The sequence below is a fragment of the Lygodium microphyllum genome, chromosome 5 (assembly GCF_053477565.2).
Source record: "Lygodium microphyllum isolate KBCC chromosome 5, Lygodium_microphyllum_v1.1.10, whole genome shotgun sequence".
NCBI classification, from domain to species: Eukaryota; Viridiplantae; Streptophyta; class Polypodiopsida; order Schizaeales; family Lygodiaceae; genus Lygodium; species Lygodium microphyllum.
The window spans coordinates 131,885,454-131,957,542 of record NC_141139.1 but is presented as its reverse complement, the minus strand read 5'-3'; the positions used below and the strand labels follow the sequence as shown (position 1 = coordinate 131,957,542).

Here is a 72,089-nt window from a genome sequence, read left to right as displayed (position 1 = left end):
GACATGCCCCACTCTCTTGTGCCATATTTCCAAATCCCTAATAGTGCCAGAACCATGGGCAAACATAGCTGAATTCAGCTCTGGCAAAGAAGCATCAAGAGTAAACATTCTGCCATTCCTGTGACCATGAGCTATCAACTTGCAGCCATTTCCAAATTCTTCAATAAAGCAGCCATGCTTATTGAATCTAACCTGCAAGTTCTGCTCCGTCATCTGACCAACAGATAACAAGCTCTTCGTAATTGAAGGGACATGCAATACATCATGCAAATTTTTCTTTATGCCATTATGGACCACAAGAGGCACTTTGCCTTTATGCTCAATGCTATGCTGCGTGTCATCACCTGTGCATACATAGCCATGCTTTTCAGCCACCATATCCGTGAACCAATCACCATGAGGGGTCATGTGATTCGACGCCCCTGAATCAATGTACCACACTACATCATCAGATGATTTTTCAACAGCCTTATCTTTGACATACTGCATGGCAAACAGTCTATCACCAGAGTCATCTGCCTGACTGGATGTAGCATAATGTCCATGCTGCTTGCCCTTCTGATTTCCCTGCTTCTTCCAGCAGTCCTTTACAATATGCCCATACTTTCCGCAGTAGTGACAATCCTTATCTTTATTTGGATTGTCTGACTGACGCTGCTGCTGCCATGAGCCTCTGCCACGGGAGTTAGATCTCCCCCTGCCTCGAAAGTTTCCACCACCTCTTGCATTTGATAACTGCTGATTGCTATTACTATAGGATGCATTCTGCTGGCCTCCTCTGCCAGATCCATAGCCTCTACCACGGCTACCACGACCACGCTGATTCGAATAAAACACTGCATCCTTATTCTTTGAGCTGCTTGACCCTGTAGCTAAGCCAAGCTTCACCTCTTCATGAATCAATAATGCAACCAGCTCATTAAAGTCAGGCATCTCAGCTCGCACAGGTATTGAAGTGTCAAAAGACTTGTACTCCGGACCCAAGCCATTTAAGGTCACTGCAACCATATCCTCATCTTCTACCTGTGAGCCAACAGATGCCAGCTGATCTGCTATGGTCTTAACCTCTGTGACATAATCTTGTATGGATCTGTTCTTCCTCTCCATGTTATTGAATTTCTGCTACAGTTGTATCTTCCTTGCACTTGTAGTTGTGCCATAGTATTTGACCAATATATTCCATGCATCTGCTGGGGATTTACAGTTCATGATCTACATCACCATAGCATTCGAGATACATAATGACAACCAATGTAAAACCCTGCGAGCTCTTTCCGTCCAAGCTCGATGCGCTCGTCTTTGATCAGCTGTAGGATTCCTATCTGGAACTTCAGGGTCAGCCTCAACACCTATCACTAAGTCCCAATATCCTTTGCCTATTAGAAAGTTCTCCATGCAGAACTTCCATATTGCATAATTGTTGCTATCAAGCTTTTCTCCCCCAATCTGGGTTACATTATCAGTTCTATCAGCATTTGCCATGTTGTAGACCTTGCCTGACTACCTGCAAACCAAGATCTTCTTAACAGTCCAAAATTGTTTATGACAGTTTTCTGCAATTAATTGCAGTAAAAAACCAGGGTATTTCAGCCCACTAACAATCCAAAACAGCTCACAACCAAGTGGCTTAACCTGTGAGTAAAGCAATCAGTGCAAATACTATGTATTCACTTTGGTTTGAACTCCTGTAACCTCACTGCCAAGGTACATATATGCAGTCTGAAAACTGTAATTCTGTGAGTGACCAGCAGTGATTTCAAGCCCAAAACTGAGTAGTATACATGTCATACATGTCCCAAACTTCCATAGATTACTGCTAGTACCTGTGTCAAGCCATGCATAGGCATAGAACCTCAAAACAGTATATAACCAGTATATATGAATATCGTAAATAAATTCCCAGATTTCAAACAGCCAATGCACTAGCAATAGGGATTAATTTCAGTCCCAAAAACCCATAAACCATTTGCATCACTTCCGTTTCCAATGCTTAAGCATTCAACAGTCATAGACCAAGTCTTCAAGTACCTGTGGAACAAACCCAGCCAACTAGTTCTTCAGAAATAACCAATTTGTGCTTTATGTCTGCAAATTTTTTCAGTTTTCAACCTATCACAGGCTCTCAGATCAGGCCATTCCAAGCTCCAAGTTTATGTCAAAATACCCAAGAAATATGACATGTCTTCTACCAAGCATCAAGTGCTACATTCAAGTTCAATGTACATGCCAAAGAGCATCCAAAAATGTAGACTTCCCAAGTGTATAATGTCACTGTAAGTTCAATGACAGTTCAGCCCTGTGTATTCAGATCTGTACACCTATATTACAGCTCCCACATGAGCTCCCACAAGAGCAATAGTAAGGTATACCCTTCAAGAACCTTCCTTGGTATGCATCCAAGCTCTATGCCACCTGACAAGTGCTATACTTCTTGAATCTGAGCCAATGAGAGCAGCCTGTTCATAGGCACAGTCCACACAGACTGTTCAGAATATATTCAGATCAGATTTTCCCACTTGTTGATGCTCAATGGAGCTTTAGTGAGTCTCCAGACAAGCCACACTCTTGGTGATGCTCAATGGAGCCTTGGTGAGCAGTCCATGTGCTGAATCTCAGCCATGGAGTTCAGCCTGAAAACAGGTGCAAACACGCTGGCTGGGCAGATCTGTGCTGCTGCACATCTTGCTCATTACTATAATAATAATGCACTCACTGGTGCTCAATCAGTCCTTGGAAGGCTCCTCAGCAAGCCACAGCTCCTGCTTCAAGCAATGAGACTCCAATGCTTCATAGTACATACCTCTGTGTGACCATTGATGGAAATGACAGTCAATCCTCTCCTTTTCCAGCTCTTCAGGTCACTCTTCAAGTCTTCTTCTTGAGTGCATTCCACCAGTGAGCCCATTCATGGCTCTAATACCATGTTAGATTTCATGGAACCAGGAAGGAGAGCAACACGGAGTGAAGCAATACGCTTACACTCTCTATTCTTCTTCTTCTTCATTTTAGCACACACATAGTGCATATACAACCTAAGGTCATAAAGACCATTCACACTAGAAGTAACACCGACTTATTTAATACACCTAACTGATCTAGCCAGACTAGCTGTGTCCAGCTCATGTCGGTCAAACACACATGTACGAGCTTGATATTCTAACAGGACTCATCACTCGATGATGTCTCATTGGTGGATAAATCCTCTAATGTCTCCAATTCTGTAGAAGATAGAGGAGCTCTCTCACTCTGCGGGGACTCAGGATAGGCATCAATCACCACACGCTGAGCACCTCTGCCGAATATCAGTCAACCGGCGGGTATTATATCCACTTGATAGTCCGCTTGCAAAATCCAAGGTCGTCCAAGTAATACTTGGTAACTTGGACGCCCTGCAAAACGAATCACCCTAAAGTCCAACAGGCATTCTATATTTGCAACAGTGACATGGACCTTAGTAATGCAGTCTTCTGGCTGTCTCAAACTATCATCTGCCATTTTGAGAATTGTGGAGGTATCTTTCTGGATCGTAAGACCCAACCTTTCCATCAGTTCAGAGCTCATAATGTTAACAGATGATCCCGTGTCGACAATGGCATAATCTACTAATATCCCATCGACATAGGCTGCAACCCTTGGGCAATGCTTCTCAGCATGCTCGAACCAGTCATCACCAACTCGCACAATACCCAAAGGTTCTACGATATACCCGGTACGCAGGATCTTTCTAAATTCCTTGCGTACTCCTGGGGAAAGCTTAATAAGCTGTAAAAGGTTCACATCTGGCTTGACTTCGCAAAGAGAGCTCGCCAAATCGGATTCATGATAGTTCGGTAGAGTTCACTTTTCACGTCAAACCATCCGCTCTTTAGGTCGCTGAACCGACTTTATTGCCTCTTTTTTAACTTTCACCTTCTTCCTTGGTGGTTTCTTATCCTTCTTAGCATCGACTTTACTCTCCATGGGCTTCAGAGGTCCCCCTTCCATGGCAGGATCCAGAACTTGCGTTCCTTTGTCGCCTTGTTTAGGGTTTTCGTCGACAGGCTTATCCTTGTCAGCCTCTCTACCCTTTTGACCTCTTGTAAGGACAGCTCGCAGATTAGAGGTCTCAGTGTCATTAACGCGCACAGCCTCAATCAAACTAACCCCACTACCACTAGGCAGCTCCTCCACTGTAGTCTTTGGTCGTTGGAGTATTTGTTTAGGCCCGTCTTCTCGCTAGGAATCATTTCCTTGCGCACGATGATTAACAGGACCTGGTTGCCGACTACCTTGCTGGAGAGAACTAATCTTACTCCAGCAAGTGGCTGCTAAATGGCCGGATTTCCACAGATGTCGCACTTGATATTTGGGCAATTCCGTGGATAATGTTGCCCACCACACCATTTGCACCTAAACCTCGAAGGTGCACCCTCATCTGGGTATCTACTTCCTATCAAATTTTGTTGTTTTTTAAGAAAGTTGACATCAATGGCTATTTGTCGATACTGCTCTGTAATCATGTCGGTATAATGCTTCATCATGTCCTTAACCTCGCCAAGAACATTAGAAGCGCTCGATTCGTAGCCGTGATCATTACCCTGTCGTTCCATTGGCCTAACAATTTGATTAGGCACTGGTTGTTGAACCACAGGCATGGTATTAGGATTAACTGCCTGGCCTCCACCATTTGGAGCCATTTGACTGCCCATAGGCATCGACATGCTAGGGGGAGCTGGTAATAAAGGCACATTCTGCATCATATTTCCTCTCCCATTAGGATTAGCCATCGCTATCCCTTGGCTACCATTGCCATTGGCCGTCGCCATATTATTTCCCAATGCTAGACCCATATTCAGATTGCCTCTAGAGGCATAAGCTGCTTGTAGTCGGGATTCCACTTCTTGTGCTCGTGTAATGGCAGTATCTATATTCCCCAAAGGGACACTACTCAACTGCAACTAGATATTAAAGTCCAAACCATGTAGAAAATATTGCAATTGGGCCGCTGCGGGCATAGGAATAGAGGTGTCCAACTTACGAAAAACCTCTTTTAGTTTCTTCGCATAAGCACGAATATCCTCGTGTGGTTCTTGGCGGGTCACGTTGAGTACACGCAACCAATATTGCACACCCCTTTCAGGGGCAAACTCCCTTCGAAAAGCTCCGTAAAATGAATCAATATTCAATATGGTTCCGGATTCTAAGCCATGATACCATATGGCAGCTCTTGATTTGAGAGTCATGTTGAAGAACATCATTAAATGTCCTTCTTCTTGGATGCGACAGTTAAACATCAGCTTTTGAAACTCCCTGATGTGGAGTTCCGCATCTTCCTCAACTAGCCCATTAAAAATGGGTAGTGGGTAACCTAGAGCCGGCAAATCCATCGTTCCTACAGGAATTGCAATGGGCTGCGCCATGGCGGAATTTGGATTTGCACTAGGTATAGGGGACGGTGAGGTTACACCTCCTGCACTTGATGTAGACTGCCTTCTAGAAGAAAGAGGTGCACTAGAGCTTCCACCTTCTCCTAACTTACTGCTTGTGGCACCAAGACCACTAGATCCACTCCCTCGTAAGGGTTCAGCACCGCTACACTTAGGGGAATACCTCCTAAAAATTCAGCACGTCGCCTAGCTCTTTCGTCTCTCTCTTGCTTTTGGATTTCGGCTAGACGATGCTTATCGATGAATAACGGGTCAATCTCAGTATCCTTTGGCATAAACTGCTAACTGGTCCCTAGACAACCAGGATTCGAGGAACGCCACTTCTAAGCGGCTCCCGGCAGACGCACCACTGATGGAACCTAAAACGGGCCGACACTGGCTCATGCACTAGCCGGACCTCTATCATGCGCTCAACAACCCCACAGCCTCGCGGCCAGGGGCGTGGATGACACATACATCATCTTCCTAAACATCTTGTGTTTGTATCACGTCTTGTAGTCCAACTCTAACCCAACTAACACTCCTCAGAGGGAGTCCCAGCACATTGCCAAATAGCACGAAGTACAAACATAGGAGGTCCTCCCACGGCTGACTGCCGCTACCTCACTGCGACTCTCCTACACCTTGGGGATTGGCCCCTCGATGCGTCGCTAAACATATACAACACAAACTTCTCTCTTTTATGATTCACGTATTTCCAGGAGATATACCATGCTTCCTCACTTTAATTTCCCTCTTAGACCCAATGCCTAGCCTACCGCTTAGGACAACCTTACTCACTCAACGTTGGTCATGTTCCTCTAGAAAGCAATTGCCATGCATCCAGGAGGTATTGTCTGATACCTTTTAAATTTCTTTATGATTTATGCAAATTGTGAATGTCCATGTGCTCAAACAATTAAGAAAATCATCATTGGTGCACATGTGGAAAACATTTCTTTCAATGATTTCGACTATTACTCGTATGCGGCGTTGCATGAACCTAGCACCGAGAAACCCTCGTGCTACTAGGTTCTTAATTTTTAATTATCGACCAACCTAAATGGTATGCATAAAAACCAGCAAGGTTTTCATCATTTCATTCAGCATTTAAACACCTTTTATACACTCTACCCCCTCACCCATTTAGGTTGTGCATGGTGCATATGTTTAGGATTCATTTCCCACATTTTTATTGTATTAAAAGCCATAAAAACTCACTAGAACATAAAGGTAGGGCTGAACTGAGGCTAAACCTCATACTTCAAACCCCCCATACATCCACAAACATGGTTCTTATTTTTCCTTAATTTTCGGCACTCCAAATCCATTTTTTTCCTATTTTTACCCATTTTCCCTATTTTTCTTCTATTTTTCCACAATATTAAATGACTGAAAATTCAAAATGCATTGTGGACTGTGGCCCTTAGGTTCATTTGCAGCAAAAACACAAATTTAGTTGGTGTGTCTTACTATATTTTCCATTTATATCACAAAAACACCCAATTTCCCCATATTTCACGTGTTTTACGAGTTTTGCACCATTAATTTCATCCACAACACTTATGATTTTCTGATTTTCTGATTTCAAACAGTTGGAAGACATTGCAAACAACATTATAATGCATAATCATCCCATGGGAACAAATATCCATGAAGCAAATGGCATAAAACATCAATTTCCTTTGTAAAAATGAGATTACCGTTCTTTGCGGGTTGCGGGTTTTTATTTGTCATATCTCGGGACTGATTTCCAGCCACCATTAATGCTCATGACAGTCCACAATCAGCAATCTTCCTTCCTCTTGCACCACGGAGCAATCCGGTCTTCATTGGACAAGCATCCGTCATCCATTCTTCTTCTTCTTCTTCACCACATGAATCTGCCTTTAGGGGAGAGAGAGGGAGGAGAGAGAAAGACTGAAATCAGAATTCTTCATAGAGACCGCCATTGGAGGAGTGAAGCATGGCGATATGACCGGCATCCAGGGGGGATTGAAGCCCCATGATCAATTGGCATGGTTGCTCACAGGCTGCAAGTTGCCTCCTCCAAGATTGGGCGCAAAAATCGGGCGCATCCTGACATCTCCCTCCCCACATTTTTTGCTTCCTCCCTTCATGTGAAATGTCATGCCACATTTAAATTTTGGGCTCCCAAGGGTCACTTGCCCATTTTGGCCAAATTTTGTCCACCCCTTCACATCTTGACCAGTTTCTTGGCCATTTCCCCGTCCGGACTCCGAATTGAGCTCTAAAAAATCCTGGGCATCCGGCTCGGCATCCCTCATTGGCCGGTAACTCTTGTCAACCCGCACGACAGTCTGAAAAATTATGAAAAATCAACAAATGTCGCTCGAGCGTCTTTAAAGCACTTTGATGTTTAAAATCGTCCTAGATCGAGCCGCCGCCTTCGACGTTGAATATTTTTCCCTTGATATTCATAATTTTTAGCTATTTTTAAGCACTTCTTGGTACCAAAATTCCGCTCTCAAAATACAAAGGCACGAAAGATTCAACTCAAGCAAGAGTTGAATGTCTTGAAGAAAGGAAAAATGTCTCTCAATGAGTATGTGTTGAAGGTGAGGATCATTGCAGATGCTTTAGCAGCGATTGATGCAATGCGTGATGATAATGATTTGGTTTCATCCACTTTGAGTGGCCTTAACAATGAGAAGGCATGGAAATCATTTGTTACTTCGGTATACGTACGAATGCCATTTCCAAATTTTGATGAGCTGATCTCTCTTATGATTACCAAAGAGATCAATATGCAGGGTGACTCATCTGAAAAAAAATGGTGAACATGTTCAAGCATTTTACTCAAGCTCAGGAAGGGGACATGGTAGATTCTCTTCAAGAGGTCGTGGTATGGGACGTGCTGGTGATAACTAGCAAAACAGGTTCAATCAGCAATTTGGTGAAATGTAGGTTTCAGGAGGCCGGGAAACTCTAGAGATAGGGGGAGCTCTAGAGGAAGAGGTGGATGGAAAAATAGAGGTTCTGGAAATTATGCTATTGGTTGCCATTATTGTAGCAAAAGAGGCCATATTGCAGCCCATTGCTATGTTGAGAAGGATGATATTCACAGTGGTAAATTGCAACAAGGAAACTATGCATCCTCTTCACGATAAAATGAAGACAAAAATGAGCATCTGTTTGCTATGCAGCATATGATGAATGCAGTTATAGGAAAGGGGACATATGATGATGTATGGTATGTCGATTCAGGTGTATCAAATCATATGACCAGTCATGTTGAATGGTTTGGAGAGATGCAGGGCTTACAAAATCCAGTTATGTGTAGACAGGTAATGATTCATGTCACCCAATTTCACACATTGGAAAGGTTCCCTTGTCCTTGTATGATGGCCAATTAAAGAGTCTGACAAATGTATTACATGTGCCATCAATCACAAAGAATCTAGTTTCTGTTAGCCAAATGGTAGAAGACTTTAATGATAAGTGCAGGTTGGTCGCAAAAGGAAGTAGAGTTGGTCGCATATTCACTTTAGATGTTGGAATTCTTACAATGGATGTTGCTATGTATGTTAAAGGAAAATGAGTAGTTGCAGATATTGAAATATGGCATAAACGTATTGGACATGCAAATGTGCAAAGGCTGAAATTAATGCAGTCTAGAGGATTGGTTACATGGTTGCCTTCTTTTAGAGTTGCAAAATTGCATAAAGTCTGTGAAGCATGCCAATTTGGTAAGCAAGCAAGACAACCCTTCTTGCATGACAGAGAGGTGAGTAGAAAAATACTTGATGTAGTGTATACAGATGTTTGGGGGCCTACATGGAATGTATCTCTTGGTGGCAATAAATACTTTGTCACATTTATTGATGAGACTATTCAAGGAAGCTCTGGGTATACTTCATGACGGAAAAGAGTGATGCGTTTGAGCACTTCAAATCTTTTAAGGTAGCTGTTGAAATAGAAATAGGCTTAAAAGTGAAGTGCTTGAGATCAGATGGAGGGGAAGAGTACCTCTCTAATGAGTTTAGTGGCTTCCTAAGGACTCGTGGGATAAAGAGGCAATTTACTTGTAGGTATAACCCACATCAAAATGGGGTTGCAGAAAGAAAAAATAGGCATATTACAGAAGTCGCACGGGCATTAATGGCTGAAAAGAATATACCCAAATTTTTTTGGTCTGAGGCTATCCATACTATTGTCTACATTATGAACAGAACTCCCACAGCTACAGTTCATGAGATGATTCCTGAAGAATGCTTTACTAGCAAGAAGCCCGATATATCACACTTGAAGGTATTTGGATGTGTTGCATGTGTTCATGTGCCAGATAAGCTACGGAAGAAGCTTGATCCAAAGGCAAAAAAATAATTTTTTATTGGATACTCTTTAGAGCAGAAAGGGTATCAATGTTATAATCCTATCACAGGTGAGTTCAAAGTGACCAGGGATGCTATCTTTGATCAGATGGGCAGCTGGTACGCACCTGATGGTGATGTACTAGATGATGATAGTGATCAGGACAGCTATGTGCAGAAAGAAAAACAAGAATCACAGAGTCTTAGTTGACTAGAAACATTATCTTGTACTATACCTAAAGTGAGCCCTTGGTTTGAGAGACTAAGGAGTAGCCCCACATCTTCAGGTGGATCTATAAGCGTTGTAGGGAAGGACAAAGGAAAGAAGAAAGTACTGGATGGTAATGATGCATCTACCAGTCATTTGGGATTTGATGGAGATTCTAATGGTTTGAAGAGTTTAGATGATGAGCTTGGTATTCCTTTAGTCAGGACACGAGGTGTACAGAGAGCTCATAGCCCGAGGGGTCCACTAGGGTTTACCGTATGGTACCACGTGAGTGTAAGGGAGGGGGGTTATTTAAGGGAAGGAATGTACATTTTATAAGGTAAGATTCTATAAATAGGGGGTAGATAAGGGGTATTTTCATATATTTCTTGCATGCAAGTGATGTCTCCTTATTACTACTAGTGAATCCCCCGTGGCTCATAGTAATGTAAAGGTTTCATTGAGTGATCCGGTGGGTGTTAGATACCTTGTAAAATATTTGGTTTTGAAGGTTATGCAGCTCACCATTATGCTTATATGGTAAAACTAGTTGAGGATGTTGAGCCCACTTGTTTTGAGGATGCTGTTGATCATGCTCATTGGGATGCAGCAATGGATGAGGAGATGGCTGCATTAGAAGCCAATAAGACTTGGGATTTGGTACCCTTACCTAAGGGTAAGAAAGCTATTGGCTGTAAAGTGGGTTTACAAAGTCAAGCATAATGCAAATGGTTCAGTTAGCAAGTATAAGGCTAGGATTGTTGCAAAAGGATATGCTCAGACATATGGCATAGATAATGAAGAGACACTCAGTCCAGTTGCTAGGATGGAAACTATTAGGTGTGTGATTGCCTTGGCAGCAACCAAAGGTTGGAGTTTGCAACAAATGGATATTAAGAATGCCTTCTTGCATGGTGAATTGCAAGAAGAAGTGTATATGGAGTAGCCAATAGGTTATTTAGAGCATCCCACATATGTCCCACATATGTGTGGAGGTTAAATAAGATGTTCTATGGGCTGAAGCAAGCACCTAGAGCATGGTCTGACAAGATTGGAGAGTATCTTGTCAATATTGGATTTTGTATTTATGATGCTGATTACTCACTTTATGTGAGAAAGGGAGATGCAGGTTTGGTCATCATAGTCATCTATGTGGATGACTTGATTATTACAGGTGACAGTGACAATGGGATTGCTGAAGTTAAGGACTTCTTAAAGAAGAAGTTTGAGATGAAAGATTTTGGTGAGCCGAGATACTTTCTTGGTATTGAGGTGATCAGATGTAATGATAGTATATGGCTATCCCAAAGGCAATATGGCTTGGATATGTTATCCAAGTATGGTATGACAGCATGTAAGCCTCTTTCAGTACCATTGGAGCAAAATGTGAAGTTGAATGCCAACATTGTGGATGAGATAGAAGACCCTACTATGTTCAAGAGGATAGTAGGGAGTTTGATTTACATGACTATCACAAGGCCAGACTTGAGCTATGTTGTTGGCCTTGTCAATCACTTTATGCAGATGCCTAGAAAGCCTCATTTGGATGCAGTTAGACGTATATTGATGTATGTGAAGTCCACTTTACGTTATGGACTTTTTTATGAGGCAAGTAAGGACGTATAAGTCTTTGGATACACAGATGCAGATTGGGTTGGTAGCATGTCAGACAGAAGATCTACTAGTGGAGTCATGTTTTCCCTTGTTGGTAGTGCAGTAGTTACATGGAGCAGCAAAAAGCAACCTACAGTTGCTTTATCAAGTACGGAGTCTGAGTATAGAGGTGTTGCTATGGCAGCATGTGAGGTGGTATGGCTACAAAAGTTATTAGGTGATTTGGATGTGCAGGGAGATTGTTCAATTGTCATTCATTGTGACAACATGAGCAGTATACAGTTAGATAGGAATCCAGTGTTCCATGCTAGGACAAAACAGAGAGGTGCACTACCACTTTGTGAGAGAGAAGGTACTTGCAAGAGAGATTGACTTGGTATATGTTAACACATAGGATCAGATAGCTCACATTTTCACAAAGGCATTGGGTGTAGAGAAGTTTTGAAAGTTCCGGAGCTTACTTAGAGTCGCAGAGATGGAGTTGAGCTTGAGGGGGAGTGTTGAGATGGCAAGTTCAACACATGGGGACATTAATGATGGACTGCCTGGCTAGATGAGTCCGCACGTCTACACTTATCATGTTGGTGGTCATTATGATACTCACATGGCCACTGACTTATCACTTATTATATTTAGCTTGTTACACCTACCTACAGCTAGCAAAGATATAACAACAGTTAATTAGCGTAGTCGGTTATGCACTATTTGACTTAGAAGGCCACTTATGTTGTATCTTATCTATACTTTGTGTACATTGTATAGTGTGTGAAAGAAGAATAAAAAAATCAGCAAGAAAACGTTTTGGCCTCCATCTCTCTTCTTGTGTCCTTGAGTGAGCTTCCTCTTGTGTATAAAGCATGTGTTTGGCACATCAGCTCAAGCAAAGTCCCCCACCACGTGATTCTTGACATGGTATCAAAGCCGCACCACTAAAAGAGGTTAATTTTGAAGGCTTAAGTGATTTCATGCTTAGAACCTTCCATAAACCATCCAATAACCATGTGACCTCCTCCAAGAATGGTTAGGCATCAATGCATGCTCCAATGAGCTCCAAAAATTCAAGATTTAGGTTACTCCGAGATTATGACAACAATTGTGAACTACCTATACATGAAGCTCGATAGCTTCCACAAATTCTCAATCACACAAAACTATTGCCATGATCATTGTCAGCCATTGTACCCTCTGCACGTGTGGTATTCATCAATGGTAGATGCCATTAATCATTGCCAATGCAAAGAGAGCATCAAGAACATTTCCAACTAGGTCAAGTGATCTTCAGGATTGCTTTGATGCATTCATTCCTGCTATAAATATGAGACCAATACCAAGCTTCAAGTGGTATTCATTGATGCCAACTATACCCCTCAAGTTAATGCTCAATACCTTCTCAATATCTTAGTGAGATACCTACTTTAGATGAGTTGCTAAAATTATCTTTCTATTTTAAGAAAAGAGGCACATTTTTCCTATTGTCCATGCTCCTACTAATTCCTACCCAAAATTCTTGGTTATAAAGGCCCAAGATGCTACACAAATGCTACTCTACAATAGCCATGGATGACATCAACCAAATCTCCACGTAGGCAACATGAAAAGGCACCTTCTCTATGTTGTCCACATAAACTAAGACCACTATTGGTGCTATCCATGCTAGATAGAATCACATGTTTGCTGCTCTTCAATGCATGCTGGTCACACAGCTCACGTCTTGAGCTTCATTGCAAGCCATTGAACCCTCCATGTGATGCCTCAACAGATGTTGGATAGCAAGTAAAGTAGACCCATGTCACAAACCTTCATGGAACAAAATAATCTCTGATACCATGTTGGATAGCAAGTAAAGTAAACCCATGTCACAGACCTTCATGGAACAAAATAATCTCTGATACCATGATAAAAATGTAAGAGAAGAAGCATTGTTTGAGATAGAGTAGAGATCAAGAGTAGCATGCTCTCTTCTTCTTCATTATTCTTCTATCATTACCATGATACTTCATTGTCTACAATCCAAGTAGATCAAAATAGGTCTTACTTTGTAAATGTAGTCTACTAACTCTAGTTGACCTAGCATGCCCAACTTATTTAAGACACACACACATGCTAGTAGTGACAACTAAGAAACATAGCTGTCATATTAGGGATAAGATAGTAGTAGATGGGCTTGACTCAATCAACAAATATCATAGCTAATAGAGAAGAACTAGTTGCAAATAAAGCTAGAGAATCTTCTTGCTAGATGCAGATGAAGGTAGAGAATTCTTCTTTAGGATGGAAACTAAGCTTACTCTCATCAATATACAATTTTGAAGGAAATGGAAAGAACACCATATTAGAGAATTTAAGAAATTCCCAAGTCCCAATTTCAAATGTGTTAAATTTTTTACCACGTGGCTAAATCTTGATCCATATTTGGAAAGTGGGATTTGGGAAGGTATCTTATATATTATTTAGATTAGACTCCACCTTTAAAAGTAACACAATAAGATTTGACCATGTGGTCAAATAATAAAGGTATTGGGGTTTCCCAAAGTGCATGGAAATTCCCAAATTCCCTAATATACTATTAAAGAGTGAAAGAGGGTACTCATTGATTGTTAAGGCCCTAGAAAAAGCATGTAGAGGAAAGATAAAAGAGTGGCAAAGGCTACTTATTTGTGCTTTATGGGCTGATCGGACTACTTATAGTGCTATTTAGGTTATATATTTGCATAGTTGATGTATGGATAAAATCCTATCATGCCAATAAATAAAGTTATAGCTACATGGAATGTACATCTTGTGAAGAAGGTATGAGTAGAGAACAACTTCTTGCTCTACAAGTTCGATATAGTTAGAGAGAAAACATGAGGATATAGAGCTTGCAATTATGATATTGAAGGAAGCTTCATTGAAGGATAAAGAGAGATTTAATAAAAACCATAGCTTTTGTTTGAGAGCTATGGAAGAAGGAGATTAGGGACTTGTGTGTGGCAGGAGCCTAAATAATTAACTTAGCACCAATAAGAAGGTTTCAAAGACATGCTTTGGTTCATACATTGACAATTACACATATCACAATGCTACATATTGTCTTTGCGAGGATAAGCATGACATTGTGAATACTCATGACATTATAGAAAGGAAGAAGAGGATGTCAATGAAGATGAAGAAGATGATCTTGAATGTGCTAAAGATTAAAAGAGATGGCACATACCAAAGGATGTGTGGGTTTAGAGGGGGTGGATGTCATGTGACCATAGGTCTAGTGGAGAAAGGTAATGTGAAGGTCCATCTGCACTAATGTTTCACCTATATGCATATGAGACATTAGTTTCTTGCCTGCATGAAGTGTTAAGACAATTAGATAACCTATAAGAGATTCTTTGCTAAGTGTCTAACATGCCTAGAAATTATGAAGACTTTTACACACCTCAAACCTTAGTTTGTGGAAATAAATCATGAGCCTCTAACTAGATGAAAAAGTGGACTATACTATACTTAAAATAGGACATGCTTTTCGTGGGAAAATCATGTGAGAGAGAAGAAAACGTGGCTTGTTTTCCTTGATGTAATTGTACATATTTTTTGTGGTAATAACACTGGATTTTGGAGGAGCTTGTGTGTTTGAGTGTTGCTCATGAGGAATTGAGAAAAAGAGCATACTTGAAGGCTGAAATAGAAGGATACCCTAGGATATATATTGCATATATAAAGCTAAGCATTGAGCTATACTTGAGATCTAAATAGGGATTGCTTTACTATCTACTCTATGTTGAAATACACTATTCTATATATACGAAAATAGGGTAATAGTACTATTAAATATGTTCTCTTCTAGTTACATGCTCATAAGTGCCTTATTTTGAGAAGATCAAGTGGACTCTTTTGAAGTCCTCTTATAGGCATGTTATCCTAAAGATAAAAGCAAGGATTTGTGACTATTTGGTGCATTTCTTTTACTCTTATGCAAGGATTTTTATATGTATGTGGGTTGTTAAAGAATAGGACTATTCTTGAAGCACAAAAGTATTGAATGCTATTTACTCATAACCATTTTAATGTATATGAATTTTGGCTAATATTTGGCCCATGAATACGATGAAATATAGATCCCATAAGTAATGTATATGCTTATTATGATTCAAATTTATGAATCTTGGATGCCTTTATGAGATAGAGACTAGTTTAGAGCATTAGTACTTTGTAAGGGGTAGCTTAGAGGTAAGGGGTATGGGATTAGGGTACGACGGCTAAAAATTGTAAGGTGTGGAAACCCTAAAAGTGTAGATGAAACATCTTTTGTTTTTAGTCTCTATATGTTCTCTCTCTTGCTCCAATTTCTTTTCATATATTTCCATATTGGGGTTGGGGGAGAGTAAACCCTTCCCCATCCCTAAACACTTTGGCAACCACATATAGATTTCCTTCCACCTTTGGAGATAGAGCCAATGGTATTATCCTTGAGGTCTAGTTATAGTAGCATGGTGGTGCTCCCTGCTATAGACTCCTTCTTCTTTGCTGTTATTTGCATGTACCAATGTGAGGGAGGTTTAGGACTGGACACACTCTATCCATAAAACTTTTGGGAGGCAAGCCTCATCCATGCTCACTTACACCTTCTTGCTCCTTAGACATGCTACAAGCCTTTTGAAAGGTAGTCTTTGACACATTCTACGCTAGTTGGAAGTTGGGGCCTTGATCTAGAGGAAAGTTTAGAGATGATAGGTTGATTGACACTCTTGACTAGCCAAAATATGTGCTTCTACTTGGCTGCACTCTTGCTTAGTCCATGCTCATGTTGAATCCATGATCTTGAGCATTAGTACTCTTGATCGCCAGCACTCTGGTATCCTAAAGTGGTGGATGTGGTAGATAGCTTGGGAGTACCCGCCCTATTGTTTTGGATAAATAGTCCATAATATTTTCTCTATCCTCCTTAATCCCTCACCTTGAACCATGGCACCACACCAATGATAATTTTACTCTTGAACCTCTTGCCTTTGTCAAATTTCTCACAATTATCAAGGATGAAGTTATGTGGTAGGTTTCTATGTGTTTGATGATTTATAGGTCTCATGAGAGCATTGCATATATGGGGAGGCATAAGACTAAGAGAGCCCAAGGGAAAGTGACCTTACCCAACAAGTACCCATTGGTTAAGGGTTATGCCAGTGCATGCTTGTTTTTCACATGCTTCAAATTCATATGTTTTGGATATTGATCCGAATTTCACTTTATAGAAAAGATGCACTATATTCACTTCCAATCATTCATGATTTGCAATGTAATGAAGGCACCATTGTGGGTTCACATCCTCCGTGCATACCATGTGTAAGGGGCAATTTAGGGTTAAGTGGTGTGGGATTGGGATTTGATAGCTATAAAATGTAAGGTGTGGAAACCCTAAGGATATAGATGAATCATCTTTCATTTTGAGCCTTTGCATGTTATTCTCCTTGTTGAGTCTCTCTTTGTGTATATCCCTATTGAAGATGGGGGAAGGTAGACCCTTCCCCCACACCTAAACATAATTGTAAACCTATCTCATAATGATCATCTCATCTCATCTCTTCTTCTTACCTTGAACCGACTAAGCTTTCTTTCCCATATATGCCAAGTCTCTTGATAGTGCATTGTTTAAATCATGGAGCAATATATGGACCTTTGTGTAGATTTGTGGATTGACCAGACAAGTGGGTCAGTTGATGAGTTCACTATGGATTGACTACAATGATTGGGTAAGTTCATTAGTTTGCTATGGATTTTGTGAGAGCATCCAATGGTTATCAGAGATGTAGCCATATCCACATTTCTTGAAGCACTTGCAACAATAGAAATTTCATCAAATCCAACATTCATAGCTTGCAAGAGCAATGAAATTTGGTTCCATCATTGATATTAATGAAATGAAGAAACTAGGTACATACTCTCTATTTTGAGCAGCAAAATAAGAGCTAACACTCCAAAATGTAATGTGGATTAGATTAGGATTAGTGAGTCAAGAGGCTGTTGATTGGTGATGGATGAGCTAAGGTTTAAACGCCTAAAAATACAAAAGAAATTTAGGAAAAGTGGGATGCAATGAGCTAAGGTCCGAAGGACTAAAAATTTCAAAGAAATTTAGGATTTTACAAGTCTCTAATAATCACAAGAAAGTAAGAGGTTTAGAAAGCAAGTGTCTTTAGAAGAATCCAAAGCATAGTTTGTTTTTCTTTAGCATTAGATTTATCTTTTGGAATTTTTCTTTGTGATTTTCACAAGAGTAGGGGATTTTTAGAGTCCTAAAAGAGTAATGGCAAGACAAGAAGAAGATATATTACATTTGGGAGTGTTGCAGAGAGGAGAGCGAAGGAGATGGAAGAGAACTTGATTTCTATAAGGATCAACGCTACTCCATTCCTCACAAAGAGCTCATAAGTAAAGCCGCCTTTCTTTGTATGAATTGTATCCATGTTTGAATCACTGATCATCTTGTCTTCCTCTCTTTCTTCCCCTCTCAAAACTAGCTGAGAAGCCTTCATATAAGGCCTTCTAGCTAGCAAATCAAGGGCTCTATGATGTAAGATAGATATTAAAGATAGAAATTCTCTCAACAAGAGATATTGAATTCAAGGGTTTGGTAAGTCTATGGACACTAGGCACAACAAGAACCTAATATTTTTGACTCAATAATACAATTAAGGACACAACACAATGGATGAAAAAGGGTAAGAAAACTCCATATCTCAAAGTTAAAGTTGGACGCCTTGGTGATCAATATCCTTCCAACACAAAGTAGATTAAGTACACAACGAGTTATTTCCACTTCCCTACATTGTGGATTGCAAAGAAATAACCTCTAGAGATTTGGAGTACATGGTAGGCATTGAGGAGCAATGTAAGGCCATGTTGCACAACTAGAACCCATTTTCAGATGAACTTGAGTGAGAGTTGGAGTAATGAAAATTGTGTAGGCACATGCAATGAGCTAAAGAATGATCAATCAACCTACAAATCTAACCATATAATCCAAGAGAGAGTGGAAAAGTTAAACTAGGCAATTGTCTTAAGTGCCTAAATCATTGAAATCAATGGTTGAAGGAATATATTGTGCTTTTGAGGCTTAATGTTTGTTCTTGAGTGACAGTCAATCTAAGGAAAAACTTTTTCTTGAGCACTGTTGTCACAAAAGTAATTACATAGCATTTAATCACACTACTTGTGAAAAATTGAAAGCCTAGTTGTAACATAGTGCACTGTCAATTGCACAAAATGGAAAAAAGACTATTGATTGCTAAAAAAAGGGATACGAAGCACATGTTAAAATAATTTTCAACAAAGTAATTTAAATAAAATTAATCCAAGTAGGAGAGCCCAAGAAAGGAAAATAAAAAAACATTGAAGCTAGAAAATTGAACCACCAGATACCCTATAGTGAGAGACAAAAACCACATAGAGAGACAAAGCCAACTATTGAAAAGACATAGAAGCAACAAGTCATAGAGACCCTAGCTATTAACGCACCTTGCCAAGCTTCAAGGTCTAATTGGGCAATTACCATCTCAACTCAAAGTGAGAAATCAACAACTTGCACGAAGGTATCCTAGAAACCAAGTCTCACAAGAGAACCTCTTTCCCATCCCACACACATACACATAGCTCCCCCCCATCTAGGTGTACATTTTTACATACCCTAATACATCACTCCTTTTCTTTACCAAATGACTTGGAAATTCTATGATGAAGTATATATAGGTGTGGGATTTTGTAAAATCCCCCCATCCCACACAAAAAAGGGCACTCCAAATTTATAGTCTTACTCTTCTCATTTCTCTTTAGAGTTCCTTCTATATTTATTTGGTGCAAGGATCTTTGACTTGATCAAAATTTCCCCCCTCCCCCCAACCCACACACATACACACAACCAAAACTCCCTCTAAATTTTTTGTTTTTGGGTAAATTTTTCCTTTAGGAGACAGTAATGAAGTGATGTTTCCCTTTACACACAACAATAGAGAAATCAAATTCCAACAATAACTAGAGCCATCTAGTGATGCGTCCCATGCTGCAAGGCATATTTAAAAGATAGAACAATGCTTGATAATCAACAAAGTATGTGAAGGAATAACAAGGAGATAAAGAAGAACATTGTTCATAGCATAAACCATCAATAATATCTCCTAGAATAGTTCATTTTAGCATTAGTGAGCTTTTGACCTGCAGAGTTCTTGAGGAGATCCATATGCTCATCAAGCTGGCATAACAATGCTCCAATTACAAATTTTGAGGTGTCAATATATACATGGAATATTATCATCAAGTGGCTCTTAATATAGGAATGGTTCCTGAGAGCCTTTTTCAATGCCTTGGCATTCCTCTGTCTAGGCCCAAGTAATCAATAGCTTATAGAGTGGTCATACAATAGTAGCACAATTTCTCATAAAGTGTCAAGATTACATGGTATGGTTGAGGAAGCATTGCACCCCTTTTCAATTGGCCGGTGGAGAGAGATCCATGATAACTTTAATTTTAGTGATGCCACTCTCACAATCCCATTTTTGGACATGATAAAGCCCAAGATTATACCATTCTTGACCCAAAACTAACATGTGAGGGGACTCAAGGAGAGGTTATATTACTTGTATCTCTCAAAGACTATGCGGAGCTTGTCAAGATGCTCTTATCAATTAGAGTGGACACATAGGTCATTGAAAAACACCTTGAGCCACTTGCACAACATAACCTTAAATATTATGCACTTGAGCCTCGAGAAGGTTGTTCGTGTATTGATCAATGCAAAAGGCATGGAAACATAAGTAAATATCTTCCATTTGGTTGTAAAGGTAGTTTTTGATTGAGCATTTGGGTGGACTTGTATCTAATTATATCCTAAAAACCTAACTTTAAAGAATGTGTAAGCTTCTTTTTCTACTACCCGTTTACTCATATGATACATGTATGTGAGCAGATAGTGATCATTTTTGGTTGTAGCATTCAATTTCTTGTAATTGATGCATACATGTATTCTTCCATTTAGCTTGAGTCTCACAACAATTGGTGACACCCATTCAATATGCTTGATTTCATAGATGAATCCCCTTTTTGTAACTTATCAATCTCTTCTTTAACATGATGAGTATATTAAGGGTTCATAGGATAGGGTTGATGCTTTTGACAAGCTTGACATCATCTTTAAAAGGAATTGTATCGATGAGAACTTGTGGTGGTATACCCTTGAGATTAAAATAGTTCTAGGCAAAAACATCATGGTATTCTTTTAGCAAGTGAATCAATTGTTTCTCATTCTCTATATTGAGGTCCTCACCAATGTAAATAGTCTTAGCAAGTTAATCAATTGTTTCTCATTCTCTATATTGAGGTCCTCACCAATGTAAATAGTCTTAGGAGATTCTCTTGATATTACAATGTTTCCTTCTTTGACATTTATCATCCCTCAACGGGTTGGCTGGATGTGCCTTTGCATTTCGCACCAAGAAACACAACCACTACCCAATCACTTTTTTTAAACTTTGTGAATCCTTGTGATAGGTCTTGTGTTTTGTTTTTACTTTGAGTTTCTATCTCATTACTATATATATTTTGTTTTAAGTATTTTTGCCCTAGAATATATTGATCTTTGGGTAGATGATTGCTTGTATCCTAACAACCCTAGTACTAGGCTAAATTCACCTTTTAACCCCACATCTTTATTGCTCACTTTTATTGGGGATGGTGAACAAGGTCTACTAAGCTATTGTAAACACTTGGGTGGTAATATTCAATTATATCAATATTATCAATCAATCTTACATAATACTCAACAATATTTGCTACAATCCCATGGTCCTCTAAATGTGTTTCCAAAATCCCTACAAGACCAAGAAAACAAAGTAAAAAAACGTGTTTGAAGCAATGCAAAGACAAGGAATAAGAGATGACAGAGGACACACGACATACTTTGATATTATAGGAGGAGAATGTTTTATTGAAATCATGTTTGGAGAAAATAGAGAAGGATAAGAACATTGCAAAAGCAAAGTTTCAAAGGTGTAAGCAAACTCCCATAGATTACAAGGAAAGAAAATGTCAACTAGCACCAATGTTGTTACTATCCGTTAACAATAGAGGGAGAGAAAAAGATGTGTGCAAGCATCAAGGTTCATGATCTTATGTTGACTAAAATTTAGTTTAGAAATAACTACATTCCTTAATAATTTGCACCTTCTTTATTTTTTAAAAGATGTGTGCAAGCATCAAGGTTCATGATCTTATGTTGACTAAAATTTAGTTTAGAAATAACTACATTCCTTAATAATTTGCACCTTCTTTATTTTTTATGATGTCAGAGGCCAAAGTGAGGGTCAACACTTAGAGCTTCTAAAGGCGTTCTTAAAATGGAAGCATATAGTTGCAATCTTGAGAGACCCTAGACATTGAGCCCTTTGCCGTTTTTGATTTGAATGAGGTTCTTAAGAATTTTCATAATATCTTATTAGTGGAAGAAGTTCAAACCACATGTTATATAGCTAGGGCTAGTTGACAAGGTTATGAGGCCATATACAACATGATAGAAAATGTACCAGCTCACAAAAACAAGATAAAATATATAGCCTTGCCTTGTCCATTTCGAATTAGATCCATGTGACAAACAAAAAATGCATAAATTTGAGAGTCCATAGGGCAATTTTTTTACTATGGAGCAAATGGAAGTAGAAGAAAGCAAACCCAAAAAAATTATTTCCTTCTAGTATGACGAGTTCAATAATATTTTTGTTGACCTAATTAAGTTGTAGTGTGCAATGAATCCTTTTTAAAAGGTGTAATATACACAAGGTATTGATTTGTGATATAATATTAATAATACAATCCAATGTACTTATATTGTAATATGCTTATGATATAGTATTTTTAAGGCAAGTAATGATTCAACTTTGGAGTTTTTTGTGAAGCTGGATGAATCCCAAATTGTGAAGGGACGTAAGTTGGAAAGAGAAGGCCTTATGCTTATAAATTAATGCAATGGCCTAAATTAAAGATGAAACACTTGTTTCTCCATTTAGTATGTAGTCAAAAAATGAAATTTGATGGCTAGTAGTAGCTAAGTTGCCTAAGGAGTCACACAACATGCTATCATGGATTTTTCAACAAAGCCCTTATCCTCATACAATTGCTAGGAAAACAAATGGTGAGAAGCTTTGTATGGAAGGCATTAGAGAATTTAATGGAAAATGGCACTTGGATGGTGATCTCAAAACACTCAATTGTATTTTGAATTGTGATAGTAAGGTAATGCATTACTACTATGTCTATACTGCATGAAAACAAACCATTGTTCCAAGTCCTTGGAACATATCGCATGGAATGATCGAGCACTGGCATGCATTAGAAAGGCACCTCCCTATAGATCACACTTGGACAAGAATTGGAAACCCATATTCCTTGTTGACATCAACAACGTTCATTTATGCACTTTATATTACATCATGTGATGATTTGACAAGCTCTTAAAGTTGCACATAAATTATCTGTACACAATGAAACCTCCACCTAGGTGCCAAGTAGCTATGGAGAAAATTGTGAGGAGTTATTGAACTCCACAGGTGTGCATGGAGGTAAGGTTAAGATCCAAAATGACCAAAATGCTTTCGGGCTAACTCATGACATAGAGCAAAATATATCTATGATCGAGGCAAATGCCAAAACATTCCTAAGTAACATGATTGGCAAGTCATCAACACTGAAGTGAGAGCTTTATAAAGATCTATGTTCAATGTAGTACAAACTTAGACAAACATCCCAACATTAGAAATGCTCAAGCCAAAGTCTAGCATTACTTTGATAAACTAGTGTCCATCATGTTGAAACCCTCAACAAATCCTGCAATATGATAAAAAATCCATCAAGTAGTTAATGATTTCATAAAATTGGTTGTCAATGCATGGGGGGAAATGAACATCATCCATCACATGGTACCAAATTGACTTGTTGTACTTTATTTTGGAAGAATAATTTGGTATTGTAATTCTAATGTTAACAAGCCATATTTTTGCAGCATATATTGTACGCCCACCACGGATCATACTACTTGAACAAGTATGTTTCCTTGGAAATGTGGAGCACACAAGGAATGGAAAAGTCACATTACCATGCTCATAGCACCTAGTTTAGGAACACTTTCCATGGAGGAGGTCACCTCAAAACTAGCTACCTTGTTGAAATGTTCAATTGGTTATATAGATTCACATTCAATCATTCAATTACATTAGAAAATGCAAGGGCTATTGCTCTAGCAAAATCTATTAGAAATGAAATACGAGCTCACAAGAATGAAATATGGCGGACCAATAATACATCAAATACACATTCCTCATGGCACAGTAGAAGACAACATGATGGCTCTAGATGGGCATGTCCCTAAGCCCCATGTATTACCATCTTTGCCCCCCTTTCTCCCCTTCCCTTCACACATGTGAGCCTCCCCTCCCCCCAACTAACTTCCCCTTTAAATAAAGAGTACGGAGTTATTTCTTATACTTACTCTTAATTCACATGTAGCCCTCTAAACTTCCTTTCTCCACAAGAATGGCTCATACAAAGCAAACCCAAAAGCTACCACCATGGCATGAATGAGAATTTCCAAACTTCTTACACCACAAAGGCTCATCCTCACTCTTTGGGGATAGTCATGCATCAATTGTAGGGAAGATTATGCTCAAAAAGTATAAGGGAAAAAGGAAATGGGAGGATGATGACAATGCCACCTCCGCCAACGATGAAACATACAAGCCATTCGATGAGAGTGGGGATGAGGAGCACGAAGATCAGCAAGAAGAAAATGAGGAGCATGAAGAGCAGCAACAAGATCAAAAGGAGGGTTCCACGAGTGAGGAGGCACACAATGATTAGGAGCAAGGAGATGAACACGTGCACCATGCTCGTGGCAAAGGTCTTATGGAGGGAATCCTCAATAGTGAAGGCCTTGTTCCTATGCAAGGGACGTCCCACACTATCCTCACAACCCCCTCAACCAACAACTAGAGCTACTAAGGCCACCATCTCCCAAGGAAGCCAAAGAAGACCTCTAGTGGTACAAGTGTCAAGGCAATGGAGAAGGAGGAGGAGGAGGAACTACAACCTAAAGGTGCTTAGAGAGATAAGGAAATATCAAAAGAGGATAGACCTTCTAATTTGCAAAGCACCATTTTCTTGCACAATAAAGGAAATTTTATGGAGCTATGGAGATGACAAGCGGATGCAAGGTGCAGTGCTAGAGGCCTTTCAAGAGGCAGCAAAGGCTAACTCAGTAAGCTTGTTTGAGGATGCATACCTATGCATGGTACATACACTCTGCATGTGACCCTCATGCACAAGGGAATGGGACTAGAGTCCTCGAAGTTGTAAATTTTTTGTGATAAACCTAGCTTGCAATCCATGTATGGAGCCTTTTGGTTTTACTTCAATGAGATGAAATTCTTATTTTTTGTACATAATTTTAAAAATCTATTTTGGTGAGTTTAGATGTTTTCACTTACACCAACTAAATATACTTAATGTTTTTCATACTGCTCCCATGATAATCACTGCAAAAGTACATACGAGTAAATATTTTTTCTTCTATGATCCAACTACTTTCCACTCACCGAGCATGAATTGCATTGTCGAGGGATTGACAAGCCGTCCAAGGTGTGTTGCACCTATTGTGGGGTCAAATTTAGTCAAGACATGCAATATGGTAAACATTTATTGCCAAACACACTACATAGCATTCAAGGAGCCCAAATAACAATGTCGGGGGGTTGCCAAGTTTTCTAGGGATTGCAAGGCACAAAACCTTGCCATCATTTTGCAAGAAGTGGCCAAACAACCATGGCAATCCCCCGACATTGCTATTTGGGCTCTCTGAGTGCTATGCATTGTGTTCTGTAAAACAGATTTTTACCATACTGCATGTACACAATTGAATTGGAATATTAATAGGATACCATGTTTTTTACACAAGTCATATGAAAAGGAAAATATATTAATATATAACTTGTTTTTACAATGAGTAGCTTTTGAGCTTGGCACCAATGTATACACATAGGAAGTACAAGGCAATAAGTTTCAATACATTAGTTTTTCCAAGAGGTAACCTTTTGATGGCTTCATTTGCTCATTTGTGACATTCCTTAACTACATGTAATCACACCTCCACAACACTAGCCACCATCTCTACTTTTGGATCCTCGAGTACACTCCCTAATGCAATTGAGCTGACCATCCTCCCATATAAGCATGTGTCAAACACATGACTCACTAGCTCCTTCTCCACAAGAATAGTCTTGTTTGCATTTGCAATTATGCTAGAGATGTAGAGCCCCTTCAAAACTACTTTGAGGATGGTAAGCTGGACACAAGCAGCAAGGGTGAAGTTAGTGTGCACGATAACAATATAAATGAGGGGGGATGTGCCTGATGTATTGAGCTAGGGTGGCATCTCTTCTAAAAGCCCCTTGGCCCCCCCGTCTACTAGCGAATCCATCATTATCTAGCATGGCATGGATCATAATAAAATTCATTAGATAAATACATTAAACTAAATAAAGACACACATGAGCTATTAGATTCACCTCCTAGGCTTCATTAGCCCCAACCTTGGCCTTAGTTAGGGCCTTAGTTAGAACAAGCTGGATTTTGCTTTATCAATTACTAGCGGGACTAACACATTCAATATTCACATTTCCACTCAAATCTAAATATTCACGGATATTAAATAAGATCCAATACTTGTTCATTGATGATTTCTCTGCCAACCCATTTGGCATATGAATTTCAATGTCAAAGGTTGGTCCATCATCTCTGTTGGATCTAGAGCGATCCAGTTGTTGCGACCCGCTTTTTTCATCCAGCATTGATAATGGAGGTGCATATATAAGGAAGAACATGCAATCAAATATCGAAATATAATGCTATTGCTAGGGACTTGACATGAGTGTACATCACCTCTATGCACACCATCCACCTAATCCCACATAGATGCAAGCAAAGTTTCATCTATACCTTTGAAAATGTACATAAAAGGATTGATGCAGATTAGTATCCTTGAAAATATGCACAAAAACATGAATTGGAAAAAACTAGGAGAGTCCCACGAATCCTGACACTTTAGATAATTTTATGGAGCTATGAATATCATTTTGCATTTTTGTTGCCAAAAGTTGCATGGACCATTTCCATCAAAGATCAACCACCCGATCGAGTCGAATGGCAAGCAAGGTAGAAGTTCAAGAGCACCATATGGATTCAAAGATATAGGCACCAAATCTTTATACTCATAAGAGAATTTTTTTTGGTAAATAGGGCTTTGGAAAGACTTCCCAGCCCCATCAAGATTTTACCTACATCAACATGCAAAGATTCATAGGTTCTAGTTAGGCTCCTCAAAGGCTATTCCTTTATTAAATTTGATGGAAAAATATCTTCAAGGAGAGAGTATACATGTAAGTAGATGAAATTCATGACTACAAAAAGCAACTAAACCAAGAAAAAGGGTATTACCATGGAGACTTACAATTAGATGGGAAGATATGATGTGAACTAGGGGGACCAAGTTTCAAATCCTTTATAGTGTAAACATGTTATACTATTGCAACTAAAAAACCCTCTTGAATTTCCTTAAACCCAAGCAATCTACCTTTCTACTGATTCTTTAGAAAATTGTGATGTCTTACTCGGTGAGGGCCTATTGCTCTTGGTTGTATGTATACCCATGAGTCTTTCTTGAATGTTGCTCCTATCCATTGTTCATGTTCATCCTTTATATTATAAACATAGAAAACCTCGATGGAATCTTGATGATGTCATTGATGACCTATAGATACCATTAGAATGACTCAACAAGAAGGAACTTGTAGTTCTTGTTGTGAGGAAGACAAGGAGTTGACTACAAGAAAGGGAGAAATGGTTGCTCTTGAGTACAATAGAGAATGGTTCCATTGTGGCAATGGCTATGCTTGTGGAAGGAAGGAGGCAATGGAAAGATTTGATGGATGAATTAGTGAAATGGAGAGGAAGAATGCCAAAAGAAGTAGACGTTCTCAAAAAAACACACAAAAAAAGTTTTTTTGGACTATATACAACATGAAATGAGTATTTTGAGTGAGAAGGGGCCTTTTGGGATAGGATGAAAATTTTTCACTTTTGGCATTTCGTTGTTCGTTGCCTTGTGGGGCCCACCTAGGATGGGGGACAAACTTGTCAGAGGTAAAAGTTAGGGGGGTGGGGGGTGCAAAAGTGGAGATAGGGGGATAAGCCTACTTTTGGTGGGCCAAAGGAAAAAAAGAGAGTGGATAAAATGTGTACACCACCCTCTCACCCATTGGTCCAACTTAAATATCTTGTCATTAGGAGAGCCATTAACTCTTATGCTAAATGGCTCTTTTTGATTCCATATTTTCCCTAATGAACATAGTTACCATTAGTATAGCTGAGGATCTTATATAACACAAGCTTGTCTATTGGGGTAGGATAGCCTTAGAAAGCTACAATTGTACTTGAGTTAGGGGCTATCATAAAGAGCGACACTAAAATTGGTTCTACGTGAGGTTCTACCACAAAGATTAAAGTATCCATTGTCAAGGGGCTTCATGTCTAGCCACTATCTATAAGGGAAAAGAGAAAAGTAGGATCACAGGAGTAAGGAAACAACTAGCTCCAAGCAAAAGTCCCTATGATATTTAAAAGCTTGAAAGAGACACTTTTGAGAAACTCTTCATGACTATTCAGTGTGTTCAAATGCCATTAGGTTAAGTAAGAATATAAGCATAAACCAAGCTTTACAACCCATTCATAGGTTCTTTAACATGTATTCAAATAGTAGAGAATTCCATCATTAGGTAGAGAGATATGATATTTTTTGCAAGAACACCATAGGGCTCAGGACTTATTGATGAGACAACACTCATGCAATCTAACATAGATTCTTTTAGAGTATATGAACCCATATCACAACACAAGGGAGCTAACATAAATAAGTGGGTTCGAAGCTTTCTTGGTCATGGGTGATAGGTTGTTTGTCAAGGTTATAGTAAAGTTGTTATAAGAGTTTTACCCAAATTGTCTACAAGGGTTACAGTAAAATTGTCACTATAAGGTCCAATGCAATTTTCTAATCCATGTACTTCTTTAGTTCCATTATATTATTGCCCTAAAAATACATCCTTAATCTTATAAGTGGATAGAACAATTTTAAGTTGTAATTTTTTGACTACCTTTTCTGAAACAAAGTCATGCATACTATTGTCATCATGCAAGATAGTCATTTCACTCTTATAGATTTTATATCTCATTTTCAATAAAGAATGGATAGAAATTTTACCAACAACTTTGTCAGTATCGTTAGAAATTTCTCCCATGAGCATGGCTTCATGCATCACTTCAAGGTCTTCAGTTATCTGCTCCAATATAATTTAAATGTGCAATAGACTTTTTCCAATATCAAGAGTGATGCCCATAGAACAATGACTTGCAATGTGATCAAGTGATTACATTTATAACAATTTACATTCTTGGAATTAGTATTTGAGACAATTGGATTAGCATTTTTAAGTTTAGATGACTTAGGCAAATTAGAAGGCAGATTATAAATCTTGGGATTAGAATTCGAAGTAGGTTTTCTCATCCAAGGTTGGAATTTAGGACGATTCTTTCCAAATTGGAGTGTCCCCCTTCAAGTATTTATATGGCTATCATGTGCCCCTCCCTACAATCATCTTTAGTGAAAAGCTCAACCCACATGAGAAATAGAAATTAGGCCACATGCAGGCCTTGCTTCAGCAATGCAAAGTGAATATTAAGAAAGCCCAAAGACCACATGAAGCTCTATACGGTTGAAAGGAGGTGCTCTCTTGAGTTTCAAGAAGTTTATTTGGTACTTCTCAAGGTCCCCAAATCCCAATATGCCACACTCAAGTTTGTCTCATGCAATAAGTTGGCACACTGCTACTATGGGCTATACAAGACAGTCAAGAAAGTGAGTGACTTAGCCTAGCATCTCCAACTCCCTCCCTCCACTAATGAGTTTTTGGTTGTGGCTACTTGAGAGATCATGGGATTAGAAGACACATTGAATCTAGATATTGATCTCAACAAAACGTTGTTGTAGAAAGAAATAATCAAATCATTGGTAAAGTTGCAAGAGCTATGATAAATGCCTAGATAGCATTTTGTTCATGATTCTAGCCAAATCGGATTGATGCCCAAAAATTAAAAAGGTGGTGTAGGTTAAAACAAGGTAGTGCCACAATGTAGAGCTATGTAGCTCCATTTAAAGTCTTAAGAGGACGTATGCTCCAGAAGACCCAATCCAATGGTAAAACGCCATATTCTCTGTATGTGCAATGCCTAAATAGGGATATCCAAAAAGTCTTAGCTACAAAAGACCTATCTGTTAACTCCCTACTTTATTTCTACCAGCATGCTTTCATGTTGAGATATTTCTAGCCAAGAATAAGTCAGAAAAAGGGAGGAAATCGTCCAAACCCACCAACAAACCCTGTTGTATGGAACCTAGTGACTTTGATATGGATTCGTACCTAAAGGAAGAAATGAGGAGGAGAACTTTGAGGAACATGAATGCTAGAAGCCAACTAAGTCTAGGAGAAAGGAAAAAGCCCACAAACCCTCAAAGGGTGCTAAAAAACATGCCCTCAAAACCCTCTAATGTACCAAGTGTAGTAATTTATGTCACCTAGCTACCAAATGTAGTCTAAATTAGTGGTGGTGTAGCATTTGCTATAGGGCTACCCACAATACCAAAGTTTGCTATTATAATTCCCATTGTTATATGGGAAATGCAAGGCACAAGAGGAGTGTAGCCACCTAGTTGGAATCACCTTGGACCATCTACTCTACCATAGCCCCAACAATTTCATACCCATAATAACATTATTCGTCTCCCAGCATAGGCTATGGAGGATAAGGAAGACATCAAAGAGGTAGAAGAGAATATTATCACACCTAAATAAATATTGTTTCTTTTGTATATGCAAGAAGGTCATTGGAGATTTTAGTGTCTTGAAGCCCAGTAGTATGATGCTCAGAAGAAGTAGAGTTAGGACTAAACACTGTCACCATTTATCAATACAGTGAAAATCAAAGAGCTTTGTGAGTTGGACATCAAGCAGTTACTTGGTCTCAAGAAAGAAGCTAAAAGGCAAAGAGGAGAAATCCGCAAGAATTTCGAGGGTTGAATAGAAGAAAGTCTGCCACCAGGTGGCTACATGGATGATAAAAGAACCAGTAGTACACTGAGAGATCCAGAACCATAGCCAGTAGAGATTGACTAAGCCATTGGTAGGCATCACACTTTTGGACAAATATGGGGACATTTCCATGCATAGTAGGCCACCATCGACCAACTTGTTGGATTTTTTGGATCACAACATTTGCTACAAATTGGCCTCTAGCAATACCCTAATAAGCTTCTTCCATGACCACATCTTTTTCTTTACAGAGAATGACACATAGTACTTTGGATAGTGTTCTATGGTAGAGATAATCAAGGATGGATTCAAAATGCCAACTTCGGAGAGCTAGTTGTTTTTCCTGGTCCATTAGAATGTAATATAAGACATGTCCTAAGTCTATGAAGATCAATAATTCCTCACACCATATCCAAGGAGGATTGGGGTTGGTTGGGGGTTAGAGATTATTAGCTACTACATGAAACAGTTGAGCATCTGGAAAGTCATCATCTAATTTGATTGGAGCTTCTCTAGAATCAAACTAGGACAGGAAGTCATGTATCACATGTTGTGCTCAAGGTCTTTGCACAACCTTGAAATAAAATTCTTGAAGTAATAAAATCCATCAAACTAGTCTTCCTATGACATTCTACTGTGACCGAATAGACCAAAGCAGTAGAGTGATACACATAAAATATAAAAGAATGGCAAAGTAGATAATAGCATAATTTCTTTATAGAATAGATCATTCCAAGGCATTCCCTTTCTATTATCACTGAAGTATTTTTTCTTAGCCACACCAGAGAGCCATCTACTAGCATAGAAAATTGGCTGAAACCAACCATTTTCATCTTATTTCATAAGCACATTGCCTATTGCCATATCTGAGGCATCCACAAAGACATGAAAAGGCTTTGTCCAATCCAATGGAACTAGGATTGTGAACTTGGATAGGAATAGTCGGTGCGGTGATGTGGGAATGCTAAGTCTGCCACCTCATTCCTAGTGAAAGTTGCTTTGGGAGTGTTGTTGATTGAGAGGGATAGCTACATGGGCCAAGAGGCGCAAATGCCATATATGCCAAAAAAGTGGCCCTAAGAACCATAGCACACTAGTTGGGAAATGGAGAATGGGGAATTGTAAGAGGGTAGGTACCTTGTTGGGAACCATGGCAATGCCATCACTAGAAATAATGTGGCCCAATAAAACACCACCTTTCACTACAAACATATTTCATGGTGTGACCTCTCAGCCACGAGTGAAACAGAACTGAAGATAATGTAAGTGAAGCAAAAGTGTGCCCAATACACTGAAGTCATCCAAGAATACCTACATGAAGTCTATTAGGTAGGGACTCAATGTTTCATACATATCTTGCTAAGAAGAAGTTGGGCCATTCTTCAACTTAAGCCACATTCCTATATAGATAAACACACCCCAACAGTGATAAAAGCAACCTTAGCTTGATCCTTTGAAGTAGTCTTGACCTAGTTATAACCATTGAATCATCTAAGAATGAGTACAACTTGTGATAAGCAACCTCATCAACAAGAATGATATCAAGGTAAGGAATTGGAAATGGATCTAAAATGGTTACAACATTCATCTTCCTGCACAAGTTATGTAGATTTTGATTTTTTTTGTTTCTTGCGAACAACAAAAATGGGCAAGATCCACTCTATCCTATCCACATTGGAGTGATGAAGCCAACTCGAAGGAGTTAGTTTAGCTCTTATTTGACTAGCTTTGTCATGTGGAGATTCATTCTATATCTTTGCATGCAAACTGGCACAACATATCCAATTTGAGGGAAACCCAGTGCTGGTAAAATTGAGAATCCACTTTCTTCATCAGAGAGTAATCCTAGGTAAAAATGTCTTTAAATTCTATAAGGAGGGTGATTACTTGGTCACGAAAGTCAAAGGCTGTAGGTGAGCTACGATCTTTATTGATTTTGTTTCTTTTGAACCAAACTAGACTATGGTGAGAGCATCTTCCTTGAATCTTGATACTTTCTATATTTAAGCTTCAAATTCTCTCTCTTTTTTAAGCACATACAAAACTTTGGAATCATCTATAGCCATACCTTGAGCCCTTCTACTCTAAAAGGTCCGGATTTTGAGTTTCTGGATCATGAGGACTTTGTATTTGGTTGATTCTTGTTCCTAGGTAGGGTTGAGTAGGGGGCACAAATCCAAGTACTACTAACTAATCTATAGCACATCCATAAGAAAAATATGGTTCCAAGTTGGCATTAGCTACCAAGAATGCAACTTTCTCATCATGGTTCAGGTCATCTACCATATTGACCATTTTTATGACTATTGGTCAATAGGCTATTAACGGCAGTGAAATTTTGTTTAAGAAGGTTTAGATTATGTTGTGACCTCTGTGAATGGTTAGCCAATCACAATCCCAATTATGACATGTTGCAACCATGGCCGTTCAAGAGGTAGGTTGTAATCTTCACCCGCATGCTCCATGTTAAGTACTACCAAGGAAATCAGGATTGGCATAGTGCCAACCTCCATGAGAACTAATCAGATGATACCATGTGACCACACTATTTGTTGGTCAACTATACAGATGAAAAATGGGGCTGTTTTGCAATTTTCATCAGCCCAAAATCTCTATGAATGTCCATAGTGATGATGTTGACTACTTCAGACCCACTATCCAAGAGAACATTTTTGATTATCCGATTCCAATATTAAAGAGAGATAACCAAAATGATAGGGTCAACAATAGTCTTGATGGGCTGCACTTTTGAACTTTCTCTTCCACTGTGAATGTAGTTAGGACCCCAACTTTGGGCTCCATTGGAAGATGCCAATATGGTTGGATCATCTTAAACAAGTGGTCCTTCCAAATTTAGTAGGTCTCCTAAGGGAATGGTAATGGAAACATGACCCCATGAAGTCTGGGTGTCCAATTCACTCAAAATGGCCAATGTGGAGGATGAATTATTGGCTTTGGTAGTAGGATGATTCCCTTAAACCCTTAGGGTTGTGCCAAACCAAGAGTCAACTACAAGCACTACATTGTGGCTAGTACTTCGATAGTTGCTATTGGTTTGGACGAGGTCGTGACAATGTAGGTTTCTAACTAGGAATTGGTGGTAGTCTCTACCATGGTGTCAAGGATCCTATGGTCCCTTCTAGATGTGCAATTCTTGAATGTGCTATCAAACCTTTGATTTTCTACACCAAAAATAGGTATATTTTGATGACAACAGACTACTACACCAAGTGGATTGAAGCATGGGTATTGTCAAATACTTTGGCAGTGCCACTAGCAAAGTGCCTCCTTCAAAGACATTTTCATCCGCTATGGTTGTCTAGTTGAATTCGTCAAGGATCGAGGAAGTCATTTTGTAAATAAGGTCATCAAGAAAATGAATTCAACCTTCGTGATAAGTCATAAGAAATATTATCCATATTATCTACAAGCCAACAATATCCTTTGGCCAAGTCCACCAATAAGACCCTATGCAAAATATTTACAAAGTTGATCAAGCATCACAAGAAAGATTGGGATTTTATGCTCCTAACAACACTTTGGGCTTACCATACTTCCTTGAAAGTGGAAACAAGCCTCACTTCATACAAGCTTTCTTTGGCATTGTGACAATTACACCTTTGAAATTTATCGGCCCCAATCTTCAAATGGATGTCGAAGGTTACCCTCTACCTTAGGAATCCTTGCCATTCCAACTAGAAAATCTAGTAGAGTTAGATGAGGACTAAATTTAGAGATCCTACCTCCTATCCAAAGTCCAATCTAGGAAAAGTACCAATAAAATTTCATTTTTAGGAAGCCACTCTTCAAGCATGGAAAAGCCATCTTGGTCTTCTATAGTTGGATGGACAAGATTCTAGAAAAATGGAAGATAAGGTGGAGCGGCCTATTTTGGACCTTCCATACAAGATCCATCACTAATTCTTTTTACCTTATTGATTTATAGGGAAATATTCTTCCTCAACCCATCAATGGATACCAATTGTGACACTACTATGCAGACATAGACTAATGTGCCCCTTCCTACTTACTCTAGAGTGCCTTACTGACCCAATAGTACTAGATTCCACACGTGCCTTTGAGAGCTCCCCACCTAGTTCCAAATCCTCCCCTTAATTGTTGTCAAAATCTAGATTGAAAGTGATTTTGATACCATCACTTATGCTGATGTGGCCCTTATTAAATATCCCTCATCATACCATTATCCGATTCTTATTACAAGCAATAATATGATGTATCAAGAATGACACAACACTCATTATTTTTTACAGTCCTATCTGTTAACGTGGTAAATATGCATTGGCTATATTCAAACCCCCCATCCGCCATGCATCCATCCCCCTTAAAAGAAAAAATTTCATTGCTTTTCTCTTCATTATGATATCTTTTTTCACCACTTTGTGCTCTTAACACACTCTCACACTTGTCATCTCTCTATCATTACTCACCTCTCCCCAACAATGGCCATGCTCTCACCCATCCTCACCTCAATAGGATTCCCCCACTTTGTCAAGTGTGTGAGGATGCTCTTAGCCTGTGGGTGCACAACCTATGCCTTCATGCCTTCCTTGCCCTACCATTGGAGACAACCCCAATGCACCTTGATGCACGTCTATCCTACTACAATTGCACGAAGGTCCCCATGTCCACATCAATGGCCATGACTAAAATCTCATCCTTCAACGTAGACAAGATTAGCTTCAACACCTTATGGATGATGTATTAGAGGCTCCCACCCTACTTCCAAGTAGGGAGATGGGGGAAATCTTTGGCTCAGTGTATAAAGGCAAACATCACCTCAGTGCCATCGTTGATCACCACAATTCAAAGCTGGAGGTAATAATTTCTTTTCTTAAAGCTTTGTATTTACAAGCCTAGGCCTTCAACATCTCACACAATGTAGCTCCATGTTCTTCCTACCAAATGCCCTAGTCATCGTGTGGGCATGACATTTTTTGGAGCACCCCCAAATAGAGTGCAAGCATGTGGCCTAATGCTCCCCTGATACCAAATCATTGTCAGTCATGTGTAGCCAACACTTCACCTTCCTATTTCCACCTTGGCCATAGTGGATTCTACTCGCTCCTTTTGCACTGTTGATGTTCATCAACCCTCTCCTTTATCCCTTGATAATTCTGTACAAATTGTCACACATGGAGAGCCAAAGGTAGTACAAGAGGAGTTAGCTTGTACTTCTATGGAATATCCTCAAAAATAGCTACAAAAGGCACTCGTGCCATCTACTAGGACACTAACCATGCTACCCTATACTACCTCAAAAATAATCCCCGAGCAAGCTAGGCTTCAAGTTGGTTGCTCAAGCAGTATGCTTGAGCTCAAAATCTTCCCAGAGAGGAAGAATCCCTCTGTCCACTAAAGCTAGCAATGAAAATTTCTATCCAACTAGTCTCTGTAGCCACCATGTCTCTAGAAACCCCCTCTACTAAGGAAACCCTAATTCCATCACCCTTCTTTCCAAACATAGCCATGTGCTACCTAAACTATGTGGGAATAGGTCTGTATGCCACCAATTGCTACTAGAGAAAGTTAAGACACTTTTGATGGAAGTGCAACATGTGTGTAGTAGGACAACAAGGCCATATGGGGCCCACGTTCAATAGCAGGAAGAGAAGCTTCAAAAGTAGTGGTAGTATCTCCACGTGTGTCGCAACGCCTATTTAGATTTGGGGTTAGATCTGCTCGACACCCCTTAGGACCAGTTCTAGTGAGTAGAGATGGATTCAACATTCCTATATAGAAGATTGGTTGCACTCACCCATCGGGAGAATGGAATGTTCCTTTACCTTGATATCTTGCAAGGCTTGTAGGTTAGCTTTCAAACCAAACTATGAGATGCCTAGAAAGATGTAATCTAGAAATTTTGAGTTTTCCTATCAAATCCTTGCTCCTAGTTGTTGCCTTTGCTACATCCAAAAGATGACCCGAATTACAATGCTTAGTCCCAACCTCCAACCCAGCTCACCCTAACAACTCTTGTCCTAGCTTCCGCTATTAACCTTGATGCCACAACCCCCTCTTCTTTCACCCCTGCAACCTCTCTCTCTACCAGTGGCTTGGCATCAACACTCCAGTAGGCAGGCTATAGCCTCCACCCCAACCTTGTCCCCCAAGGTGTGCTTGCAGAGCTTGGAAAGGTGCAAGGAGCCCCATCTCCCAATCTAGTAGTCATAGATGTTGTAGCTCAAGGTATAGGAGGTTTTTGATCCTTCTCATCCTCAGGCTATATCCACAAAGAGAAAGGGAGTGTGGCTTGCAAACATCCTTTGCATAGCTTGGAACCACACTTGTGCCACCTGCGACGACTAGCAAAGTAAAGATTGTCATCAAAGAGGAACCCATTTTCCTTAGCAATGATGAAACTCCCCAAGGACACCACGCCAAGGACTTCTTTCACTTTGCTAGTGGCACTTCTTCTTGGAATCCCCAATGGCTTATACTCATGGAACAATGTAAGGCCCTTGAGCAATAGTGTGATGAGGCTCTCAAGTGAGTATAAGTGCTCCAAAATGATCATTGCCAACTATTCTACCATTCGTCTCTCTAAAAAAACTTGGACTGAACAATCAAGGAGAGGTTGTCATATCTTTTGATAGAGTTGTAATCAGCCATAACCCCAATAACAACCTACACTCAAGGCCCGATGCTTGCTACTACTAGCACAAAATATAGAAAAAGTGCACCTTGCAGAAGAAGTCCAATGAAAAGAGTAAAGACTAGTGCATAGAGGAAAAAGCTACCACTTAGACATAGAGATAAAAGAAGTGTAGCTTGATATCAAGCTACGTGTCAAAGTGGAACAACTGAAAGAGAGACCTATGTAGTCTGAGATGGCTCGTAGTGGTGAGGGTGGAGCACGATCATCCCTAGCAAGTTACGTAGCTTGACGCCTACTACTTGGAGATGCTAGCAATTGAACTCTACACTCATTGAGTTTCGCAACCTATGCACTAGGTTCCTAATGGATCTCTAGCTTCAGCACAATCATCTCTAGCTTCAGCACAATCACCTCCACTATTCCATGCTCCCGCCCTTACCCCTAACTCCTCCCAATCCCCACACCCCACTCAAAATTTTCCCCCTCTCTATCTAGTTCTACCCACCCTACTTAGTCTGCTACTTCAGGCTCAGCTTAATCTCAGGTCCTAATTTTGCACATATACCACCATACCTTGCAGGAGATACACCCACTTTGGAAGATGAATGTGCCATTGAAGAGTGGCTCATGTGGGTTTGAGTCCTCCATGCATCAATAGCCTAATTGATGGCCCCATATAGCATTCATGGGATGGAAGCTAAAAGAGGCCATCACTTCATGAGATGAGCTTGACTGATGGCCATAAATAGCATGCATGGGATAGGATGGCATGATTGATGGCCCTAAACAACATTCCTAGGATAGCAGCTAAAAGAGGCCATCAATTCTAATAGCACCAATGTAGTAATACAAGGCAATATATTAGCCATGGATTATGGTGGAAGGACTTCACGACAACACAAGTACTAGAAGCTACAAAAGAATCAAAGAAGAAGTGTTTCTAGTACTTGTGTTGTCGTTCATTCTCATGTACTTGTGTTCCTCTTTACTTCCTCCCTTAACCTAATGTTTGGGTCCTAAACCTTTCCTAATTCTAATGATCACCATATAACTCTTTAACACAATGTAATGTTGCAAGGGTAGCTGATTCAATCTAGTTCATTCTCATGTATTTCTTTTGAATAGTTACTATTTGGGGATGTACTTTGTGTTTCAATGTGTATTATCAAACCCTATACATGTTGATGGAAGATATGAGCATTTTAAAAAAATTAATTGTCTGTCTCAATAGTGCAAATGGTAGTTAACTCTATCAATATGCTTTGTTGTTAAGTATTCAATACTAGCATACCCCTATGTTAGGTCCAGGTATGGTATGACTTTATCGTCAGCAAAGCTAGTGCAACTAGCTTGCACCTGGTGACCACAACCGAAACTTGGATCCGATTACAAAATGTTAGATATGGCGTGGATGTTAAAACTATCCTCCTCCATCATGTCCATGTTGGTACGATAAGGAGTGATGTCAAGATCCATGTTGTTACAATAAGCATGGGTTACTCTATGTTTCAAGTTCATGTCAAGATTTAAAGTTCTTTCTTGATAGGTCATAAGAGGCTTCTTATTTTTTGACTTAAAGTAAGAGAAAAGGATCTAGAGGAGAAGAAAAGAACTACAAGCTACTAAGATGTTGTTTCCAGTTGTGTTAGTTCGAAACTTGTTGTCACTCCCATAACATAATTGAGCATCGTCTGTAGGGCTTGAAACCATTAACAACCAACTCTCATGCTAAAGAGGGGTATGATGTTGGATGGTGGTGGAGACATGGGTGGCCATCATGTTCCATTTACTATCCTTTATGAATTATCTAAACCTTGAAGATGTCATCAAGGTGATCCTCTATTATAGGTTGTATAATCTAAAACCACAAGATTTTGGATGAGCCCTTTTTTTTTGTAATGCGAGATATATATTATCAAAAGGTAAAGATAATTATAGCACCCCTAGGATGCAGCATGGCAACTTAGGCCATAGAATTCAGTTTTGAAGAAACTTCCCTTGCAAGCATGTCTTGCCAAGAGGATGAATGTTTCTCCTTTGTGTTCATTCTGTGGTAGATCTCCAGAGTCGAAAAAGCACTTGTTTTAGGATTGTGTTTTTGTATCTCTGATTTGGAGGAAGGTCAAAAGGTGGTTAAAAGGGGCAAACCTAGTGGGCGCATTTAGTATGTCAACTGTCCTTTTTGCAGACCGAGGGGGGTTGGACGAAAGCTCCTAGGAACTTATCAGCTTGGTCTCAGCAGTTGTAATCAAGTTCATATGGTACAAAATGAACTCTGTTCTGTTTAGACCGCAGGATAGGGTTAACCCTAACTCTCTGTTAGCTCATATCAAGTTTGAGATATTAACTGTTCTTTGGTCCTTGAAATCCAAACATTGGACTTTCAGACTTTTTCATAAGGATGAGTCCTTTTGTAGCATATATTTTGAGAAGCTTCTCTATAGGGGACTCTTCCTTTTCTCAAATCAAGATCTCTCCAATATCTACATATACTCTTTGCATCCATGTAAAATGTATTGCAAAATAGGATATTCTCAAATATGACAATCAAACTAATATACACCATGTAACACAATATGTACTAAAAAACACAAAAAGACAAATAAGGGAGATCTTATTTCTAAAGTGGCATCATAGAAAAATTCAAGCCTAGAAGCAATGAGGTAGTAACATACATTACTTGTTGAAAGGTCAAAATGCCCTATGAACAATGAACCATGTATGAAAATTTGAAATTTTTTCCATATTAATTGAGATGTGTTGCTAGAAAAGTAAACATGTTACATACTTTATGCTACAATTAGTGGAAGGTCAAGCATCATGTGATAAAGGGCCATAAAAGAGAAAGATAAGAAGGTACGGTAAAATGAAATGAAAAATAAAGCGCCAATCAATTTTAATTATGAAAGGTCAATAAATTTTAAATGATGAAATTATGATACATATCAAGAAGTTCACATTTTAGAAAGAAAATCTCCATAAACCTAAATCAAATGTTACACCTACCCTTGTTAGGACAATATGTACAAGAATTAACAAACTTGAGTAAATGAAGTATTAATTTGAGCTCTATACCTTACAAAGTATTTATTGACTCACATTAGGCTCTATGATGTAAAGAGCTTAACATTAATATTATAATGGGCAAGGAGCATGAAGAACCAAGGACCAAAAGAACATACTTGAATAGAAGAATAAAGGGATGGGGAATTGGAACTAGTGCATGATGAAAAGGGATACTTCGAGTGAAAAATACAAAGATTGAGAGTAAAGAAACATGGAGACTTGGAAAACCAATGCCAAATGAAAAGTATTACTTGACTCTATGTATGAGATTGCAAGTAAAGCAACATGCAAACTTTGAAAACCAATGCCAAATGAAAGCTATTGCTTGAATCTATGAGACAAACCTTAATGAGAGTGATTTCATAGATATGACAAAAAGGGCTAGCATCCATTATGGTGATAATGAGAGTGGTTGGTTCACCTATAGTTGATTTGTAACTTGTATGACATGGTTCACAAAGACAAATAGCAAAGATATGACAAAAAGGTATTTATCATTTAATGATGTGAAAATGAGAGTGAATGGTTTATATCACGTAGCTAGGTGTTGTTTTCGTCTTTTTGTTGAATGTGTCTCCTTTACCCACCACGTTCTCTTATTTTAATTATAAGTGTGTCAACAATTTAACCCATGCTCATCCTAGATATGTGAAAGATCATGTGTCGGAATTTGAACCCATGCTCATCCTTGACATGCAAATCAATGGATCATGACATGCTGAAGACATCTTACATAAGTTAGAGGTTTCAAATGATAAAACTCTAGGGATTTTTGAAAATCCTTATGCTTATTAGGAATAGGAATGGTGTCATGTTGTAAATTGTTATATTTCACATGTATTGAGATTGTGATTAGGAGAGGGAAGATTGTACAAATTAGCAAAGTAGAATGGTAGGCAACATAGAAAATGATTGTTGACAATGTGAAACCCCTTTTTGTTCTTCTTTGCCTTATTTTTCACACATCCTTCACATCACATTCTCTAGGTTACTTTATTTCTTGTAAGGGGGTGACTTATGAAGCTTTTAGAAATGGATAATTTCAAATACTTAACTTTAGTATTCATTTCCCATTACATATTAAAATAGACAAGAAAGATAAGAATATAGGAAAAAGCAAGAGATTTTTCAGAATGGATATAGATATAAAGAAGGTGTCATTTCCCAACTTTTCCAATCCCAACATCAATAAATAAAAACTTGAATATTTTATTGGATGTAATTGATAGGTGTGTGCTATGTAGGAATACAAAAGATCAAGTACTTAGTCAGAACATATAGTGTCATAGTCCAATTTGTAATGATCAATCTAACTAATGTGTTAGGATTTCTATTCACTCTGTAAAAATGACCCATTAATAATGACTTTCAAGAGGCTACTCAAGATTCCCTACTTGAGTTGCTACGATTATCATCAACACTAGCCTTAAGTCTAAGATATTGAGAGAGAAATATCTAATGAATAGTATTGAAGATGTTTTCATAGGAATAGGGGAGTGATTCAATTTATTCTTAAGCAAGTAATTATGAAGAAAACATTTGAACTTGAATTGCTTTCATACACTTGTCAAAGTTCCCTACTTGAGTTGTTATTATCATCGTTACTAGCCTTTAGTCTAAGACATTGCAATGTGGGTCTTCCTTGTTTTAGAAACACATAGAATAGTTACAATCCACTATAGTTGAAATAAATGAATGTGCAATAGAATTTTAAGAACGTCTTAGAAAGAGGGGAGGAAAATGGATGTTTTTGAAACCTTGATACTAGCCACAAAAGTGAATAATAAGGACCCCCAAATTTTCTACTTTGCAAGGGTCTCCAATGTTGGACTTACGGAGACTAGAAATAGGCCTCCAAAGTGGATAATGTCGAGGATTTTTCCTTGATTGAATCCAAATCACATGCCTTTTATCTTTTAAGGGTCTTTGAGTTAGGGCATGTTGCTGCAATTGAAGCAAGTTTCAAGTTGCATATTACTACTCTAGTATATGTACAAGCATAATATTTTGTCCAAACTTATTGAAAGTACACAAAGGTGTAATGGTTTCTTTTTCTTACCCAACTTTGAGTTATTCATCATAAGTCTTCCCATAACAAAAATACCTATTAAATACACATTCAAGCATTTTTCATAGAAATAGGGGAGTGATTGGATTTATTCTTAAGTAATTATGAAGAAAACGTTTGAACTTGCAACGTTTTCCTACACTTGCCATTGAGACTTTATCGAATTATTTTTCTACACTTTTCCATTGAGACTTTTAAGGTGTAACACACAAAGCTTCTAGTGGACACTTTAAATTTTCTTTTGCCAAGCAATAGCATGAACTCTTTAAAGAAAGAAATTCATTGAAAGTACACAAGAAAGGTAAGCCAAAATATAAGTAGCCACAAAAGTGGCTTTTAAAAAAAAATTACCAATTCAAACTAGTAATCTATTGTATGCTCTTTATCTAATGCTATCAATTTTACAAAGGCTTCTTTAGTAAGGGGCTTATTACAATAGAAATTCAATTGATGATAAAACTTTACTAACAACCCTCTCAAGAACCTTCACTACGACAATGTGACTTTTAAAATATAAGTTAGATTAAAAAAACTTGTGGAGCCCAAGACCTTATAAACTACAACTTAACCGCATAATGCTTTATGCACCAACTAAAGCCCTTCAATCCAATTTATCTCGTCGAAATCATACTTATGCTTTCAATACAAGTACAAAGACTTACAAATATTATTTTCTTCAAGTCTAAAGATTATGTTAATCCATCACCTATGTGCAAGATAAAGTACAATACAAGCTACCACAATTTGAGTAGAATTTGATGCATAATAATTTAGTAGCTAATTTGGCATGGGAAGTTCAAAGGTCATAGTTGGCAATTAGAAATAAGATATAACACATGATATTTCCTAAGGAGTTATCTACACCATCTCAACTATCTTTGGGCTAGCAATCTCCCAATTATCAAATTTTAGAGAAATTATCTTCACAATCTTCCACTCAAACTATGGCAAATCATCCCAAAATGCCTTAGATGTCTCAAAGACAATCTTTGATCCATTGGTCCATATATGCAAACCTGGAACTTCATACGAACCATGTTTGACCCACCAATTCCCATGTGAATTACCATCTAATTTGGCCTACCAATCTCATGTAATGCAATCCTCAAACTTTATAAAACCATCCTTCACCCACCAATCCCATATTTCTGCTTCACATAAACCATGTTTGACCCACCAATCAAAGGGGGATAGCCATATGTCCCATGTAACACAACCATAAAACTTTATGTAAACTATATTTGGTACACCAATCCTATGTCGTATTGCAAATTAGCAAGCTTGAACCATTCAACAATTGCCTACCTTAGAAAGAAGAATTGAAAATAGGGGTGCAAGGATGGGCCAAGTAAGCAAAGCCTTAAAAGCATTGAGTGGGAGAGAGAACACACACACTCACTCAAGCACGTGTGTGTGTGCATGCGCATATGTATGTATTTATGTATGCATGTAGATGTACACACATGTATATGGTTTGCTTACATAAGAGATGACGTGAATTAATGCACGTCTTGGAATATTGATAAACGACGTCCTGGTGGTGGGTAGGCCTTCAGTGAGTGGAAGGAGGGCAGGAGGGAGAGCTGTTGCTTGCCTTCTCGCTTTCTGCGGCTACCGATGCGTTTGGGTGTCAAGGGAGAAGGGCTACACCCGACCTAACCATTCATTTATTGGTTATCTACCTGTATGCTTCTCATCAGCATTGCAGGTAAGAGGAAGCAGCAGAAGCACCAGCACCGGCACCAGCACCAGCAGAAGAAGAAGAAGAATATCTCTGCAGGCGTATTGTAATCAGGCAGCCTTATTGGTCTCATCAGGACGCCTTATTGATCGCCATTGTGATTAGACGAAACAGTAGCTGGTGAAGGAAGAGAAGAGGAAGAAGAAGAAGAAGAAGAAGAATATCACTGCAGGCGTATTGTAATCAGGCAGCCTTATTGATCTCATCAGGACGCCTTATTGATCGCCATTGTGATTAGACGAAACAGTAGCTGGTGAAGAAAGAGAAGAAGAAGAAGAAGAATATCACTGCAGGCGTATTGTAATCAGGCAGCCTTATTGGTCTCACCAGGACGCCTTATTGATCGCCATTGTGATTAGACGAAACAGTAGCTGGTGAAGGAAGAGAAGAGAATGGTGCTAGTTATGACGAACTTATAATTACTAGAACAGATGATCTGCTGATGATGATGACAATGACCAAGAAAGAGCAGGCCGGCGCATGACGTTCTTTCTTCTTTGTATTAATCAGGCAGCCTTGCAGTTGATCTCCATAGCATGTCTAAGCCTACCGTCTGCAGTGAACCTGCAGGCGATCGCCTCGATGCTGCATCCCTGCATGAAGACCAGGCATTAATGCTCACCACAACCGACACGACCAAAGCAGCAGTATTATCGTCACCATCATCATCATCATCATCACCACAAGTGCCCACTACTGCAAGCATTAGAGTGGTATACATAGACAGCCCCAAGATAGTCACGACAGATGTGGCCAATTTTAGAAGTATAGTCCAACAGCTCACGGGAAAACCAACTAATGCTAAGTCTTGTGCTCCACATCATAACCACATTAGTAAAATAGCTAATCCATCTAAAGAACAACAAGAAGAAGAGCATGAGCAAAGTGCCCATGTGATTGCAGGTGCTACCAAGGTTATCTTGGAGAACAATACCTCCATCCCACACAATGGGCATCTTTGTGTCATGAAGGAAATCACAGAGAGCACAAGTTCTATTGGCCAGGGAAAGGACCCCCTAATTGGTTCTACCAAGGTGTTTCCAAAAGGCAAAATTCTCATTCCACACTTCCAAAATGGCCCTCCTCTTGCTATTAACGGAGATCCCATATTATGTACAAGTTCCATGCAACAACAAAAGGGCACATTGTTTAATGATCAACATGAGTTTGAAGCTCTTTTTCTTCCTACTATTAACCTTAAACCCCCTCCTATTTCGAGCAACCCTTGGGTTTGTGGTAAGCCCCAACTAGAGACCTTCTTTTCTAACGATCTTTCTTCTTTCTCTAATCTTTCAAGTACTTGTAAAGATTTTCCCATTGGAATTGATACTCACTCCTTCTCAGACCAAGACATACTTGCGGGTCTAGTATCCAATGAAGAACCTCTTCCTGATGTCACAATGTTGCCACCGTTGGTTGAGGAGCAACTAGATCTACAACACAACAATCATGCAAGTGATCAAAGTCATCCTGATACGAAGATATTGCCCCATTGGAAGACTTGCAACTCTTTACAACTATAAAGCTAAGACATTTGGTCAAACTTACTAACTTGAAATGAAATGGGGCATCATACACAAGAATGATTGATTATGTATATGCCATTGATGTGCTTTCTTGGCATCCCAAAATGTATATATATAACCCCATTATTTGGCAAAGGTAACTCGGGGTTTCAATTCGATTGAACTTGTTACTTGAATTGACATTATTGAGTTTTATCCAGTATGTATTAACATTTGAGAGCTTTGCTCATTAGATCAAATAGAGAATGGCACAACAATCATGACATCTATGTAACATCTACACTAATCTCTAGTTTATGCTCACACCTTCTCACATATCCTATATTGTAATGCAATATCATGGTATCTTTTATAATTAAGACTTAAAATAACCCAACATGTGACCCATTTAGTATAAGACTTTACCATACACTTGGTTGACTTTAAGGCATATTCCAACACTTGATGACATGTATGAGGCATTTTTATACTCAAGAGTAAATGATTTTTATGTTAAAGTTTGCAATTTCATATTTGTTTCATGTGCATTAGTCCTTGTAAGTTGTAAACTGAGCTCATAACACAAAGTCAACACTTTGTTTCTTATTTTCTCTAATGAATACTCTACAAACTCATAGTATAGTTCATGCTTTGTATTGACATTGAGTTCAACCACATTGTGTATGCTCTTGGACTCATTTTTACACTGAGATTAGAATACATAACATAATTTGTGCATATAAACTAGGGACTTGTTGAACCTTGGAAACTTAGATTGCATTTTGTAAGAGGTGTCTAATGATCAGTCATATGATAGGGTTTCAATGGAAGCTTGATAGGGCTCATGATCTTCCCCATGTTTCCAAGGAGTTGGTGACATGGCACTTCTTAGAGGGTGGCCCAAAATTGAGTCTAAAAACCTAGTGCCCATTTTGTTGTTGGTTTGCAAAAGGAGTGGATTTGTGAGGAAATGGAGCTCCTTGAGGGGAACTAAAACTTAACTTTCTTAGAAGAAATTTTGAGAAGAGCCTAGATAATCATAAGCCTCTCATAAGTGTCATGAGCATATTATGGACTCTTAACACACTAACATTAGCTCCAAGATAAAAGGACCCCATTCACCTTTAAATATATAAGTGTAGCACATGGGATCATAAAAAAAGCTTCTCTAATTCAAATTTTGAAGAAAAAGAAATGAATGATATTTGCAACAAATTTATAGGACTTTTGAACTAATGTTCGTATAATTCCATGTCAACAAAAAGGGCAGTTGGATTCATGACTATGTGTAAATCTAAGGGGTTTTTTGAATACCTCTTGAAGAACATGATGTATAAGATTCCTTACCACTTGGTAGCGGGTCCCTTGACTTTCCAAGGTACCATGGTACATTTACAAGACTTAAAAGGGTTGAGCTAGTGGCTACAAGTAAGAACTTTGAAACATGGGAGCAACGTCCACCTATTTTTTTATGTGAATAAGCTTGAGCAAAAATTGGGAGATGACGTTACTTTGGTGGACATGAAAACCTTGATGAACTATAGGTTGATTTTTCACTACCATATGAATCAAAATGTATCCTAGCTCCTCATAGAGAGTGGAGGGCCTATGTATTCTTTGTATAGTTCTAATTTGTAACAGCAACTGACTTATTGAACAAATGTTTCATCATTTTATTTTTTAGGATGAAAATGATTATTTTAGGTGTGATATGATTGAATATGCTACAATAAATTCCATGTGTTTTCATGTGATGGACATGTCTACGTGTCATGAATTGCGTGGTGGAAGGACTTGCTTTGTGCCAAATACACATCATACACACAAGAGGAAGCTCACTCAAGAACACAAGAAGAGAGATGGAGACCAAATCATTTTCTTCCTGGTTTCTTCTTCTTCTTTCACACAAAATAAAATCTACACAAAGTATAGATAAGATTTAAGATAAAGGAAAGTGGCCTATTAAGTCAAACAGTGCATAACTAATTATACTAATCGATTGATTCTATAACTATGCTAGCTATAGATAGGTGTAACAACCAAATATAATAAATGATAAGTGAGTGGCCATGCAGAATCATAATGAGCACTAACGTGCTAAGTGTAAACGTGCAGGCCCATCCAACTAGGTGGTCTATCATCAATGTCTGCATGTGTTGAGCTTGCCATCTCAACATACGTGGGGGGCAAGATAACATTGGGAGAAGGACTTCTTAGATTCTTTATTTTATCTCTATAAAATGAACAAAATAGTAGTAGAGAATCTAGAAAAACATTTATAACATACCTCTAGTATATACATTAACTATGAAAATTGATTCTCTAATAGAACCATACACCTTGATTGCAAAAAGTGACTCTCTATGGAAAAAACTTACATATTTATGACACTAGAATTTCCATCTTTTCATTCAACACTGTCCCACATGTGTTTCACTTTTTTTCCACAAAGCCACTTAAGATAGCATTGGACATCTTTGAGAGATTTAACCATTAGACAGTGTTTGTCATGCAAAAAGTCTACATTTAGACAATCATCATCACTAATAGCTTCATCCTTGTCACTTTCTAAAATTGAGCTACCCATTAGCCTTCTAGTGATCAAGGAAGAGGAAATAAGCCTTAAGGGAAGCATGCATATGCTTGCATAAGGTTAACTTATATAAATTGTGTAGAGGTAGCATGCACATGCTTTTAAGAGTTGCACATAAGGGCTTTTTAGTTCCTACATGGTAATTGTCTTTTTGTGAAATCACTTTCTTCAAGTTCTTTTACGATTCACACATAAGGTCTAAACTAGCATATGTGTGTTTCTAAGAGTTGCACATAAGAGATTTTTAGTTCCTACATGTTAATTGTCTTTTTCCCAAATGAGTTTCTTCAAGTTCTTTTAACATTTGCACATGAGGTCTAAACTAGCAATGGCAAACTGACCAAAAAATCATATATGGCAGTTTTCAATTATCCAAATCAATTACTTCAAGAATTTTCCTTTTGAAAGGCTCAATGATGTTTTTGGAGCATATACATGCTTTCAAGGTTTACATGCAAGGGTTCTCCACTAGTTAAAGATATAGCGGCCAAAATTTCCATGTGGTATGTAAAATGTCATTTTAGTAGTTGAGTACTTTAGCTTCTCAAATGCTTTCTTAGACACTTTTAAAATTGATGGATTTTTCCTTATATAAAAGTTGAGTTTGGTGATTCAAAAGTTATTTTGGAGTTTTGAGGTGGTGCTTTGGATTGATTGGTGATGTTCAAATCTCATACTATGTTGTTAAGTGTAATTAGATTCTTTCCATCTCATTGTGTTTTGGTTTGGGAGGACCACATAATTATATAATACTTTCATACTTGAGTTCAAGTTTCTAGATTCATAACCAATAATTGAAGTATGTACATCCATTACTGAGTTCACAATCATTTATCTTGGTAGCTCCCTTCCCTTAAAGCTCCTCTAATAATCTTGAGAAAATGGTGCTAAAGACTACATGGAACTAGTTATAAGGGAAACCTATGCTATCTCATAACACCAAATGATGAAGAGGGAAACTCAAAAGATATATATTTATATGATTGATGAAATTTTCAATCAAGTGAAGAAAAATTCATTGTTGATCATTTTTATATCTCAACCCTTTAATAGCGTAGAGCTAACAAATCAATCTAAAGTGCTTCATTTCTAGCTAGTCATCATGTTCATGCGTTTCATTTTTCATCCATCAAACTTTAACATTGTTGGAGATCACCATGTTTTCCAATTTATGTTATCTCAAACATGGTGATTTGTGGCTAGAGTTTAGTTTATTAATTAGTTTCTCCCTTGTTTTAGCTAGCCATGTGTATAATAACTAACTCCTTTTAAGCATGCATTAACTTTTGCCAATTTAGCCTATTCAATGAGTGGAATGATGATAATTTTTTCATTATTGTGTTCTACAAATACATGAGAGTTACATTTGTACACATGCTTGTACAGAGGGGATGGTTAAATTCTAAGAGAAAAATGAGACCAATTAAAATGGGATTTTATACAATAGGGAGAGCTAGAACTACCTTAAAACATTTCACAAAGTCTAGCCCACATTATTGGGTCTTTTTTACTATCCTAGAAAATTGACATATAGAACACAAAAAATGTGACATTTGGATTAACAATATTACTTTGATTTTCTCTTAGTCCAATTCTTTACACACTACATACATGTTAAAAGTCTTGAAATTTTAAAAGGAAATAGCTATGTGTGAGAAATAATCAAGGGTATTCTAAGAGAATCACTATAGGAATGTCTAAGAACCCACAAATGTGATAGAGAAAAGGATCATGTTTGTGTAAACAATATAATCCAAACTCCAATTTTATGTAAGCAATAAATGTGAATGGTTATGATGAAATTTGGTTTACAAACATCACACCAATCCATGATATTGTCTAATGGACTATAAAATATCAATGTGCATTAATCAACATTAAGGTACAAGAACAACAATTTCCTCATGTTAGGCCAAATTTAGAAGAATAGGTTTTTATGCTAATTAAGGGTCAAGTCATTTCCTTTCTAAAATCCAAGTGAATCAAATCAAAAGAATCAAGCCCCAATTGTATTGGCCGAAGTTACAATTGACAAATATAATGCCCTCAACAACATTGCTAGGCTAGCCATGAGAGCCTTCATGGGGGAGCATATAAAATTGTAGCATGACATCACTTGTTGTTCAAAGTCCAATCTAGTGCCAAGGGGTTGTTGATAAAATTATGATTGGGAGAAGTTACAAGAGGAGATATATTTCATTCCATAAGACAACCACAAAAGAGAGAAACCCAAAAGGCTATGTTATGGCATTATGCCATTAGGGTTCATCATAGTGAGTTGATGTACATCAAGCTTTTCTATACTTCAACTCTTCAACATTGTAGAGAAAAGTAGATTGATTTGAATGGTTTCCTTGTTAGTTTAAAGCTAGTTATTCCATTTGTAGATTTTTTCTTCTATCCCCCATAACTTAAGAAGGGAGCTTTTTGAACTAGTAATCTATTGTATGCTCTTTATCTAATGCTTAAAATTTTAAAAAGGTTTCTTTAATAAGGGGCTTATTGAAAACAATCATTACAATAATTAGAAATTCAATTGATGATAAATCTTTACTAACAACCCTCTCAAGAACCTTCACTACAACAATGTGACTTTTAAAATACAATAGTACATATTAGTGTTGTTTCTTTGCAATGCAACAACATGTTAGAAAGGAAATCATTGAAAGAATGTTTTCACATGACATGTTGGCTGATTTGTGGATAATTTGTTTGAGCACTATACAATATTATACCTTGCATCTGCATTCTTATACATGGTATCAAGAAAATGAAATTTCCTGAATGCATTGCAATTAGTCACTAAAACTATTGACCAACGATGAGAGTGTGAGGATCCTTGAGCTATAGGATAGTATGATTTTCTTTGGGGACTGATTAATTAAGAAAACAAGAATATCTCCTAGAACGTCCAGCTTAGAAAAAGAGGAGACAATGTTACGATTGTGTTCTATGTTTAAGACGGCGCATCATGCTAAGGTCAATCCTTGAGGTATATGAGAGCCATAGGAGCCGCATCGATCGGCGGGGGGGTGCTTTGTATGTTTATACAATCAGGTGTTAGTTACCTATATATGTGGTATACTCCTTTTGTTGGAGTTGGGAAGGGGCAGAATCATTAGACTACAAATCATTACAAGTGCATGATTTAGCTAGATCAGTGTATAGCCTCTAGACACTCCTAGTTGTGATATCAGGATGGTCAATTGGTGAGCATAAGAGGCCTCAAGCTAGAGTCCTAGAGCTAGTGTTGGATCTATCTTAGGTGTTGAGACAGATGGTACATTTTTTGAGAGCAGCTAATAAGTGGCGATTTTTTGAATCTTGGTTAGCAAGGACCAATTGTTCAATGTATGCCAAAGAGCATTGAAATAGATCTATTACTTTCTATAATAGGAACCATCAAGCCAATATTCAACAATAAGAAATAGCTGAAAGGGCTAGACAGAGAGCAGAGATCATTGGGAGGTATTCTCCTAAGTGTAGTAGTCTAATATCACTAAAAGTGAGAGGTCTTATTAACCCAATTAATATCCTAGTTAGTCCGTCAGGGGAATGAGGAAGCTCTAGCATTCTCCTTTTCTTGAAGAGTCGATTGTGGGAGCTTTCACTCAACCGCCAAGACCCACGGACTGCTTATTGCTTCAAGCGTTCCAAGGCGAGCATTAATGGCTACCTCTCACATAGAGAACGCGCCATCTAAATCTACGAGTGTAGTGAGATTACCTCCATGCCGATCGAGTTACCTCCTCTTCCATGCACTCCGGTAGCGCCACGATCCAAGTGCAAGCTCCACGCTCCAAGCTCCACTTATGCGAGCACGAGAAGAGAAGAAGGAAGGAGAAGATGGAGAGCTTCTCCTCCCCGGTTCCTCACCCTCACACCCTCACACTCTCACACTCTCACACTCTTACACACTCTCTCTCAAGCACAAGCTCAAGCAAGCAAGAAGAGGAAGAAGAAGAAGAAGAGAAGAGCCACTTTTGGCTATTACTGTGTTTCCGACCGTGTTTCTGCAGCACAAAGGAGCAAAAAATGGAAAAAATGAAAAATAGCAAAAAAGGCACAGGATAAAAGCACAAAAAGGTGCCTTGACCGGCAACCAATCCTTGAAAAATTCAAATGTTCGGGCACGACCCTCAAGAAGCTTCGGTGTCGGGCCAAGGCAACGAAAGAGGAAAAAGGCGCACCATTAAAATGCGGAAGCGCCCCCGAATCTGTGTAAAAGAGTGCCAGGCTCGCTCCTGTGCAAAGTGTATGCATTAGTTGGAATGGTGGGAAATGGGAAAAAGGGCCTAGGCTACGGCCCGCCATGTAAAAGAGGGAAAAGGGGATGACCACCCAAAAAGGATTTAGGGCTTTGTATATAAAGTTGGAAAGTGAATGAGAAGCTCATTCTTTGGTGTGTGGCAAAAAGAGTCTTCTTCTTCCTCTCTTCTTCTCTCCTTCTTGCTTGTGTGTGCTCTTGAGAGAGGGAGTGTAAGAGTGTGAGGGAGTGAGTGTGTGTGAGAGTGAGGGATCAAGAGGGTGAAGCTCTTTACCATCTCCTCTTCTCTTCTTCTCTTCTCTTCTCTTCTCTTCTCTTGCGCGCGTGGCTATGGAGGATGGAGCTTGGAGATGGAGGAGGCTTGAGGATGCTTGAGCTAGCATCAAGAATCGTGGAGCTACTGGAGTGCGAGAGAGAGAAGGGTACTCGATCGGGCATCAAGGTAAGCTCACTACACTCGTAGGATCGATGGCGCATCGGTTAGGTGAGAGAGAGCCATTAGAGCTCGCTTGGAACGCTTGAAACAATAAGCGGTCCGTGGGTCTTGGTAGTTGAGTGAAAGCTCCCACATTTTGGTTCCGTTTTGCCGGGACCAACGGATTCAAGCTTGAGCACTTGCGCGCCTCACATCGAGCATCGAAGTAGGGTATTCATCCCCGAAACCGAGCTTGAGATAGGTAGGAAGTTGGGTGCTTTTAATCTTCAAAACAAGTAAGTATTTTGGGATATTTTGGTCGTTTGATGATTGGAAAGCATGGAGAATCTATTTCAGTTTTTTGCCTTCGATTTTTGTTGCATTTAGCATAGGTTAGAGTTAGGAAATCGAACTGGAAAAGGGTAGGGTTTACTGTTTCAAAACAGGGCAAAACAGGGAAAAAATCATGCAAAATGCGCAAAATGCTCACTAATGAGGCCTAAGATCGACAAGAGAGTGATTGGGGGCGTCAACGCCATAGCTGGGAAGGCATATAAGAGCCAGGAGGCCAAAAGAGAGCTCATTTGTGCCATTTCAGTGAGAGAGAGAGAGAGAGAGAGAGAGAGAGCTAGAGAGCCCGAGGCCGTGTGATTCGATCGCATCACTGACATACTCACCGACCCGTTGAGGTATATGAATCCCTTCCTCAATCCCCCTAGATAGGATCTAGAGGGTTGTGCTTGGTGTGATTGTGTAAATCCCAAGAATCAATCGAAATCGACATCGACATCGCACTGTTTCCGTCGCGCCACTTTCGGCCCGTCCGAGCGGTCGCTTCTGGGCCGAGTCCCAGAATCAGCCCTCGGCCCCTTACCATTCGGCCACTCGGCCCGAAACCCTAGTCTTCCCTCGAACCGCGGCCCTCGGACCGTCCAAGGCAACGGTCCGAGTCAACCCACTCGGTCGTTCGAGTCAAAGCTTCTTGTCACGTGGCACATCCGCCATTTGGACCGTCCGAGCGACCCGTCCGAGCCCCAAATTCGGAACTCGGCCACACCCGGGATTTGGCCCTCGGGCAAGCGCCGTTCGGCCCATCCGAATTATCCTATCCAAACCTGCCATTCAACCCGTCCGAATAAAAATCATCCGAGTCAAATCCGGAGATTCGGCCCTTGACCCTGTGCCATTCGGCCCGTCCGAGCAACTTTTTGTCAAATCTGTCAGAAATTCGACCCGACCCGAAAAATACGCATTAGCGCAACTTGTCGAAACCCTTCAGGTGCTCAGAACTTGATTCTGGCACACGTGATAAGGGACATTGTAGTCCACAGCCACTTAGCGGTTAGCAGTAGACAGTTGAGGGACCCAAGGACTCGGATGCGAGCCGCTGAACCGTAAAACCTGATCGGCCGAAAGCAAATGAGGCAACGTGCAAGGAAACCCTAAACCCTGACTAAACAGCTAGAACTGGACCTACAAGCCTATCAGGCCCAAAAGGAGCGAGAGTGAGTAAGACGTAGGGAAATTGCTTGTGGCACTCACATTGAATTTCCGCACTTGAAGTACACTTAGAAAAGCCGAAAGCCTGATTGGGCACAAGTGCACGAGGAACAACACACTCATCGAGTGACCATAAATTGAGATTTGTACTCAATAATCAAAGGAACTCACTCAGATAAATCGCTCAAGGAACCCACCAATAGGAGAGGACCCAAGACATAGACAAACACGCGAAGCGCAGGGTAGAACCAAGCAAGGAGCGCCAACGACGAGGATCTGTCATGACTATTCAACCTAATCGACAGCACAGTGGGGTGCAAGAATTTGACCATGATGGAAGAAATCTCAGACCATCGGTCTAATGAGGAGCTCGATCTGAGTGTATTCCCAGATGCCATACAGCAGATGGTGAGCAGTTACGGCGCGCACGCCCGATACGAGCATCGTGGTAGGATAGCAGATGCAATCATTGCATACCTAGAGGAGGAGAGAAGGCTAGCTTGCAAGGCATAGCTGATTATAATAGGGATCAACAGGCTAGGAGCCAAAGGCAAAGCATGGAGCTACATGAGGTGCAGCGAGTGCTGAACTTGGCTGGCCGAAACCGAGCAGACCATGAGAGAGCGCTAGAGGGAGACCTGACGCTGAGCGAGCTCCTCATGAAACGGCTGCTTGATAACACCGCAGTAGAGCAGAGTGCCACCGCACTAGCTACGTCTCTGCTTGTAGGATTAGGGGCAAACCAGGGCTCAAAGAGCCAGGCCAAAATACCGATCATTGCCAAGCTACTCGACAAGTACCAACCGCATGACGATCCGTACAGCTTTGTTGAGCAGTTTGAGCAAGACTGCGAAGCCAACGGCCTCAACGACCAGACTCAACATTTGCAAGCATTTGGGCTTTGCTTAGGCGACAAGGGTAGGACGTGGTACACAAGCCTGGATGCAGTGGAACAAGCCAACTTCAATAATCTCAAGGATCTCTTCGTCAAGAGGTTCCTCGAGCCTGGATACTCCGATAACCTGCTAATATACTTGATGAATGTCAAGCAGAAAGAGAAGGAGGACATCCGCGACTACGTGACCCATGTGAGAAGTCTCTTTAAGAGAATCCCTCTAGGCAAGCGACCGACTGACAGAGCAGTTTCAACTGTATTCATCAGCGGAATTAGAGACGAGGAGTTATATAAGGCATTGGCAGGCAATTCAAGCTTGCAGCGGGACATGGTGGCTAGAGTTTTTGAGGAGGCCATCAGAGTCAAGGACCAGGTGAAAGAGTGAAGCTCTAGGAGCTCAACTCTAGAAGAGACCAACCCGTGGAGCTTAGAGAGAATGTCAGCCTTTAGTGAGCGGTCAAACCCATCATCCCAAGATAAGGGGAAGGCCACCGAGACAGACCAAGGCTTGGCTGAGGTCAAGATGGAATTAGCCAAGATACAAGACATATTGAGACGATCAACGCGCACGCACATCCAGTGCGTGTACTGTGGTGGAAACCACTTGCCGACCGAGTGTCAAGACCCTAGGTCAAGACCTTGCGCTAACTCTGGTAGGTTCGACCACGATGTCACACATTGCAGACTACCACGAAGACTGCCACACTCGCAACCCTACGGCCAGCCTTATCTAGCTAACACGCCGCAGCCATTCTTCGGAAGGGAGCCCCATTGGCTCTACCTGCGCCTAACGATATGAAACCAGCTGTCCCTAGAATGGACATAAATCCTACAGGCATTCCTAGACCGCCTTGTCCTTATGTGACCCACCCACCGAGTGACGCTCCAGTACACTATGTGGAGGAGCCAAATGACGAAGAGACCTACATATACCCTTACGTCTCACATGACAATGAGGGCAATGCGGTCCTCATGGATTATCGGCCCGTGCCGGTGATGGCGTTAGGACGAGGACGGGGTAGAGGCCTAGGAGGGCAGCCATAGGATCCAGTCACTTGTTGGACTTGCGGACACCCGGGTCATGTCTCATCATGCTGCCGTGAAAGAGAGCAGCAAAACAGGGACAAGGATGACCAAAGGTGCGCAGAGTGCGGAACCACCCATCTTTTCATAGACTGCCCAAAGCGGAAGCCATCCTCTAGCTCAGCTAATTTACCATCCGTCCCATTGGGACTGTTTGGCGTCGAAAACCCTAATGGGGAGGCCACCCCTATTCCCTTGCGAGTTATGACCTGAGCCTAAACGAAGCAGGCCGGCATCTCTCTGCCAGGACCTAGCAATCTTGACGCAACCTCAATAGGAAAGAAAAGCCACAGGCGAAAAAGGAAGAAATCAGAAGCTAAGCTCGCATTAAAGACCGAGAGTGCTACGTCTTTACCTACTGTGAAGAAAGTCTCAGACGCGGAGGTAGAGACTTTAGCCCCTAAGACAACTGAAAAGGGGAGCGCTAAGATAGGGGAATACCCTCATCCAAAGCGACAATTAGAGGCCATAGAAAAGGTGAGGGAATGGGTGAGGGAGGCTCAACAGCATCTCAAAGATGCTGAACCCATCATAGAGGACGAGATCGATGATCTCTCCAGCATGAGCACGCCAATGTCACCGCCTCAACCTAAGTCGACCGAAGCCACTATGCCACAAGCAGTGCCGCTGAGACCAAATCTAGACGCAATAGAGTCGCATATCAGCCGCCCGCGGCCACCATTGGCCTGGACAGTCTAGGCTAAAAGAAGGACGAGTATCTGACGACCTCTTGACCACGCTAGTGACCACGCCTGTAACACTTAGCCTGGGGGATTTGCTTAAGCAGCACCCTGCCCTGTGGCAAGACCTTAAGCAGTGGGTCGAGGGATCTCAAGAGCAGGCCACGGCAGACCCTCGAGACCAAGATGCAGAAACACAACTACCAAGCCTGACGCTGCACTCCGTGCCTAAATCTTTGCACGTCAATGCCTTTTGGGAAGGCTCTAAGAAGCATGCAGTCCTTCCGGTCCTAGCCCTGGGTGACACAACAAGGAAGGGAATCGTAGACACGGGATCCGGGGTTAGTGTGCTTAGCCACGCAGTGCTGCAGACTTGGGAAAACCCTCCTGTCGAAGCTGCTCGGTTTAATGTCACGCTAGCAAACGGTATGAGAGTGAAGCCATTCGGGGTCCTGAAGAATTGGCCAGTGAAGATCACAGGTGTCCAGTTCTCTGTCGACTTTATAGTCATGAAGGGAGTGGACAACGATGTCCTATTAGGCCGACCCTGGATGCGCAATGCTAGAGTCATCGAAGATTGGGGTAACGGCTTGATCTTCCTTGGCAATAGAACTGACGCCGTAAGAATAGAGATGGACACTTGGAAGGCCTCACTAGTCGACCTAGACGCCATCTCTGCTATGCTCAAAGGGAACATTCACGTCAAGAAGCCCTATGGGTCCTTGACCAAGTATATTCCATGCCCAGAGGATGAGCGGGATTGGATGCACATTCTCGCTACAATTGACCTGCCATTCTCAAACCATGAGGCATATGAGCAGGCCATCAAAATGATCGGCAAGACAAACGAAGCACTCTCTACACCAGTCTGCATGATGGTAGTAAGCCTCCGTGGAAGGCCTAAGCCTGTTACCTTCCAAGTGCCATCCAACAAAAGGAAACTCCAAGGGGTACAGGAATACCTAATGGACAGCTAGCTGGCAACCCAGCCGCCAACTTCAAACCACTCTAGGACCTCTTGGAGGATTCCAAGTGGCAATGGACCAGGGTGCACAAGCTGAACCTCATGTATAACTGGGCCCTGGTTCCTGACCAACAACACAGGGCATACCAAGCCCTAAGAGATGATGAGCAGTCAAATGACAAAGATTCCTGCGATGAATACAAAGACTGCCAATCCTTTAGTGATGACAGCGAGGGTGAAGTGGACACCATAGAGTACGACAGTGAAGGACGAGAAATTGAGAAAATATGAGCAGACGCCAAGCCGTAGAAAAGGCAGACCCTTAGACTGGAGCAAGGAGTTATGCACATGAGATGTGATCGTGCGTGGTTAGAATGTATAGGAGCCATAGACCTTGAGCAAGCAGGCCTAACCCAATCAGGAACGACATCAGTACTTAGAACTGAATTGCCATCCGAATTGTGGCCACCAGGGGAGACCACCTCTTCTAGCGAAGATGGAGGGTTTGACTCCGAATCGGAAGTTACTTCGGATAGCGACCAAGAGATCCCTAGGCCGCACACCAAAGGGGACTTACCCGTCCACCTAAGGCGCAGACGGTCAAGGCAGGATGGGGCAAAGCACCCTAGGGATGCACAATCAAAAGAACAGTGAAAGCCGCAGGACCTCCCTAAACGCTTCACTAAATTCAAAAAAGGGGATAGGGTAGTGGTTCTGCTAGGTGCCAAGCGTCAAGGGCAGACGAGCAAACCAATTGAAGGACCAGCCAAGGTCAAGGAGGTAAACCTAGCCCTGGAAGGGGAGATACCCCGACCAGTGCTCATTGCCGATGACTTGACTGGTGAAGAAGAGTTGAGTCTTGTCGCTCTCTTGCAGGAGTACATAGACGTATTTGCATGGTCCTTAGAAGAGCTACGGGGGGTAGATCCGAGTGTTGTGACTCACAACATACCCATGACGTCGGATGCAACGCCGGTCAAGCAGCGACCGTACCCCATGAATCCAAAACATGCTCATGCTGTCAAAGAGGAAATTGACAAGCTGATGAGAGCTGGATTCATCTACGAAATTGAGCACACAGACTGGGTGTCACCCATAGTCATTGTGATGAAGAAGAATGACAAAATTCGAGTGTGCGTCAATTACAAGAAGGTGAACGCTGCTACAAAGAGAGACAACTATCCCTTGCTATACACCGAGCACATGCTTGAGAGGGTGGTAGGCAAGGAAGCCTACAGTTTCCTGGATGGCTTCTGAGGGTATAACCAGGTGCAAGTGCATCCTGCAGATAGGCACAAGACCGCCTTTGCCACTGAGTGGGGTGTCTTTGGATACATAGTCATGCCCTTCGGGTTGACCAATGCCCTGGCCACTTTCCAACGCCTCATGTGCACCATCTTTAAAGACATGCTTCGCAAGGAGTTAGAGGTCTTTGTCGATGATTTGTGTGTCCATTTTACCTGGATCGAACACTTAGACAAACTCCGAGCAGTCTTTGAACGATGCTGCTTATATCATCTCTCCTTGAACCCCTTAAAGTGCCAGTTCTGGGTGAAACACAGATGCATCTTAGGGCACATAGTGTCAAAGAACGGCATTGCCACTGACTTTTCTAAAGTCAGAGTCATTATTGACTTACCACCACCCGATAACAACAAGGGAGTTCAGTGCTTCGTAGGACACACTGGATATTATCGAGGCTTTGTACTAAATTACACACTAATTGCTAGACCATTGTACAAGCTATTGATAGTGTTCGAGTGGACTGAGGAATGCCAGCGCGCATATGAGGAGTTGAAAAAGGCTCTCACTACTGCACCAATCTTACGAGCCCTAGACTGGAACATAACGTTTCATGTACACATAGATGCCTCTAAGTTCGCTATTGGAGCTGTGCTATGCCAGCCTGGTGAACATAATTTAGACTACCCGTTGAGTTTTGCCAGCAGGCAGCTCACAGAGATCGAGATGAACTATTCCACGACGGAAAGGGAGGGGTTGGCCATGGTATTTGCAGTAAAGAAATTCAGGCATTACCTGTTGGCCACTCCCTTTGTTTTCTTTGTTGACCATCAGGCCTTGCTATATCTTGTGAACAAGCCTTGCGCTACGAGACGCATAGCTAGATGGTTACTCTTGCTACTGGAGTTTGACTTCTCTATGGTTGTATGCAAAGGAAAGCAGCATTACATGGCTGACCACATGTCCTGCATACCCACAGGAGAACCCACTGGACAAGGCATACCTGACGATTTGCCGGATGCTCATCTCTTTAACCTGTCTAGTGAGAAAGAATTATGTAAAGCTGACCTGATGCCGTATTGGGCCGAAGACATAGTGCGAGTACTAGAGAACGGACTACCTGAGCGACCCATTGAGAAGGCCAGGCTAAGAAGACTTATCCTGAAAATTCAGCCATACCAACTGATAGCCGGCCAACTCTACAGGATGGGACAAGACGGTTTATTGCGCAGATGCGTGTGTGAGCACGAGATGCACGACGCATTGAAAGAAGCACATGGTGGAATCGCTGGAGGACACTTTAGCCGAGATACAACAGCCTGAAAGGTGCTACAATCCCAACTATGGTGGCCCACCCTCTTCCGTGATGCAGCTAAATTCGTAAAGCACTGCGATGAGTGCCAAAGGACCAAAGTGCCTGTGCGGAAGGAAAAGATGGAGTTGACCCCTGTCATAGCCCAACAACCCTTTGAAAAATGGGGCATCGATTTTATTGGGCCTATCAGTCCTGTGGCACAATATTCCCAAGCTCGCTACATCATAGTGGCAACCGACTATCTAACGAAACGGGCAGAGGCACGAGCCACGAGGAAGAATGATGCTAGGACCACTACAAAGTTCTTGTGGGAGCAGGTCATTTCACGGTTTGGCTGTCCAATCGAGCTTGTAAGTGACCAAGGCACACACTTCGTTAATGAAGTGATTTCCCACCTGCTCTCTACCTTCCTAATAATTCATCAAAAGTCCTCTCCCTATTACCCTCAGGCTAATGGCCAAGCCGAATCCACAAATAAAATCTTAGTCAACGTGCTTACAAAAGTCGTGTCTACTTCAAGAAGTGACTGGGACAACAAGCTAATGGCGGCCTTGTGGGCCTATCGCACAGCTTATAAAACGGCTGTAGGACAGACGCCTTTTAGGCTGACGTACGGAACTGAAGCCATTTTGCCCTTAGAATTCTTCATCCCTAGCTTGAGGCTAGCAGTCCAAGAGCATTGGGAGGGAAGAGAGGCTTGGACCAACCGCTTAGTGGAGCTAGAGCGCTTAACGGAGACCCGATTCCTCGCCACTCACTCTCTGATTTGTGAAAATGCTTGACGAAAGATGTGGTTTGACAAGCATGTCAAATAGTGAGACTTCGAACAAGGGGACCTTGTTCTGCTATACTCGGTAAAAGGACATAAACAGAAGATGAAGTTTCGGGGGCTAGGGCATTTTAGAGTACGCATGATTGGTAGAACAGAAAATGTTGAGTTGGAGACACTTGACGGTGAAGGAATAGGATTTTTTAACAGCAGTCGCATAAAGAAGAACTATCCTCCTTCCCATCCATTACACGAGCCACCCATGCTAGAACCCCCACTAAACGTCCTCATGGCTACTATAACCGACCTTACAGATCAGGACGAAGAAGCAGTGGCACCGGCGTATCTACGAATCACAGTCACAGTAGGAGCGATGTATTCTTTCGATGCCTTGATTGATGAAGGGGCCGACTACAACATCTTGACGCATGACCATTGGACACTCATTGGTCAACCGACACTACAGCCCACTAATGTCAACCTCACCCCGTTTGGGGGTGCTGCTCATTCACTCCTGGGGAAGTGCAAGGTAGTCGTTTCCATTGAGTCTGAAAGTTTACCAGCTTTCTTCCATGTGTTGCCTGACACTAAAGGAGTCGGTAATGTGTCACTATTGGGTCGCACTTTCAGGAAGCAAACGAATTGTAATGTGGATTACAACCTAAACCGCATTCATCTTGCTATCGGCAATCTGCGTACAGTGACGACTTTCAGCAAGGACTGTCATGATTCCTCCACCATTACGAAGCCACTGGTAGAAACCCCTAGGACCACACTCTAGCCCAAGTCTAAATTGAAGAAAACTACGGTCTCATGCCAGGCTCTCGACCCCAGGCCCAAACCCACCAAGAGTGCTCACAAGGCCAAGGAGTCCAAGCTTATGTGGGTGCCAAAGCAGAAAAAAACACATTTGGGTACACCACCCAAACGTAATCCTAACCGCCAAAATCAACGGCCGTCACGGCCTAAGAGGCAGTCTAGACGCTATCGACGCAGACACACAACCACACCGCGATGGATTCCCAAGGATCTCTTGCGAGCACAAGGATACTATGAGGGCAACCCTTGGATTTGGGTGCCTAAAAATGGCTAGCTAAAAAGCTCATCTACAAGCAATCTCACCCCAGTGAGGGAGGCTTGCACAGGTGGTGCCCAGAACATAGTCAGCACGCCATTGCCAGCTATGGCTAGTAAGCCCTAGCTCATCTATCGACCAAAGAAAATGCCATAGGCCTTAAACTTACCTAATCCAGAGAACTTAAAAACCCCTATGACTGCTCACTTAGAACCCAACACAACCCCTATGCCCCTAGAGCTTCCTACAGCACCTCAAAGTGCTTCGGAGTGCAAAGCCCAACCTATGACACCGATGATGGAGTCACCACTATCCAGTCTAGTTGCACCATCCCCACCAGCAGGTCTTAAACCTTCATACGCGATACGACCTTTCCTCTCCTTGGCTAAGGACCTTGCCGTGACTTCTGGGGATGACTTAATAACCTACATCAAGATGTTGGACGAAACTTTCACTACATTCACTAGAAGTTATGAGAGGCTAGACCTAGGCCTTCTTGACAAAACACTTGCTTCGGATGTTCGTGCATTACCATGCACTTGGGAAGAATACAAACTTATGACTACTAAATTCCCCAAAATCGCTGCCGAACTGATAGCAAACAACAAAATCTCAAAGGAGCAAGCTGCCCTTAGATGCCTAGTCACTTCATATCGTAAGCCTCCTCGTTCTGAACACGAGATGCAAGAGCTCACGCAGATGGCAAGCTCACCTTCCATGTTCTTGCAGCAGTGGTTTGCTCTGAGAATCCAATGGGAGAAAAAAGGTTGCCGAACAATGACCAATGCTGAGCAATGCAGGGCAGTTAAAACCATCGAATATGGCCCCACTTATGTGGCACCTATCTTGTTTAGGATTTTGGCCATCACCCGCAATCAGCATTTGGACGACGCTCACCCCTATATTGACCAATTCCTCATGGAAGAGGAATTACATGTTGCCAGCCGCCTTAATACTAGAGATCTCTTTCACGATGTCTTGACCTACATCTCCCAAGTCTCTGTCCAACCATCTGCTCTTGATTGTTATGCTTAACTAGAATACAATCCAAAATTCTACACGTGGCTTCTTCACACGTAAAGTCCTACCCCAACAGGACCAAAGCCCTTCACCTTTTAACCCCTAATCCTAGGAAGGATTCTTCTCCCAGCCGGAAGAGGAGGGGGTATGTGGTGAAGGTGAAAAGAATTAGATAGGAAATGAATAAAAAGGGGGTACAGTAAAGTAAAGGTAGTGAAAAGCATAAGCATTAGTATGAGAAAAATGGCTTCCTAAAAAATTCAGTCAAGAGTTTTTATTCTCGCATAAACAGCAAAGTGCTATGTGGAAAATGCTAATGGAAGTTACGAATTATGGCAGGAGCAGAAAATGTCGTAGCAAGACCGCGCCCATCGACTCCCGTTCACTGACGAGGAAAGGGAGCAGTATCGCATCCAATTAGAGAACTGCGCCTTTGGCCAGCTCAAGTTTCGAACCATCCACAACATCAAAGTCGTGGTGGCGAAGGAGGAGGCAGCCAAGAGGGTAGTGGAACAGTGCAACCCTACAAAGTATATTGAAAAATTCTCGCAGGAGCCGGATCACTTAAAATGCGTAGAATTCCTCAGAACATACAATCCAGACCAAGAAGGTGGCATTGTAATAGTGGGCCGAGGAGAGGGTGCAAAGCAGGTGCAAGTCTGGTTGGATCCAGCCTTGGTGGAAAAGGCTCTGGGATTGGTACCAAGGACAAAAAGGAGACAAAAAAGGGATGTTTATGCCTTGCTGAAAATGAAGAAGGAAGAGGTGCTCACGAACGACGGCATAAGCATCCAGGACATCCCTGACACAGACGCCAGGTTGCAGGCCAAGTTGGTGCACGTGCTCTTCTCCAGCCAACGTTACAATTCCTTAATGCATCGAATTAGCGTGCCAATGCTGGAGAATGTAGCAGCCCACACCCTAGACGAGGTGGATTGGAATGGCTACGTGTGAAAGAGGATTGATCAAGCGGCCAAGGCACTAGCCCTGGGAAGTGCACCAACAGGAGGAGAATCTCCGGCTTCTAAGGTGACGGAAAGGAAGAAAGCCTCCTCCAAGGCCTCTTTCATCGGATACAGAGGAGTCTTGACTGCACTCATTCAAGAGGAAGTAAAGGCAGCACAGGAGCTGGAGGAGGGAGAAGGAGAACGCCGGAGAGGTCGCCCCCTCGTCAGGACAAAGACAGGTCAACCGATAGAACGGAAACAGAAGAAGAAGGGGAGGGACAAACTAGTAAGAAGACAATCAGGACAACGAAGAAGAAGGCGGCACAGGGGAAGAAGAAGGGTGATGAAGGCAGGAAGAAGGAAAGGGAAGACTTGGAAAGGGCGAAGAAGGAATCCCTAAAAGAAGCAAAGGAGAGAGAGAGAGAACAAAGAGACAGGAGGAGCAGAGGGAAAAAGAGGAGTCACAGAAAGCCAAGGAGGCGTCAAAACAAGAAGCTGAAGCGGAGAAAAGGAGGAAAAAAGAAGGAGGAGCAGAAGAAAAGGGAGGAGGAAAGGAAGAGAAAAGTGAAGGAGGAAGAGGAGGAGCTACAAAGAAAGGAGGAAGAGGACCTGGCGGAGGCCACCTGCCGGTCCATTGAACAACAGTGCCGAGCAGACAAACTAAGGAACCTGAGCCCGTGCAGAGAAGAGGGGCCAGGGTCCAGCACACAGGTGCCAGAGTTCGTGCCACCTCCAGTCCCCGAAGGCAAAGGCAAGGCCCCGCTCCATCCGATCCCTACCCTCTTGGTACCTCCTGTGGAACTCACCACCATCACCCCTAGCATCCCCACTAGCGCAGATGTGTCAAACTTCATGGCGTGGATGCAGTATTTTATCAACAAGGAAATGGGCCAGGGGCAGAGCATGGAGACTATGGCCACAAGACAGAAGAGGCCAGCCACAGATACAGAGTCCAGGCAAGAGCCCAAAAAGCAAAAAGTCGAAGCCTCTACCTCGCCCATTCACGCAATGATGATGCCACCGGCTAATTACGATGAATACGTCGCCGAGCTACTCTCCCAATTGGAGAGAGCGAAGGAGGAATGCAAAATAGTCGTGGCTGAGTTGGCAGCCGGAGAAGGAAACCGTGGCCGCCTTCCAGCTGACAAGACAAGAATGATAGCCTTGTAGCAGTGCGAGATTGCAGATCTGAAACAAGAACTGAAGGCTAGGGATGAGAGGGAGAAACATCGGAGGCAGCTGCTCGAAAACGAGACTTAAGAGTTAGTAAGCATGCAAAGAGAGCACAAGCTCCTAATAGTGCAGTACCAGGATCTTGCTGCGAAATCTGTTGAGATTGATGCACTCGTGGTGGAGCTGAATGCCAGGGATGAAGAAAGACAATGAGGCATGGAGGAGTAGCAGGAGGAACTCAAGCGCCTAGCAGATCAGCTGACCTCTGAAAGAGAAGAACAAGAGAGGCTAGTCAGGGAACTAGAGGATTATGAGTAGAAAATCATGATGCTGACCTTAAGACAGGGAGAGGGCCTAGAAGTAATGAACAAAAGGGCAGAGGAGTGGGCCGCGCACAACGAGAAGAGGGTGAAGACACTGGCATGCCGCCTTGCTCTAACAGAAAAAGAGAAAATCATCGCGGAGAGCAAGGCGGAGGCAACCCAAGTGGCCTTCAGCACTCAACAGAAGGCCTTCCTCGACACCATCTTGGACGCCACCCACACAGCACAAGGAGAGCCACTGGAGGCGGTGCAAAAGAAGCTCGGCATGGCAAGAAGAGCCCTACACGCTGGACTATAGATGCCACCATTACCGAGGGAGGTTAGGCTGAGTTTGGAGGAACATCGGAAATACCTAATACGAGCCAGCCTAACCCCCCAGGAGATAGACGCCCTCGGGTTCGAGGAAGAAGCAACATACGCAGAATGGTAGGGGAAAGAAGCAGAGCTAGAAATCGATGTGAATTGATTCAGGGAAGACGTAGTCCCGCAACCCCCCTCGCCACAGGCCCAAGACCCGCCACAAGAAGATCCAGCTCTGCAGAAAGAAAAGCCATCTCTAAAGAAATATGCAAAAAGCTGGTGGAGGAGGCCAGATAGAAACTAAGAGCCAAACCAGCCGTGCTACCATCCGCGCCTCTCCCTCCGTGCCCAGATGATCTTCCCGTAGGATTCCACACAGAACTGGTGGTGTGGGAGATATAGGAACTAGGAAAAGAGCCATTCTCCTTCAGTTTCCTCCTACCCAACAGTCTGCGGAGGGTCCTGCCTCTCAAAGTGATGGACGAGGTGATCGCGGTCGGTGGCCGGTTGGGGGAAAAATGGCTGGAGGAGCGGGAAAAGACCCCAACCTCTTGGGGCACCGAAGTGGCCGACTACTGGCAAGATAAAGTTTTTGAAATCCCCCACACTATACAAAACTATAGGAGCCAACCCCTGTGGAGGAGGCGAGTATGCGACATAAGCATGCTCGCCTGGATGCCTTTTTGTAATACCCTGCTATTCGAGCGGAACGACCCTACTTACATGGCGTACCCTCGAAGGATAGGCGTAGATTTTGATGCCACCCTCCACGGGCGGTATGACTTTCCCGTTATTTATAACTCCACTGTAGCATCCTTTGACAACGCCCTTCTTTTTACCACCGCAGAAAGCCTATACGAGTCTATGATGCACTTCCTTGCGGACTTTTCCTCATGTCCTAACTCCGCTTTTATAACCACTTGTAATTATCTTAGGTTACTTAGGCTACTTCTTAAGCAGGACCCGACTCCATAAGAGCGCGGCCTGCCTCCCCTATTCTTTGACCCTAACGCTATAGATAATTGTGCCATGGCTCGTCTCATGATGAGGGCTAGTCTCCTTTCCTCTTTTTGCCTAGCCCTCCTAGAGGACATGAACGACAGCCAGTTCACTAGATGCAACCACCCCTTTCTCTCCACCACCTCCCTTCATGTCTGTATGAATCTATGAGAGCGGAATTTTGATGCCGAGAAGTGCTTAAAAATAGCTAAAAATTACGAATATCAAGGGAAAAATATTCAACGTTAAAGGCGGCGGCTCGATCTAGGACAATTTTAAGCGTCAAAGTGCTTTAAAGGCGCCCGAGCGACACTTGTTGATTTTTCATAATTTCTCAGACTGCCGTGCAGGTTGACAAGAGTTACCGGCCAATGCGGGATGCCGAGCCGGATGCCTAGGATTTTTCAGAGCTCGATTCAGAGTCGGGACGGGGAAGGAGCCAAGAAACCGGTCAAGATTTGAAGAGGTGGACATTAGAGTGGTCAAGTGGGCAAGTGACCTTTGGGGAGGCCAAAATTTAAATGTGACATGAAAAAAAATGCATGAGATGAGCAAATCGTGGAGAGAGGAGGCGCCAGTTTGCGCCCGAAAAATGCACCTCCTCCTCCTTTATCATGGCATGGAGGTTGTATACAACCTATCAAACAGATCATGGGCCTTGTCTACCTCCTGTATGATGACTCTATCACCGCCTCTCGCCCGTCAAATGGTGGTCTCTATGAAGATCTCTGATTTCAGTCTTTCTCTCTCCTCCCTCTCTCTCCCCTAAGGGCAGATTCATGTGGTGAAGAAGAAGAAGAAGAATGGATGACGGATGCTTGTCCAACCGAGACCGGATTGCTCCGTGGTTCAAGAGGAATGAAGATTGCTTATTGTGGACTATCATGAGCATTAATGGCTGCTGGAAATCAGTCCCAAGACATGGCAAATAAAAACCCGCAACCCACAAAGAACGGTAATTTCATTTTTACAAAGGAAATTGATGTTTTATGCAATTTGCTTCATGAATATTTGTTCCCATGGGATGATTATGCATCATAATGTTGTTTTCTATGATTTTGATCAGTTTATGCTCAGAAAAACAGAAAATCATAAGTGTTGTGACTGAAATTAATGGTGTAAAACCCATAAAACACGTGAAATATGGAAAAATTGGGTGTTTTTGATATATAAATGGAAAATATAATGAGACACATCAACTAAATTTGTGTTTTTACTGCAAATGAACCTAAGGGCCATAGCTCACAACTCATTTTGTATTTTCAATTATTTAATATTGCAAAAAAAATACAAGAAAAATAGGAAAATTTGGTAAAAATAGGGGAAAAAATGGATTTTAAGTGCCGAAAATTAAGGAAAAATAAGAACCATGTTTGTGAATGTTTGTGGGATCTCAAGCATGGGGATTTGACTCAATTCAGCCCCACATTTTTTTTCTAGTGTGGTTTTCTTTGCGTTTATACACAAAAAATATGGAAAATGAACCCTAAACCGATCAATAATGCACAACCTAAACGGGTGAGGGGGTAGAGTGTATAAAAGGTGTTTAAATGCTGAATGAAATGATGAAAAGCTTTCTGGTTTTTATGCATACCATTTAGGTTGGTCGATAATTAAAAATTAAGAACCTAGTAGCACGAGGGTTTCTCGGTGCTAGGTTCATGCAACGCCGTATACGAGCGATAGTCAAAATCATTGAAAGAAATGTTTTCCACATGTGCAAAATGTTGATTTTCTTAATTGTTTGAGCACATGGACATTCAGTACTTGCATAAATCATAAAGAAACTTAAAGCTATCAGACAATACCTCCTGGATGCATAGCACCTATATTCTCTAGATCGTGACCAACATTGAGTGAGTAAGGTTATCCCAAGCTGTAGGCTAGGCATTGGGTCCTAGGGGAAAGAAAGTGAGGTATGGTACATTCATGGATACGATCAATTGGTACCTTGAGTGGAAATATGTGCGAAGTGTTATATATGTTTAGCGACGCATCGAGGGGCCAATCCCCAAGGTGTAGGAGAGTCGCAGTGAGGTAGCGGCAGTCAGTCGTGGGAGGACCTCCTATGTTCGTACTTTGTGCTATTTGGCAATGTGTTGGGACTCCCTTTGAGGAGTGTTTATTGGGTTAGAGTTGGACTACGAGACGTGATACAAATGCAAGATGTTTAGGAAGATGATGTATGTGTCATCCACGCTCCTGGCCGCGAGGCCGTGGGGTTGTTGAGCACATGATAGAGGTCCGGCTAGTGCATGAGCCAGTGCCGGCCCATTTTAGGTCCCATCAGTGGTGTGTCTGCCGGAAGCCATTTATAAGTGGTGGTTTTCGGATTTAGGGTTTCTAGGGACCAAAAGAAAGTTGGTTTATGTCCTCTGACAAGGACCGTCAAGCCAAAATCCAGAAAGCAAAACGTGCTGAGAGGGCTAGACGGCAGTTAGAGATTGTAAGCCGTTATTCTCCTCAAAGGAGTAGCCCAGTACGTATACGAAGTAGTGGTCTTAGTCATCTAACTACTCCATCTATTCCATTAGGTGCAGGAGGAAGTGTAAGATCTTCCTCTCCTCCACCAAGTTTACCCACTTTAAGTGGGGGTGTGAATTGGTCAGTTCAAGCTCCTACTGCTAATCCGATTGTCACCATGGCATAGCCTATCGCGATTCCTGCAGGGACGCCGGATTTACCAGCCTTAGGAGTTCCCTTGCCCATTTTTAATGGGTTAGTGGAAGAGGATGCAGAATTTCACATTTGTGAATTTTAGAGATTGATGTTCAATTATCGCATCCAAGATGAGGGACATCTCATGATGTTCTTCAATATTACGTTAAAAGGAAGGGCTGCGGTATGGTATCACAGCATGGAGTCTGGAACCATAACCACCATTGATCAATTCTATGCAACTTTTCGAGCTGAATATGCCCCTGAAAGAGGTGGTCAATATTGGTTGCGGGTCTTGAATGTAACACGTCAAGATCCTCACGAGAACGTGAAAGCATATGCTAAGAAGTTGAAGGAAGTATTCCGTAAGTTGCAAACTTACATTCCCATTCCACCAGCTGCCCAATTGCAATACTTTTTGCATGGGTTGGACTTTAATATCAAAGTACAATTGAGCAGTATGGCCTTAGCAGATATAGATACTACTATTACGCGGGCAGAGGGAGTAGAAGCACGATTACAAATGGCCTACTCCTCTCGAATGAATGTTAATGGGCGTTTAGTACCCAGTGGCAATCCAACATTGACGAATGGAAGTCAAGGGATGCCTATGACTAACCCTGTTGGGAGAGGGAGTGTGGTTTCGAATATACCTTTATTATCAGCTCCTCCCAGTGTGACTATGCCCATGGCAAGTTAGTTGGCTCCATCAAATGTTAGAGGCCAAGTTTCAAATTTGAATGTTGTTCTTGTGGGTCAACAGCCAATGCCAAATCAGATTGTTAGGCCAATGGAACGACGAGTTGACGATCGAGGCTACGAGTCGAGTGCATCTAATGTCCTTGGTGAAGTCAAGGACATGATGAAGCATTATACCGATATGATCTCCGAGCAATATTGACAAATAGCCGTCGACATTAATTTCTTGAAGAAGTAACAAAATTTGATAGGGAGTCAACGCCCTGAAGAGGGTAGACCCTCGAGATTCAATTGTAAATGGTGTGGTGGACAGCACTTCCCCAGGAACTGTCCAAATGTGAAATGTGACATTTGTGGGAAGTCAGGCCATTTAGTTGCTACCTGTTGGAGTAAGATTAGTTCTCTCCAACAAGGGAGTAAACAACTAGGCCCAGTGAATCATAGAGCGCAAGGAAATAACTTGCAGCAGAATGATGCACCTAGGCAAATATTGCAGAGGGGAAAAACAAATATAGAAGAGTTGCCACAAGGCAATGGAGTCAGCCTTATTGAGGCTGTACGAGTCCATGATGCTGAAACCTCTAACTTAAGAGCCCTGACAAGAGGCCAAAAGGCTAAAGAGGTTGACAAAGATAATACAAAACCGGTTGAGGCAAACCCTAAACAAGGGGATAAGGGGATGCAAGTCCAAAGTCCTAGCATAGAAGGGGGACCGCTAAGACTGGTTGACAAGAAAGGCGACCCTAAGAAGGATGAGGAAGGGCCCAGAAAGAAGGCGAGAGCTAAGAAAGAATCACCAAAACCAGTCCAAAGACCAAAAGAGAGGATGGTTTGGCGAGAAAAGAGAGCTTTGGCTACTTATCATGACTTCAATTTAGCGAGTTCTCTTTGTGAAGTTAAACCAGATGTGAATCTCTTGCAATTGATCAAATTATCTCCAGGAGTACGCAAGGAATTTAAGAAGATCTTGCGTATGGGGTGTATTGTGGAACCTCTGGGCATAGCGCGAGTAGGGGAAGATTGGTTTGACCATGCTGAAAAGAACTGCCCTAGGGTTCTAGCTTATATAGATGGAATATTAGTGGAACATGCCATTGTAGACACTGGATCCTCCGTCAATATCATGAGTTCAGAGTTGATGGAGAGGCTGGGTCTAGGCATTCAGAAAGACAGCTCCACCCTTCTAAGAATGGCTGATGATAGTTTAAGACAACCAGAAGGTTGCGTTACTAAGGTCCATGTTATAGTTGCAAGTGTAGAATGCTTCTTGGACTTTAGGGTGATAAGATTTGCAGGATGTCCTAGCTATTGGGTTTTGCTAGGTAGGCCTTGGATCTTACGAACAGACTGTCAAGTCGATATGCCCGCCGGTCGAGTGGTTCTAGGTAGAGGTGCTAATCGAGTAATAGTTGA

At 41.2% G+C, this 72,089-nt stretch overlaps 1 protein-coding gene across 1 annotated transcript; it reads left to right on the top strand.

Moving 5' to 3' along the window:
* Window positions 1-44,081: 44,081 nt before the first annotated feature.
* On the top strand, window positions 44,082-46,181 carry LOC148036415 (uncharacterized). The gene has a single exon (XM_087678395.1). The coding sequence runs from the start codon at window positions 44,791-44,793 to the stop codon at window positions 45,775-45,777; it is 987 nt and encodes a 328-aa protein (XP_087534521.1). The 5' UTR covers window positions 44,082-44,790; the 3' UTR covers window positions 45,778-46,181.
* Window positions 46,182-72,089: the final 25,908 nt, after the last annotated feature.

What these genes read in the sequence shown, in the direction of transcription:
- LOC148036415 (XM_087678395.1), top strand. Translation starts at nt 44,791, where the DNA reads ATGTCTAAGCCTACCGTCTGCAGTGAACCTGCAGGCGATCGCCTCGAT.